Raw genomic sequence first — 66,718 nt, 5'->3', positions numbered from 1 at the left:
AGGAATGTGTTTCCCCATTGCGAAGATAAAATTCAAGATAAAATATAACTAAATCCCGTAACTTAAAACCCTAGAAAAAGCCAAAAATTTACGTCGTAATTTAATGAGGTGTTACAAAAACAAAATTAAACAAAGTTTGCTTAATTGTCTCCAGATAATTTATTATATTAAAAGTAGATTTAATACATTAAATGCAATAATTGGAGTATATTTTAAGACTGCAAACTACTTCTAAATACAACGACGAATACACTGAAATAAAAGATACAAAATGGAATTAAACAAAATGTTGTTCATATTACTGTCCCTTACGCCTAGCAGATATGTTAAACAGTTAACAATGATCTAGTTATTAGTTTAACAGTGAATCTTGTTGATAAAATATATAAAGACATGCATATAACTTGCTTCATATATATATATATATATATATATATATAAATTTTGCTCTGATTAATTAATAATGTTTAATAAGAAAAATATTTTTTGTATTAAAACACGGTTTCGTTTTTAACTCTTCATATAGCTATAATATAAAGACGTGATGAACCAACAATTTCCTCTTGCCTTTACGATTTCGAGCCCGTGAAGAAATGTGTTGTCATACTATGTTTTTGTTTATAAATAAAACGTCTCTCTCTCTCTCTCTCGTTCTCTCTTTCTCTCTCTCGCTCTCACTATATATATATATATATATATATATATATATATATATATATATATATATATATATATGCAATTATTGTGTCCACACCACATTTTATAAGCTATAATATTTTATGCATCCATTTTCAGTATTTACTTTAACAGTGCTAAATATGTGAGTATAGTAAGGTAGTAAGTTAGTATATATATATATATAGATATATATATATATATATATATATATATGTATATATATATATATATATATATACACACATGCGTGTGTGTGTGTGTGTGGCAATTAAGCTATAGAGAAGAGTCTGCTAAAATATTCTCTGCTACAAAGGGATGCAGGAATAACAATAAATCTGAATAGCTTACTAGTAAACAAACAACGCGTAAATATATAACATTGTGAAGTTACGTGAATCCCGTTCAATATCATTAGATTCAAACAATAATTAAATGTGGAAGTTGCGGTGTAGCTTAATTCTCATATATATTTTCAAAACAATATATATAATTATATATATATACACATATATATAATTATATATATATACACACATACACACACAAACACACACACACACATATATATATATACATATATATATATATATATATATATATATATATATATATATATATATATATGTGTGTAAAGATATAACGATTGACCTCCCATATTTTAGTGACATTGAAATCGGTGAAATCTCTCATTTTTCAAATGAATCAATTAATTGCCTTCTCTAGTTAGGGACCCTGTGCGTTGAACCGGTAGCCATCTTTATATGACTTCAGACGTAGTATTGATCCAATATATAATGCAATCTCTATTGCAGTGTAGAGCGCCTACCGTTGAATTTATAAAATAATTAATGTCTTGAATTAAAGTATAAATTGGAACATTCCATCATCATGTCTTAATTGTTGTCTTAACAGGAACACGAGTACAGCATTATCATGTTGACACACCGGTTCTAAGTTGATCACCGAAGTTAAGCAACGTCGAATCTGGTCAGTACTAAATGGATTGTCATTTGGAATTTGCAGTTGCTGTATGTGCTCTCTGCTTACCTCGGCGTTATTTCCAGTTGGACTGGACTTCTTCTTGCCATGTGACTCAAAAAGCGTCGATTTAAGAGAGGTTTGGTGAGCACCCCTTATGTTACAATTACACGCTAAGCTGTTCATACACCCCCGGTTATCCATTGTCTTTCGAGACTGAATAGAGGCATCGAACGAACAGAAACATGCATGTCGAATTATCGAACGTATTATTGATTTTATATGCCGGGAATTTCTACTTGTACGGTAATGAAACTTCTCAAATGTGCTTGTTATGTAAGGCTCTGGAAGGCGTCATCGTTTTTTTTTGTTTGTTTTTTTTTTTGTTAATTATTGATACTGCTCAATATATTCCAATACAAAACCCACTAAAAACATTTCTAGGCACATTATGTGCATTTGTATAAAAATAGCCCAGCCGTTTAGGACTCCATATGGAAACAACTCACACAAATCCCCTTTAATAGATAAAAAAAAACTGTTTCTCTTTTTATGGGCGTTTTAGATTATTAGCTATCGAGACTTACCTGATACATTCCGATACGAAATCTATCTACAAACACTGTCATGCACATGTAGTGAAGTTGTGTGAAATTTCAAAAAGTAGGTACAGCCGAAAAGGAACTCACACACACGCATCTCAACAAAGGTGATTATATATATATATATATATATATATATATATATATATATATATATATATATATATAGAGAGAGAGAGAGAGAGAGAGTCATCGACACACAGTACTGTTTCGCTGTTTCACAGCAGCTCATCAATGCGGTTAGACAGACAACTGCCTCAAGCCAGGATCCAAACCCGACCGCCCAAATCCAGTCAAGGCTTCTCACCATTGCGCTATATGGCTGCTGCTATGTGGGTAATAAATTAACGATATTTTACTTACACACATGTATATATATATATATATATATATATGTATATATGTATATATATATATATATATATTGATTTTAGACTATTAAATATATATATTCATGTTTTGATTTTAAACTCCTATTTACCGATAGTTTCGTATTTAGATCTATTTCTCATAGAATCTATGGTGTCTTCTGTTTAATAGTTTTTACCCTCCTAATAGTAAAATCTATTCAATTTATTTTCCCACTCGTTTTGATTGTATAAACAATCTTACGTACCCTTGACATTAAATCTAAGAACTTCTTTCCACCGTCACTGTTGCATTTCGTCTTCGAACCATTCTATTTCAGAGAGATATTTGTTTATTTACAAATTCGTCGCCATTGTCATCTTGTAACCATAAGCAGCGAGAACAACCAACGGCAGCGTCAACAACAGCGCGAAAATCATCTATTGTTGGCGTTCTTTCTTTATGCGAGCGATATGTCTCGTTTCGCGCTCTGCTATTCCTGGTGTTTCCCTTTGCAGAATCTGTTGTCAGCTGGCGCCACTGTGTCTGGCCTCTTTTATGAGAGAATTTCAATAAGTGAGGGGCCCGCTCTTACGAACAGGCGCACCCTCTATTCTCTCTGCGTTCGCTGGAGTTCCCGCTTTTTCTACACTCTCAAGGTGCGAAATCTACAGGAACTTATGCATTCAATCCTTTACCGGTTGACAGGGGAGTGTTCCTTCGTCGTATAAGCACCCTTGCGTTGCAGTGATTCCTAACAAAAAGGAAGGTAAAATTAGCTTTAAAAAACACAATAATTGAACAGCTATATATGTATGAAATAAATAAATATCAAGATAAACACGTACATAAAAACTGAATGAAACCAATCCCCTTCCGTATCTGCAGACGTGAATTGCAAAACTAAACCGCTAGTAAGCGTATCCCTTAAGAATGTGTATAATATAGAAACGGTTGGATGTATTTATTGGGCATCGCTTGTTTTAAGCGATTTTTCGTCTCTGTTATAAATACTAGGTTCCTTAAATAAGTTTCGACTTTTTTTCCTATGAGAACTTTTGTTGATAATACACACAGGAAAAACTAGTTTCCTTTGAAGTAATCTTCTCCGGCTGCAATGCACGTTGTGCCGTTCAAACAGCATTTAGAAGGCCTCTTGGGCGTCCTTTTCTGTGAGTGTGAATGACTCTTGTCGCAGTCCATTTTATCTGTTCATTGTCTGTTATCTTAAAGTTTTCTTTGCGATTAGAAAATAAACAAAAGTCACAGGGAGCAAGGTCTAGACAATAGGGAGGTTGAGGAACTGTCTTGGTGTTCATTTTGGTTACATAGTCTAATCTTGTATGAGAAAGTTTGGGACAAGCTTTGTGCAAAATATCTCCATATTCAGTTTCCTATGAATAATTGTGTGAACAGTTCTCACACTGATAACAAACAGTGCACATATTGTATCTATAGACCCACGACGGTTCTCATCAATTAAATATTTATTTTACCAGTAACCCTGAAGTTCTGACTTCCTTACTCCTACCACAACTCTCATCATACGCCACAAACACCCTGCCTTTCTTTGAATCTATTAGTCCACTAAATAACTGATGCTTGATTAATGTATTATGGTTAAAAAGCAGTCGGATGCATTCCATACATTTCGGTGGCATTTGTCCAAGTTTAAAACATAATTTTTGTGCATATTGTTCTTCTAAAGTGTCCTCTCGTTCAGATTGCATTTTTAAAATCCACCAGCTGTGACGATCAGGCTTAAATAGAGTGTATTAAAATTCCTGCTGTAACGGCTCATTTTAACCTGAAATCAAAAAAATTGGCAAATCATCTCATGCGATTTAATACTAATAACATACTGATTTTTTTAGTGTCTGGATCAATTTAAAATACCTATACAAAAAGATATGGAAACTTTTTGAAAGCCCCTCGTAACATAAGTTTAATTCAAATTTATACATGCCTAGCAATTGCTCTCGATAATGGAATTGGAATATAGATCTATGCTAGCTATTTCGTATCGCATTGTTGACAAAAAATATCCTAGACTTGATTTTAATTAACAAAACAAACATTCCACTTCATAAATGCACCACGCGTTTTTGATTCTAAAACAATGTTACTTTCTAAACACAAAGAAAAACTTTATTTCACGCCCTTATCTCGCTATATTCCTTGAATTCAAACGTCTATATCGCATGATAAGCAAGTAAAAAGCGTATTGTCACGTCACAACCGCACCAAATATTTAAAAATATTGTACCTTTCTGTTAATTCCGTTAATCCATCACTCTCAGGAACTTTCGAAATAAAGACGAAACGTTCATGAATGCATCAATAAATTAGATTTTTTCTCCTTATTTTCAACCACGTAAGAATATAACATTCAAAATTATCATCACGTGTGTATGTCTATCTATCTATCTATCTATCTATCTATCTATCAAACTACCTAGACCAATATAGATATTTTTTGCTGTCTTGGACATGTGTTTATTATCTCCAGAAAGATTAAATGACGTCACTAAATGATGACACCATAAAAGAGATAACGTTAAAATTTTATCAATATATATCATGCAAATCTTCAGTAGGTTGACGTAATCGTTTTGTGACGTCTTAAATTAATGCCGTCGTTGGGTTGCCTTCTAGTATGTATAGAAAACTGACCTTGTCTGTCCATATGCGTACAGAAAAAAAAACTCTCCAAAACTACTCTGCTAAATATTAGTCTTCCGACTTGGAACTTGGTATATACGAGATTAAAACCCCAAAAAATCAATTTCGTTTTTAGCCCGTAAACGTAGCTGGTAGGGAGTACAAAATAAAAATATATATATATATGACACTTGACAGATGTATGTCGAAACAACGTGCTATATATACGCGTGGGGAAATACATATATATGCTTTCCTCACTAAAAACAAATCTCATCTTACTCTGGGTAGGGCAGATAGTAACAGAGAAAGCTAGCTAGCTTTATATTTTGGTTTCGATTCCAGTTGATAGCACACAAGCCGTTCTTTTAACTTTTGAAATTACTTAAATTGTTTTTATTTTAAATAATAATATATTAGAAAACTGTTTGTATTAAAATATAATATTTAAGCGTATTATACGACGAGGAAACGTCGAGCGTTTGTTTAAAAAGTAATCTACTTGCATATTTTACCTTTTTTTTTCTACTACGTTTTTTTCTATCTGGGTTGTTTTTGCATATGGCTAGAATTGTGAAAAAATGTTAGAAAATATGTTATGCGTAGAGCTGCTGCAGGACGGCAAAGGTATATATATATATATATATATATATATATATATATATATATATATATATATATATATATATATATATATGGCAATACTAGCCACATTCGATGTTAGCAGCCTATATAGCAATAGCCCACACAACCTAGGAAAAGAAGCTATCTCATATTTGATTGACAAACATACACATACTTTACACCCCAGATTCAATAAACAATTCGTGATTGACTGCATCGACATAATCCTCAATAACAGCTCCTTCCAATTCAATAATGACAACTACATCCAAATACTAGGCACAGCATTGGGTACTAAAATGGCACCAACATATGTCACCTTTACACTCGCCTTTATGAAAGGATAGAGCAGAAATACGGGCACAATATAAAAACACTCTTCATTAAATCTTGGAAAAGACACCTAGACGACTGCTTTATCATCTGGGGGACCACGTGGGGTGATATCAGAGAACTCCACACTTTGCTACAAAAATAAACGTCACACCAGAACAAAGCCCCACAGAACGCCATTTCCTAGACATCCTAGTAACACTCAAAAACAACAACATCTACCACAAACACACAGACACTCAACAACACTTCAACTTCAAAAGCCACCATCCTAAAAACTGTCTAAAATCAATACCCTACTCCCTAGGACGTAGAGTCTGCACCATAGTAAGAGACAGACACCTCCGTTCGACTAGACTGAATGAACTGCAAATAACCCTGCGGAAAATAGGATATCCACTACCACTAATACAGAAGGGTATTGAACTGGCTGAAAAAAATTCCAATAGACCAATTAAGACTCCCAAAGAACACAACAAAGAACAGATTTTAGCATACGTCTCCACACACAACAAAAAAAAGCAGAACTATTTACACAGATAACAAAAAATCTTATCCTCCTCAATCACAACGAAAACTAAACAACATACTTAAAGCAACAAAAATAATAAAAAGCAAACGTCAATCTAAAAACCTAAAACACATCCTAACTTCCTCGAACGTCATTCCACACACTACAAAAGGGATTACAAAAGGCAACAAACCACGATGCGGAGTATGTGACATAATAATAGAAGTAAACACATACACATTCAAAAACCCAACACAAACATTCAAAATAAAAAAGGATCTAAATTGTATCTTCAGAAATGTAGTATATGCACTAAGATGAGCAGCATGCAACAAATCTTACACAGGCGCAACCCAAAATTTCGGCAATAGAGTGGGCTTACATAAAAGCAACACAAAAATTGCAGATAATAGACAAAAACCCGTACACACATGCGATGCAAATAGCTTCAAGATAATGTCAATCTTCCAAACAAACAATTATTTTTATTTACTTACACAGGAACAACATTTAATAACAAGATTCACTCCCGAATTAAACAGAGCCTTATATCAACACACACAAACATGAAATGCAAGGCACACTCGCACGCACGCGCATATATGTATACACCCCTACACATAAATCAGAACCGACACATTAAAACATACACACACACAGACAAACACGCATACCTCCACACACAGACACAACACCACTGTCTCTAATACAACACATTGAAAAATACACACCCTACTTAACCTCGAAACCAACAACACTAGGAACACCTAGAACCATAGTATAATATCTATTCCAACACCTCACTCCCCCTCAGTGGAGGAGAAATCTTTCATGACAGAGATAACTATCATCTCTTTTTATCATCCCTCCTCCCATACCTATTCCCCTCCAAGTGTCTACTCTCCTCTGGGGAGACAAATAAATAGAAACATTTTAAAAATATCTACGTATATTTATAAATAGACCTCTTTATCTAAACAAACGTAATATTAAGAATACCCGAACAGTCTAAGACTGAAACGAAAAATCACAATACTAAAATCTAAGAATCCAAAAAATAAATATCAAAATTGAATGCAAATACCCCTACCCTTATTTAAGAGGAGCTGCTCCCCCGCCTATCACACACACATTAGTAACGACCTTGGATCACAGTTACCTTCCTAGCGAAGCAAATAACTTTATAATACTATAAAACAGAACATACATTCTTCAAACCAATAAAAGAAAACACACACATACGCAAGCACACACACACGCACACACACACGCACACACACAAACACACACAGGTCCTACCCTATGCATCCAGTTGACCAAGTACCAATGGGCCTCTCACCCTCACACAAGTAAGAGTAAAAAAGGAAAAAAAATGAGAAAAAACAAAGAAAGATAAATAGAAACACAAGCAGAGAGAGAGAGAGAGAGAGAGAGAGAGAAAGAGAGAGAGAGAAAAAACATAAGACAGCAGTGACTACCGTTCAGCCCAATGAACCAGGAATAAAAATTGAATATACGAATGAAAATTAGAATCATTTACAAATGTTTCCCCCTCTCGGAAAATATTTCAAATGAACTATGAATATATTCTAAACATTTTAAATACTTTCTGAAGAGGACGTTTCACAACACGTCTGAAACGCGTTAAAAACGATATCAATGATTTAAAAACGTTATTACAACGATCTAAAGATAATTTTCAATGAAAACCCAAAACACGAAAAAATAAAATAATGGTAAAAAATACACATTGTTGGTGACCACCTCCTTATATATATATATATATATATATATATATATATATATATATATATATATATATATATATATATATATATATATATATATATATCCCTGGGATACGATTTTTCAGGTTACGATAAGGAATACGATGTTTTTCCAGAACCTGGTTAGGGTATTGGCTCTGCCTTACATTGTTATTTATAATGTTATTTGCTCTCATACATCTGTATTATATTGTATAGTGATTATATTATATATTGGTTATATATATGTGTGCATTATACGCATCTGTATTATAGTTTGCACTGTACTTTGTTACTAATTTTTTATGCCGTATCCCGGGTTCCTCTGTATATATATATATATATATATATATATATATATATATATATATATATATATATATATATATATATATATATATATATTCCATAAAGCGGAAGACCAGTACCCGCATTAAGCTGGTCTGCAGTTTAATTTGTTGCTGGCTCTCTTGCTCTGGCTTGTTGCTGGATCTCCACATTTTGAATCGAGAGAGAGACTTAGCTGTCGTACAAAGCTAAGACTCTGTAACATCATCTTTGTATAGATACTCCCTCAGGAATTTGGGCTCATGGACTTTAAGTGTCTGAGGGTTTGGCACTCGTCTGACAAGACGTTGCAATCATCATATATATATATATATATATATATATATATATATATATATATACATGCTTGGAGTTAAGATTCTACGTGCGTTTGTAAATGTGCGTATATTAATCTGAGGAAAATATTTTCCTAATGTTTCGTCAACTACAGGAAATCTATGTTCAATTTGTCTGCTCCTTTTTCACTAGTGTCAATGGAATATTGCGTGCCTCTTGCCCCGACCCAACTTATCACGATAAAAACAAAAAAGACAACTACTAAAACGAGAACTATTAGTTAATTTCCTCTATATTAGTCTCATTTAATCGCCATCCATTTTTTATTTTATAGTATTAGACTTTTTTTATTTTGTGTTGTCTTTTTGTGTTCATTTAAACGACTTCGGAATAGTTTCCTGTATCAAACACATTTAACCGGTTCCGAAATTACCATCGCTGATTGTTTTCCGACGCCGAGTCACCACTGACCCCATGCCCGCTATGATATACGGGCCGTCCTTTATTTTGTTGCATTTAATCGACACAATCCTCGGCACGTTTCACGATCCTTTAGAAATGCCAAAAGAGTTAGCATTAGTGTAAATCGGATACTTTTACTCAATTTATTCCTGACCACAAATAAATAGCAATAATTTCTTGTTAAACAAATGTGATAACATATTGTTAAATAGACTTAGATGGCCTTTCCTTTCGCCCGTTTTTCGGATATCCGAAAAATGACAGAAATAGGGAAAGACACAAAATGGTTGCCAATCTTCGAAATGGCTGATTATATACGTATATTACACATCATTTTGGTTAATTTTATTGACTTTTATAAATCTTACGACTATCATGAATCCCCTAACGGAGAATCGTTTTACTGATAACATAATGATACATATCTGCGAAAATAAGTGATAAGACCGAGAATATGTACAGAACCAAATTGTAATAGAAATAATATTAAAAATTTATATTATTATAGTTCTTCTCATTATTATTAATAAGGATATAACAGGTGTATTAATTCTAATAAATATGGAGTTTTTTTTTATTGCAATTAACGCTGGTTTTGAAAAAAAATCGTCTTCTTCAAATAACTTACTACAATGATACGAATTTCTCAGCTGTTTTTGTAGTCTTCACACAAAATATAACACCAGTTTCTTCACTGCTTCCTTTACAGTAGATATTGGTTTATTTGAGAAAGGATTCCCAGTCCACTTTCAACAGGAAGATTTTTCGACAGGTGTTAGCCGCATAGAGGATTAGGGCTAAATCTCTCAGGTGAGGTCGTGATAATTTTTTTCACTTTTTAAAAGTAACGTATATATGCTTATATATATCTCCATATACATATACATATACATATATATATATATATATATATATATATATATATATATATATATTATATTTTAGAAAATACATATGACGATTAAGCTACACTTTATATTCCGCGTTTCATCCACTCTAGGATTCTTCAGGCTACGTATTGAGCACTTTTCAATTAAATACTTAAAGTTTACGCATAAATTTGTACTTTCGTATATACATTTTATGTGAGTAAATGAAGTAGTTATATATATATATATATATATATATATATATATATATATATATATATATATATATATATATAAAGATCAACTATATTGGAAAAATGATGTAAAACGCACTATTTTTTCGATAGTGCTTCCTTGTTCGTATTAACAATATATTCGAATTATATATATATATATATATATATATGTATATATATATATATATATATATATATATATATATATATATATATATATATAAATTAATTGATTAAGTCCAAATATATTTTAGTATTACTGGACATCACTATTTTTTTTACGATAATGCTTTTATTTCATATTAACTTAACATTTAAATTATGTATATGTCCGTAATGTTTGGATTCATCGGACTATTGTTCTCATTGTGAATGTTATGTTCACAACGTTTTGGTCGATGGAACCAATGTTCATCTTCAGCTATATCTGGTTGAATTCGGGAATGTTTTTGTCGAACTCCGGAATTTGGACGGAATTTCGATCATCTCAAGATAGGAACAGTAGTTCCATTTTTATACGAATAAGCAATCGCCATCTATAAAATTGAGGAAGGTATTTTGTATATGCATTTATATGCACATATATATATATATATATATACATATATATATATAGGGAGAGAGAGAGAGAGAGAGAGAGAGAGATGGAGAGAGAGATAGGTAGATTGATTGATTGACTTTTGGTAACTTCTGATTTTTATTTAATCATATTATTATATTTCATTACAATTATAACCCAAGTAATAAGCGTTTATTAGTTTACCATTTTTCACCAACCATTCAGTTTGAACATTTTATTCAAATTTTACATGTAAATTCGTACTTGATAAAATGTACAACAATAAACCTTCCCATGAACATAGCATTAATCAATTTAGAGAATGTATTATCCTTCCACATCCATTATTAGATAACAATTTTTGCCAGGAATTTTTCGTGATATATTCTTCAGTGTATTTTCTTTTCGTTTTGTTCATTTTTTGATTGCTACAGTTTTGAAAGCAACAAATTAAAAGTAAATATCTATTTTATGTTATTATTTTTTTATTTTTCATATTAATATAAAGTTTAATGCAAGATTTTTCGTGTTGATTACGTCGTTATCTGAATTTGAATCCAGCTAGAATTAAACAAATGAACATTTGAGAATACGAGATACTTACATAACGTTGATCGCTTTAAAAATTGTTTTATAATTGCCAATGAAATCCATGTACTATTTCAACATACAATGATTCAACAATCGGTGACATACTATACAACCGTTAGAACAGTGATATTAACATGTCCTTCGATTGTGTTAACCTTGTGAATATATATGATCCTGAAGCAACACTTCATAGACATTTACATTTGCATTCATACTAAACATATCTTTCCCCGTACTTCAAGTATGATTGATTCGCACACCGCTAGTAATTTATACTCGCAAATGCTGAACTTTGTAAGTCTAGGTCGAAAGTTTGGGATAAGCAACGTCGACTCTTACAACTATTAAATAGGTGACCATTTGGAAATACCAAGGCGGTGTCTACAGCTGGAAATTCAGATCATTCCTACTGGTTATCAATGTGTGTAGTCGTGTTGTGCGCACACATTACATCCATATACACAGATTATAGAGTTTACCGAACTCCAGCATCTTCGACTGCAGTGTCAAAATTATCAAATAATGACGAAATACCTTAAGTCATTAAAAGCAATTAACGCCTTTTTAAAACGCTAGAATCTCAACTTTTATAGAGCCGTGTACAAACACTGCACATAACTACATTTGGGTCGATAGAAAAATACCAAAGAATTTCAAAATCCCGAGTTTAAAATGATGAACTTTATATTTTATATTTACAGGGTGACTGGAAAAAGCTACTTATTTTTAACACATACAATATGTTTTTTCAAATATAATTCATACAGTTAATGATTATGTGAGAAAAGTGTATTGCATGAACTTTTATATAAGCGCCTTAATTCACCACCAGCTTTTAAAATAGACAAGCAATCGCCTCAAGTGATTACACAAGAAACTCTTGCGGAATGATAGTCGTAACTTAAAGTATTCTCCCTTCAAGTTCTTCTAAATTTCTTGATTTGGTTGACTAGACTAGCCCTTTCGGTTAGCCCGCGATAAAAATGTTGCATGACACACTAAGGGCTTTTGGCTGATCATCAATTCTCCAGATAGTTTTGTATTCTCTCATTCAAGAACAACAGGAGCAAAGTGTGGAGGTACCTCGCTATGTTAAGAGATGAAATTATTAGTGCTTGGGAAAACATTGAATATTTAATTTTGTTAGATATGGAAACTGAATTTTATTCGATATATATACATGTAAATAAACAACAAATTACATATGTTTGAAGACAAAAACAATGGAATATTGCAAAACCTGAATTATGAATGTAACTAATAAACAAATATTAAACAACGAAATTAAAAATATTCACGATTTGCTTTAATTTTATATTCTTGAAAGATAACCTAGGCTTCAAAGCTGTAATTTAACATGTCGACACTCTCTTTTTAGAAGTGAAAAACGCTTTCAAATAAGTTAGAACACAAGAATATGCAGTTATGTTTCGAAATAAATTTTATTAGTTACGGAAACACATATTTGTTATATATTTCTACTTTTAACTTTTACTTTCTGTGGAGTAGTTTATTATTAAATAGATGTGCTGGAGAACGTTTAAAACGAAATGCGTGCAGTATACGGAGAAGATAAATTGTGACCGACTTGAAAGATACTGTCATAAGTAGAAGGTATTTATCTACGACTGATTTCGCCCAATCTAATGAATTAATATACAGTGAGAACCCCTAACTTCAAAAACTTCAATTTTTACTCATTATTATTTTTCTAATCGACAAGTTTTCGAAATATTTGAAAGTTCTACTGATTTATGCATGATAAATAAGTAAGTAATTTTTTTGTCCGTTTAATGTTTATTAAAATTAACCAGTATCTGCAGCTTTTGCCAATCAGAGACAGTGGCCTCCGCTAGCTGCCACTGGAAAACAATACCCCACAATGAAAGCCAGCTTATTTCGTTTGGGTCAAGGCCGCCAGTGTCCGCAATGATCTAAGCACGGTAGTGATTAGCAACAACAACCGTAATTGAATTTCTTGTATAGAGGGATTCTTTAACGATTCTGTCTGTATTTATCTTGGTTTGTGGTATGCTTCCACCAGGAAACGCCGGTTAACGGGCCCTGTTATTAAAAAATAAATTTAAGATTTTTTTTATCGAGATTCGGTAAAATTGATATTTTGGTGCATGTACACGAATAGCACATTCTTAGATACGTTAAATTACGGAGATTAGAAGGAGTTTATCCGGAGTTGTGCTTGAGATAATGATGTCGTAAGAATATGCTGTGGTTGTCGTTGTACTTGTGAACAATGCATCTATAATCCACTGAAATATGTATGGTACAGTTCTTACTGCAAAAAAAGGTCTATATCAAATTAAACCTTTCTTAATGTTGATTGGAATCCTCCTCAATTGCAAGTAAATATGCGTCAAAACAAAACAAACAGATCTCGCCATTATACTTGGCAGAAAGGTCTTCAGGTACCGGCAGGGCATTAATGTGTAACTAATGCATTGATCAGTCCAGTAGAATAATCTGCACAGATGCGTACGTTACTATTTACTTTCCAGACGATAAGAATAGAAGTTTTCCATCTAAAGTAGTTTGTTGGGTCTAGTACTCCAGTGATAATTAATCAATTCTATTTTCGGCTACGTTGAGAGCTGAATAAGATGCGGGACGTTTGCGTCCAAATATTGGATTGCTGTTGGTCTAAACTTAAGAACAGCTTTGATCTTCATGCAACACCCTAAATCCTCTAAAATAATAATCACTGAAATTATATTTAATTGGGTGAGTAAACTATTCTACAGTCTTTAACTGACTTGACAGAAAATGCATTGAAATTAGTTTTCAATGGGACAATAAAAATATCAAGTTCTTCAAGTGAGTCTAAACCGATCGGATTTAGATTTGCATCTGACACATAGCATGTTCCATTGAATGTTTCATACTGAAATGAGCCAGAAAAAAATCGTTTGCAATTAAGATTAACGTCCTGCCAGTTGCATTTTTGGTAGTACATTTTGTTTTTAGTAGATAAGGTTTGCCAATTTTCGTGAATTTTTTCCGAAAAATAATGGGAATAATCATTTGATGTATCAAATTACATACGCACTGCTATTTTAACCCGATGTTCTCTGTGGGATGTGGAATCAACTTTTACAGCAGTAGATAGTGAATTCAATTTTTTTTACTGGTTCATTTTCTTATGAGCTTCGTTAGCAGACTTATCAGTCAGATCATAAGATGAGTTGGCTCTTGGAAAATGACACATTTTTGTTTTTTTGTATATGCCCACGTTTATGGCGGACTTGATGCTTATGGTTCTTAAATATACAAAAACGTTCATCCTGTCATATGGCGCAATACAGGTAGTTTTCCTCTAACTATTAAGTTGGTTGCGTGACCAACTGCGACAAACTTGAGATAATTTGGGCTGTTATTTAACTAACAGGGTGACTTAAACAAATTAATAATCTGTTACATTCTACATCTGTTATATTGAATTGTTACTTTTTATGTGTTTCAAGTTTTACTAGCAGTCGGAAACGTCTTTCGGAATCGTTTGCTGATTAAAGACCTGTTACGAACATTAAACATTAAAATTGGTTTCATCTAAGAGTTTGGAGATGAAGAATCTCACACTCGTAGTTCACATACCAAGCATATGTGAAAAAGTTCTGGCTGTTTTTTATTGGGGGGGGGTCTTGTTTGAAACAGCTGTAACGAATTATGAGCAGATTGTTGTTCACCGAAAATGTTTATTAAAACTGTAATAGTTATTGTAAGGAAAGTAAATAATTACAAACCGTTCATGTTCATTTGTCCATAGATTTCCGATAAGAAAATGAGTTTTCTTATCGTCATTTTTATTGGAAAATATGTGCTAACCAGAGTCCGTTCATCGCGGAAACCATGAATTCGTTATTAGGCGTAAAAGTAAATAATAAATTCCATTTGAAAAACAAGCTGATCTACCGGTGATTTGGAAGTGAACTTTGTGTTTCAATGTTTTTAGTAATTTAAGTCGAGCTCTTCCGAATTGTTTTGCGTGGATTTCTTTAAGGGCTTCTGCAATAATAGATTCTTTTTTCTTTTTATTATTACTATTTTAAAGTTTAAAACTCATTATCTCAAATTGTTATAATTTACTTGTTATGGATTTAAGTCCATTAATTTATAACCCGAGAAGGTTCTCATAAGTTTATTCTCATTTCAGTTTATAAAAATATCCACTTGATGTGGTCATTGATAACTTCCGCTTCTATATCTCAAGATGGCCAGTCGCGTGGTACCTCAGGTTGTTCTCGTGTAAGGACGCGATAACTGGTATCTCAGAGTTAAAGAAATGGAGGTACCCTTACGTTTACAGAACAGAGGTATTTCCCTTTGATCCTCAGTACTCAGGTAGGAAACATTGCATTTGAAGTGTTATCATTTTTTGTATTTGAAAGAACGCACAGGAGAAACCTATGGCAATTATGCCTGATCATACTACTTTGTAAAACGCTGGTATCGTGAATCCAAACACGACAGAAAATCTGTGGAAATAGCTCATTGGCTAGTTAGCTCCTCATAAACCCTTGTCAATAAAGTGTAGGTAAATAACCAGAGAAATCAAGATTATTACAATTCTTTTAAATTCATCACTCATAATAATTTGCATACGCATGCGGTGTCTGCCAGAGAGTTTCATAAGTTGCTGAAACCTTCGCAGGATCAGACACCTGCCTTAAAAATTTGGCACCGATCAGGTTACGTTTGTTGTTGTGGTGGTGTTCTCGACGTATGACTAAATGAAATACTCAAGCTGGTTCAGGCTGGAGGAGTTGGGGTCGTGACAGAAGGGTACAAAGTCGAGACCTCTTTCTGAAGCCAAGCCTAGGTCTATTAAGACTTGTGGGCTGGCAACGAGACATGCTCTCATATCCAGAGTCTGCAAGCAGCTATCTGATTGCATTAGGGAATCACCACATTCTTCAGCAAATCCAGATACACTTTGGTGTTGATTTCAAGCGGACGTCGAAGATGTGAGATGGCATGATTGAAATCACACCAAAGACTATAACCGTGGCCAGAAACTTTGTTTTCATCACCCTAGGCACGTCTCTATTATTCGTTGCAATCTAATGATGCATTTCGAGATTGCTGACAATGGTTCTGTTGTCACAACTTGGATCGGTAGGGAGCAAGAGTTGTACAGCGGCGCATCTCCGATCTCGCTCATTGAACATTGTCACTTTCAGAGATAATAAAATGTTCCTATCTCTCTTGAGATTTGCACACAACTGGCTAACTAGTAGATTGCCTGAAAAAAATCGGTTTTCAGAAAACGAAATTGGAATGATATACTCTTTTCTATGACAACAAAATTTATCGTTCAACCTGTAGGTTGAGGAAAAAGTTTTGGGGAATTATTATTTTTGATTTTAAATATATTTTCAAATAAGTTTTCAGTATAATTCTTTTACATCATTATATTATTACGCTTATCGCTCCGTCCGTTATCATGCTGTGCATCCCTAAAAAAGGAAAGTGGAATATTCCAAACCTTAACACCTTTAAAAAAAATTGGTGTCGCTGTTGAGGCAAAACTAATAAAAATGGTTTGTCCTTCTTGGCCTTTTGGCTAAGATCAAAGTGTAGTATCTGTTCCGCAGGTGCTATATTTCAATTTCTCCCCTCTCAGTGGAACAGAAATCCTTTACGACTAAGACACTTTTTTCTCCACGTTAAAAAACGACCCTGGTGAGGCATTGTGAATAGGTACTATGTTTAATGTAACAAAGTTTTAATATTAAAAAAGTAACTGGAAAAAGTTATTTATGATTTAGTTACAAAATGCCCCGGAAAATGTCCGTTCTGAATATTTTTTGTTTACTTGCCTCCCCACAAAGGCGGAATGAGACATGAGGTCGGTTAAAAAATTAGGGGGATACCAGCTCCCCAAATAGGGCACTCTGCTCAATAACAAAAATAAAAATTGTATCAGTAATGAAGGATTTCTTCTCCATTAATCAAGACCAAAAGTGGGGGGGGGTTAAGTTACTGGAATTCTGAAAATAATACTACACTCAGAAATTCATGTGGCCTAATCCTTAACCATGTTAATGTTTTTATGTATTACTTTCGAAAAGCTGCTGAAACAGTTTATGATTTAAACATTACTTTATTCCAAGTATATTTTAAGCAGTGGGTTACGGGATATGAAGTAATTCCCGGAAATTACTCAAACCGTTAACGATTTAAACATTACTTTATTTGATGTATATATATATATATATATATATATATATATATATATATATATATATATATATATATATATATATATAGATATATATATATATATATATTGTTATTTTACAAGGTGGTCAACACTTATCAAGGCCCGGAAGCCACTAAGGGATAAGGGTTATTGTAAGTACAGTACGTTAGTGTGGAGATTTAATAAAGTGTTAACTTAAGGGGGCGGAGTGGGTTGGTGGGGGTATTAAATCAGTCACGAAAATAAGTGAACCCGTTTACGCTTACACATTACTTTATTTAATGTATATTTTTAACATTGGGGTGGAAAATATGAAGTCGGTTCCGGAAATTGCTGCAACAATTTACGTTTTGGACATTACTTTATTTAATGTATATTTTTAACAGTAGGATGGGAGAAGTCGGTCCCGGAAATGGCTGAAAAAGTTTACGATTTATACATTACTTTATTTCATGTATATTTTCAACAGTGTGGTGCGGATAATAAGTCGGTTCCAGAAATGGCTGAAACAGTTTACTATTTAGACATTACATTATTTCATGTATACTTTTTGCAATGGGTTTGGGATATAAAGTCGGTCCGTAAATGGCTGAAACATGTTACTATTTAGATATTAAATTATTTCATGTATATTTTTTGCAGTGGGTTGGGGATATAAAATCAGTCCCGGAAATGGCTGAAACAGTTTACGATTAAACCATTACTTTATTTAATGTATATTTTCAACAGTGGGGTGGCGGACATGAAGTCAGTCCCGTGATTGAATGAGATGTGCAAATATATACTATCAGAAAGTGTCGTCCAGTATTGAATGAAATAGGTGGAAAACATATTGTAGCAAAATACCCAGCGTCGCCCGGAATCGAATGAGATAGGTGAACGATATATATTCGCATAATATGATGCGTCACCCGGGATTGGATAAGATGGGTGAAACATATATACTATGAGAATACCCATAATTGATTGATGTGTTTGTAATGAAATAATCAGCCCAGGCAATATATCACAGTTATCATTTAAGTAAGGTGGAGTGACAAAGTGGGTTAAAGTTATGAAAATTATGTCGAAATTAGTAACATATCCAAGAATTATGAAAAATGATAAAATGTTAGTTACTTGATTGGTGTATTTGTAATGATATAAAAATCCCAGGCAATATATCAAATACATTATATAAGTAGGAGGGAGAGAGATAATGTGGGGTTTTAATTATAAAAATTAGTGTGGAAATTATCGAAGGTGTGCGATATGGTGAGTTGTAATGGTGAAAAATTATTGTCAAAATAAGTACCATATCCAAGAATTATTAAAAATGATGAAATGTGAGTTAATTGATAGTTCTGTTTTTTTTTATAAAATAATCAGCCGATACAATATATCAAATTTAATATTTTAGTAAAGGGAGGGTTGATAATGTGGGCTGAAATTATGAAAAATTATTGTCGACCATAGTAACATATTCAATAATTATGAAAAATGATAAAATTTGAGTTAATTGACCGGTGTGTTTGTAATGCAAAAATCAGCGCAGGAAATATATCAAAATTATTATTTTAGTAAGGGGTCAGTACAGTTTAAAAACAAAACTAGAATAATATGAGTGTGCCTTCATTCATGGTGAACAGATCGCTCACAGTATGCCCAGCAACAGTATATGGCATATGAAAAATGCTGCTGTGGAATTTCCACAGGTCCCGCTAGTCATATATTATTTTTTAAAAAGCGGCATTTGCTTTATCTAACCGTTTTAATTACAATCGTTTCAAAACAATTACCTCCTATTTTTAGAAGGTTGGTTACGAGATTGAAAAAAAAGCAAATTGACACAATTTTCTTATTTTAATTCAAGTTAGATCGGTGAGCTTTTGAACAGCCCGAGATATAAACGAAGCCTTTGGTCCAGGGACCACTACTGCACGCACATCACACCGGCGGTTTAAGAAATTTCTTGGTGGCGACGAGAGTCGATAAAGTGATGAGCACAGTGGTGAAATATCGAGCGTGGATAATTAAAACTTAATAACCTTAGACGAAGCCAATCCACACACAACTGTTTGAGAACTTGCTCTTGAATTAGCTGTCACGTATATTAATTTTTATTTTTATTTCTCCTATTATTCTCATCTTTATTAGTTGTTGTTTTCACGACGTTTCGGCCAACTATTCCTCTGGAGTTCGCCAGGTGGTAACCACGACGGATAGGAACTTCGAATCTCCTAACTGCATTTTCAGCAATCACTGCCATGCGTAGTTGTTGTCGTCTCACCACGTTTTTGGCTAAGTATGACTCTGGCCGGCTTTGGGTAGGATTTATTTCAGACTATTAAAAATAAAAACTAAATATATATAATGCTCATCTCAAAAATGAATTCCAATTAAGGAATAACATATACTAATCCTTACGGACCCGACTATGGAAGATCAGATGATAAATAAACGTGCATTTATAAGATAAAAAAAAATCCAACCTTGATCGCACTTGGGGGCCCGTGGCGCAGTTGATAGAGACGTTGAATCTCTACGGTTCCAGATGAGCATTGTCTGAAGATAGCGGTTTCAATCCTACCCAAAGCCGGCCAGAGGTTTACTTGGCAAAAAGTGTGGTGAGACGACAACAACTACGGATGGCAGTGATTGCTGAGAATGCAGTTAGGAGATTCGAAGTTCCTATCCGTCGCAGTTACCACCTGGCGAACTCCAGAGGAATAGTTGGCCGAAACGTCGTGAAAACAACAATTAATAAAAATGAGAATAATTGTCCGAAATAAAAATAAAAATTAATATATATAATGCTCATCTCAAAAATGAATTCAAACTAAGGAATATTATATATATAGCTCTAACGTATACAACGATTCACAACCAGTTGACAGCTTGGACTACAAAAAAAAAAAAAAAAACTTTACGAATTTTACATCAACAAAAAAAAACGCAATTATTTCGTTTCATCTTACCTTATTTTACGCAACGAGACCGACTCGTTTCTCGACAGGGTTGTGATATGCGATGAAAATTGGGTTCTTTACGATTACCGGCGACGTTCAGTTCAGAGATTTGATATCGACGAAGCTCCACGACACTACTACTTTTTCCACCATCTCGAAAACTTTCTGCGTGAGAAATCTATAAAAAACTAGGCGATATCAAAAATGGTTTTAGGAACTTTCTCGCACCAGAACGCAACATTTTTACGTTACTCGCAAAAATAAACTTGTTTTGAATACGCAAATGTTTGTTGATACTGTTGGTGGTTATATCCTTCGATCGATGAATGCAGCTGTGTTTTAATTAACAACCTTCTACTCGAAGCGTGTGTTGTCGTCAAGATAATTAATTGGATGAAAAAAAAAAAAGATGTCAATATTTTCATCCCATTACCGTTAGTTTTGTTCCTAATGGCGGTACCTTGGGGAAAGTTGCTTTACGAGATGACTGTTTATTTCGCAGTTTCATATTGTCTCAAATATTGTACGAGTAACTGATTTTTTTTACGTTACTTTTTTGTAACGTTGGCCGGTGTCAGGTAAATATTTCTCAGCAAAAAAATCATTCATATTTAAGAGAAGAAATAACATTTTTAAGATCATCAAGACCAAATATCAGCTGAGGTGAAACAGTAAACAAACGGAATTAAATGAGCATTTTTATTATAATTTTATGCTTTTTTTATTTCCTGCAAATTATTCCTTGTAATATATAATATTCAATAGAGGCATGCTGCTATAACAATACATACGCAATCTGCATAAAATTAAATTATATATTTTAACGTTTTGTACGACTGGGCAACGCTGGACGTCCAGCTAGTATTGCATATAGACGGCGATCTACTTACTCGGTGCCTGCTATCGGATATCTACTAATTGAGAAAGTCGGATGGCTATAAAGAATCGATTCGACTCTCTCTTTTCTCTTTAATCGCATAAAATATTTTTCATTAAAGGAAACAGTCCTCTAAGTATTGCTATAGATTCGATGAATATGTTATCTTCCCATATTTCTAATGTTTTAAACCGTTTTTGTTAAGAGTTCTTTTCTGTAATGCAATATTTCGCTAGTTTTTATAACTGGCCCATTACTTTTCTGCTTTTCCTTTTTTTTTCTATTTACGCCCCTTTATACAAATCTATTCCTATTTGTCTCTTTTTGTTTTCCCACCGGTTTCTCTGTTATTTCCCGTTCTCTTTCTCTTTTTCTCTCTCTTTCTGTATCTACATGCTTTTTTTTTCTAAATCCGATGATTCAGAACTAAAACACATCAGAATTCCATCCACTTTTTAGTGAGAGTGACACGGCTTTAATTGCTTGTATAGTGCACGTTTTTGTTCAAAATCAAATCAGTAAATTGAACTGACATCATCGCTAAAAAGGCGCGGGAAATTGTGAGAAAAAACACTATTAAAATAACTATAAGACGATCGTAATCTTTTGTCATAACTTTTATATCTTGTCTTTTTTATTTTAACAAATAATGTTACTCAATTTCTAACATATTATGTATTCCTTGGTGTGTATTCTTCAACTTCTTTATGCTCTTTTTTGTCTCCCTTTTTTTCTTCTACTTCTCTGTTTATCAAGTATTAATTGTATAGTAGCGAGACATGTGGTAATTCCACAGAGGACTCTTTCATATATAATGCATTGATATCGGCATTCTATTGATGTTCAGCATAAATACAGACGGTCTGATATTATTGAAGCTGTCAAAACTACAAAATTATTTATCTAAGCTAGCAGGGGCGACTGGCGTTGCCCGGTTTTAATGTACGCTTAAATGTATGCAGATTTTGTATATCTTATTATAGAACCGTGTTGTGTATATCCTTATATATTATATAGTCGTGATGTAAAAAGTAAAAAAAAAGATATATCCATATGACTTGGGCGTACCAGCTTGAATTGAAACCATAACCAAAATGTGTGAAGAATTCTGAGTAAAATAATTTATAAAAACTAGATGCCTTGAGTACCACCAGCTAAAATCGAAACCGTAACCGAAACAAAATTTATGAAGACTTTTTGTAAAATTATTTCTTACAAGGAATAGAAGGTCATTCATCCGGAAGAAAAAGATGTAGGCGTGACACACAAAATAACACACACGCTATCGTATTAATATACAGATTTCTAGTTTGTAACAACGCGGTTTTGCTCCCGTTTTACCTCGTCTTTGTCTAACTTTTTTTTCTGATTTTTATTCCTTATTGTTCTTTCTACCTTATCACATACTCCAGAATATTTTTGTTAATTTTTCATGTACTTTTTTCTTTTATCTTTTTCGAATTTTACTCATTTATCCTTTTGTGCATCACGTTAATCATGTTATTCTTTTGTTATTCTTCTGTTATTCTCCTTTATTCGGTTTTATTCTGGTGTTAGCAGATCAGGCTGCTTCACTAAAAATGCTCATAACATTGACGTTATTAATTTTTAATTCTTTTTGAAAAACTCAATCGTGTCTTGCAAAGGCAATCATGTCATACAAAACAAAAAATATTCTACGAAACTATTAAACAAAACACAATAAATAAACGTCTAAATATTTATAAAAACTCAAATGACATTTTCCAACAATTCTGGATTCTGCATTAAATAACGACGAAAAAAAATAATTTTATTTTTTTTTATGAAATTCTATGAAATATTTTTATACTTCCTCCTCTTCTATAGTTTATTAATTGTTTAACTACCCTAATCACTAGTGAACTATTTCTTCATCACTTTATATTTATTATTATTTTGAATTTTATCCTTCTATTTTTTATCCTTTTAAGTTCTTTATTTTTTATATTTGTATTATCATTTTTACCTATATATTACATATTATATCTTTCTTTTAATTCCGCTTTAATGTCCATTCTATTTCTCATTTTTCTTTCTATTTCTCATTTTTCTTTCTATTTCTCATTTTTCTATATTCTTTCATTTTCTTCTTTTCCTTTCTTTTGTTCTTTTATATTTGTTTGTTTTTCTCTCTTTTACCGTTGTCATCATATTCTCATTTATCTTAATATCTATGTTTTTATCATGTACTAGCAAACGGTGCCCGGCGTTGCCCAGGTGTTTTGAAGTATATGCTGAGAAAAAAAAAGGTCAATTTTTTTCAAAATTTGACCCCTATTATAACCTCTTAAGATTTATTGTTTAGGGATCAAGTAAAGTTAATAAGTTAGATCCATGTCCAAGGAATCTATATTTAAAATATCACGTGTTTAGACCCAAAATTGTAGGAGGAGTTTAGTAGAGTTCTCAAAGGTCAAATCGTTGAATATTGACCACTTAATCGCCAAATTTCTGTCGAAAACCTATCACATCGATTTTCCCAAATCTCAGTAACCTGTATATCAAATTTCGAATCGGTAGGCTTAAAATTGACAGAGTTTTAGCGTAGGGAAATGCACACAGACGCACAGACACACACAGACACTATCACTTATATATATATATATATATATATATATATATATATATATATATGTATATATATATATATATATATAAACATAAACATCATATATATAAGGATAAAAGTACGCCATATATATAACAAAAGACCATTATTTACTGAAGTGAAAGGAAAACCCGGGGGAACTTTACCCAAAAATAAATCTATATTTTTATGTGTATTGATAGTCTTATCAACACCCCTTTTTTTTCTATTTATTTAAAAAGAAAATACAACTTTGTTATTTATGAGTCGTGGAATTGCATTCATCTACAAAAGATCTAGCTAATGTGCATACTTTTTATCGTTTTTAATTAATTCCCTATTAGTTTTTTTTCGGTTCTCTTATACGATGATCATCTTTATTTAACTATTACGTGTAATTATATTCATACAGATATTCTATATGATTCATATTTGCGTAATATTTGCGTAGAAATGAAGAAAATCAAATTTACTGTGTGTTTATCGTGTTGCCATAACAACGTGACGTAGCCAAGGACGGTAGTGAACGTGAGTGTGTGTGCATGTGTGCACGTGTGCTGGGAATGGATGATAACGTTTTTTTCGTGCTGTGTTTATATTATGCATATTGTTTCGTATCTTATCAACTTTTTCGAATCTCTGTGTACAGTAATACAAACCCGTTTTTCGAACTGAATAAATATGTTACATTGAATAAAAACACGAAAAATATATCCAGTTTGGTAGAAAAGTAACTTATCTTGCCTTTGATAACATTTATTTGTTATATATTTGTTTTTTGACAACTTTTTCGAATCTATGTGTACAGTAATACAAACCCGAAATGAAAAGACCACGAGTGAACGCGCGTTTTTTTAGCTTAGTTTCATATATATATATATATATATATATATATATATATATATATATATATATATATATATATATATATATATATATATATAAGTATTTTTTAATTTTATCTTTCTAGCTTTAAAAAAAGGTTTTACAATTTTATCAGCCGGCATAATTTATTTTTAAATATTGAAATATTTCAGGAAAATTAATTTTTGCTAGATTTTTAAAACATGTGTGTCAACAGCTTAAAAAATCGTCTCTTCAAAACATGTTTTTAAGAGTAATACCTTGTGAACGTGTGTGCGTGTGTGCGCGTGTGCTAGTAGTACTACTAATAATCTTTTCAGCGTTTGTTTTCGTGTGTGAATGGCGGGCGTGATGTCGTAGGTTGGATTATTAGATTGTGTAAGGTTCGTATTTGTTTAATTTGTAAATAACAAGTTATGAAAAAATTAAACCCTTCCAAGATGGACAATAGATAAAGCCATAATATTTTATGGTAAAGGTAAGAGCGTAGGAACCATAGTTTTTTATGAGATGTGATTATTGGATTAACCAATCAGAAATCGTCCGTGGCACACACATCTCTTTTTTTTATATAGATATAGATTATCTCTTTTCCTTTGTCCCTCTTGATGTTACTATTTACTGTTTATTAATATTCTTCATCATTTTTTCGTCTCTGTTTCTATTTTACTTCATCTTCTTAATCGCGTCCCTTCTAATTTTTTAATTCCCATTTATTTAGTCTTTCCTCATCATCTTTATCTTCATCCCTATGGTATGCTTCATTTGTATCACCTCTTTTTACTCTTGACATGCCTTTCCCTTTTTATCACAATCTTTATTATTAAATGTTCATCTGAATGTCTTTTTTTTCCTGTTCACCATTAACGTCATATATTTTTTTATTTATCATTTAAAAGCTCATATTCTTTTTCTTAATCGCCTTCGTTTTCTTTTTTACTTTTTCACATTCTATGTCGCATTTTTTTACACAGGAGCCGCCGCTTGTCAACACCCAGAGGCCACTCGAGGATAAAGGTTAAAGAGTGTACAGTATCAGAACCATAGTAATCGTTAGTAGTGGAAATTCCGTAAATTTGTTAACGTAAGTGGAACTTCTCAACTAGAACTTGTTTACATTGGACTTGAAGACGGCCATATTGTAGTTAGCTGGAAAGCAGGTAAACGGATGACAGTTCCACATGCGTGCCGTTCTAAGAAAGAAAATTTGTTCATGGAACCTACGTTTAGGTTTAGGCAAAGATAAAGAGTGGGAGAATTTATTGGTAGTGTTTTTAACTAGACAAGTGTTTTTCGTGAAAGTTTGGCGAGGGGGTTCTATAGATTGAAGCTCAGCCGTGCACTTGCCATGAAAATAACGGTAAAGCAGTAGCAGGCTGTAACGTCTCTTCTGTAAGAAAGAGGTTGCCGGGAAGAGAAAAGAACATCACCTACTAGGCAACGAAGTCTATTTTGAACTCTATCAAGGCTAGATAAGGTTTTACTAGCAGCTCCTGCCCAGATGGTGTTGAATTACCTTGCTATTATATAGGTAGAAAATTGCACCAGCAGTGAGATATCTACTGGATCGATAGAATAATCCCCACATTTTTCTAGCGATCTTGGCCACGGATTTGATGTGCCTGTCCCAGAAGCTTTTCAAAATATGAAGCTTCCCCAAGACGAGAGCGATTCATTTCAATTGATGCCAGATGGGGACCAGTCTTATAGACTATCTTCAGTAACTATCCTCCCTTTTTAGTAGTTTCTTTTTAAAACGTTACATTTTTCTTCGTCTTCTACTTTTTTATCGTTTACTTATTTTTGTTTTTTGTCTTCTCATTCTTCGCTATCTTATCTAAACTGAGCTGAGGCTGCAACCTCTTTTTCATATTCTCATGTTTCTAATTTGCAGGTTTCACATCATAAAAAGCCTTGTATTTTATTCGTTATATTTCTTTTCTTTATAAAAATAAAGGCGTCACATCACTGTTCATACCACATACAAAAGACAATGCCACTCTGATAAGTGAAGAACCGCCTTGCAAACTCAGGCTTTAATGCAGAAAGACATTAAAAGCGACTAGTAACTTTTCAGCTTTTAAATACGTCAATACTTTGTTTTATTTCCTCCGGACTTTGCAAAAAAACAAAAAACAAACAAAAATAAAACACTACATCCTCTTTTCGCAATGCGAATAAAAGGCACATTTATTTCGCTTTTTTGCGATTGCTCATCCATTAGTAGCACAATCAAATGACGCGTTTTCAGATAAAAACGGAAACAGGAAAAAAGTAACCTCAAACATACGACCCCGCTTTGCGTTCTGTTATATTCATGTCAACAAAATTTAAAACAGTAATATTTTAAACATAATATTTGGAGTATGTATATGCATAGTTGCCCTAATCAATAAAAATAATGAGAATAAAAGCGGCGAGCTGGTTTCGAATCCCGTCATATCCAATTTGTTTATTTTTGCTAATATACATTTGTAAAAAAACATGAAATCGCATTTGTTAACATACAGATATATATGTTGCTATACGAAAGTGTTTAAATCGAAGGTTTATGATACACATTTATAATTATTTTTTCACATTGTGGTCATTATCTATCAAGTACAGGAAACGCATGAAATAGGCACTTGTCATCAATATCTGACACTTGTGATATTTGTCAAACATCAACAATACGTATGAGACGTTTATATATAAATATATATTCCACAATTATTTATTCCTGCCACGACACAGAGAATTATTTACCGCCTTTAGTTATTTTAAGAATTAAAACAATATATATATTTTGCAAGAAATAAAATGAATTTATTTGAATTAATTAAAATATATTTTGCAAGAAATAAATTGAATTTATTTGGATTAATGAAAATATATTTTGCAAGAAATAAAATGAATTTATTTGGATTAATTAAAATATATTTTGCAAGAAATAAACTGATTTTTTTGGATTAATAAAAATAGATTTTGAAGGAAATAAAATGTGTTTATTTGGATTAATTAAAATATATTTTGAAATAAATAAAATGAATTTATTTGGATTAATTAAAATATATTTTGAAAGAAATAAAATGTATTAATTTGGATTAATTAAAATATATTTTGAAAGAAATAAAATGAATTTATTTGGATTAATTAAAATATATTTTGCAGGAAATAAAATTAATTTATTGTGATTAATTAAAATATATTTTGCAAGAAATAAAATTAATTTATTTGGATCTTTAATACCTAATTGTTATATGTAGGGATTGTCCCAAATAAAACTTTTATTAATAGCATATAGGACTGAATTAATAACTCAAATCAAGGCCGCGTTAAAAGATGTGCTAGATTGTGCACGTTAAATTTAGATGTGCTTAAGATTTATCAGCGAAAAAGCAGAGTGTTTGAAATTCATGTGATATTTTAGTAAGCAAAAAACGTTTCGGCTGAGGTTGTTCATAGTAAATATGGGTTAAGCATAGAAATAATGTTGAATTTGTGTAAGTATTCCATCTCTTGCAAGGGTTCACCTATATTTAGCAAAGATAGTGAAAATGATTTTAGAGACCGTATTTATTGAAATAAGACCACGTCGCATATTACTGTTATTCTTTATGTTAAACAGTCACGTCGTACACCTTTTACAGAGGAATAAAAATGTAGACGCCCGGAAGCCAACACGTTGTTTTAAAGTATGTCGCAGGGAAGATCGAACAAGTAACAACTCTCGTTATTTTCTAAACAACGGCATTTATTTACAGGTACTTTCCCCGAAAAAATAAAACCTGATCGTGTTCCTTCTCTCTGACCTCTGTCTTCTCGATATCTTTTCTAAACCCTCCTCGAATATTCTCTCGAACCTGCTCTTCCATCTCAGCGCACGTTCTCTTTTATGGTCTTTTTTTTTCTTATTCCCTACCGTGATGTCATTTCACACACAGTTCGGCATTTTCATACGAGCATCTGCACTCCGTTACAAAACGTTTTCTTGTTTAATTTATAAGCTTCAGAAAAATAGGCAAACAAAAGTTCAACTAAAAAAATAACGAAAAAAATAAACGGAAAATCTTCATGTGAGATGATAAAAGCTTATTTTTTTTAACGGTTGGAAATATTGGCTTAAATTATTTGTGATCTAATCATTTTGTGTGCGTTTCCATCTTGCAATTACAGCAAAAAAAAAAAAGCTCAAGAGGGGCAGGTGGATGATTGCGGCTTTTAGCAGGATTAATCGATGTGAAAAAATCGCAACAAAGAATACCTTAATCAAAATATTGCTATTTGCGCGCTACAAATTAAAGTATGGCCCGATGCAAAATTGGTTTACTTCCAATTTGAATAAAAGTGATATCCCTGATTTTAACATTGACTTCGGCTTCACCATGCCATTGAGCTTTTATTTGGTGTTCAGAATGTTTTAACCAGATTTTCATTGTTTCATCTCCTCTCTATTTTTTTATTTGCTCATCTGTTACTTTCTCTTTCAATTTTTTTATTCCGTATCTACTTAAAGGTTCAGGTTTTATTTTTTTATGTAATTCTTGTCACTTTCATTCGGTTCTTTTCCGTATTTTTACATTTACATTTGCTATTTCGTATAGAAAAAAGTTTATCTCTCAAGCTTTTTCTGTTGTCCATTATCTTGCTGCCTACACTGTTTACTTGCTCGGTTGCATTATTTGTGCGAAAACAGTTCCCCACAAAAACGTGGAAATAGCATCTTTAAAACTAAGTAAATCCCTTAATTTAAAAAGAAAGAAAATCTACGTCAGTGATATAGAAGACAGAATACAGTGTCACTTAATTTTTTTAATGGCATATTTACCCTTTTTACGCGTAATTTAATGATGAATAGGATAATACCAAAAAAAACAAGACTTGAAGCTTCAAGTTAATAATACTTTCGAATATTTATTACTGCTGTTTTGTATTATGGCACATGGACTTCAATCGGGTTTAAGATTTTTGAAAATATTTTTATGTTTGGAGTTTTATCTATATCCAAACATGTATGTTTAAATCGGATGATTTTCAGAGAATGACATGTTGACTTTTGGTTTGGACTTTGCTGAATATTGATGATAAAATATATAAATAAATAAAATATATAAATAACTAAAATAACTATGTAGGTTAAACCTCCATAGATTTGCAGACTCGAATCAACCAACCTGTTCCAGTAAAATAAAGTTGGGCAAGCCTTGTTGCGCTTATTCCCTTTCTTCCATCCTGTAATCTGTAATCGGCCAACATCATGAGAATCCAGGATGTGCCAATGCGTCTAACATGGAGCGTTTTAGGATCTTGCGTGTGGCTGACTCTCAAAATTACTTGAGGAATTTGAAGTCAGTCTTTATTCTCCTACACAGACCGTCGCTCTGTCGACAGAAGTAGTTCGTCAGATCATTAGACTTATTTCGGGGTATATTTTAACTTCCCATTTACCGAACTTGTACGTATATTTTATTTTATTGTATATATTTTATTCGTATTCCCACATAATATTCACATATACCCTATTAGTCTGTTCTTGCGAGTTATTTTATCTATTTATATATTTTAATATTTTATGATCAACGATTAACTCCTGATAACTCTGTTGAGGAAAGGAGCTCCTCGAGGTTTGCCGGCCATTTTGTTTAAAGCAATGTCTAAGTTTTGCACCGGTAAAAAGCTATATATATATATATATATATATATATATATATATATATATATATATATATATATATATATATATATATATATATATATATATATATAATCAGCTCTACGAAGAATCAAAACCGCATTTATTCTATTGCAATAATTCAGGACAATAACCCGAATACGCGACTGGATTTTATTGACGAAACATTGCTTCCTTTATTTTTTTCTTCCCAAGAGTATTAAAATAAATTCTAAACCGTCTTTTTTCGTTGTGGAAAAATAAACATTTTATTCTGTTATACTTACATGATTATTTTTCCTTCATGAATAACTGCTCCGTAGAGTCGAGGGTGTCTGTTTATCATTTCTTAGACACATATTTGTCGGGTGAGTGTATCCATTTTGTTTTAAATGGAAGAACTTTCAAGGCAACTAGTTGAAATGGTATGGTTGCAGCAACCCCAGACATTGGAATTACAGAAACAAAGAGAAGAAAAACAAAAGAGAAAGAAACAGAAAGATAAAACGAGAAAGAGAATAAGAAATAATAGGAGCAGAAACAAGAGAAAGAGAAGAGGAAAGAAGGTAATTCAGCGAAAAATACTGGAATTGCAGTCACAGCAAAGAGAAAATTGGAACTATTAACTAAAGTAATACCGAATACAGACTGCAACGAGTAAGACCCGAATGTTTTTCACAAACCGCGAACTAGTTAGCATTAGAAATAGTTTTCTGTCGCCCTGAAGATGAGTGAATTTTGAAGCCTATTTTCGCAGATTGGTGACGTATTCAGTATTGATTTCAAATCATGGAGGGAGCAGATGAAGATTCTCTTTTATTACACAAATTGAGAGCTACGGAACATAAGTTTGTCGACTGCATCATCTATAAACAGACGAGCGAATTGTCCTTCGACGAAACAGTGAAATCTTTGATAGAATTATACTTTCCAAAAATCCCATTATTCAATAAAATATGAAGATTCGTCAACCTCACCCGCAAAGAAGACCAAGATTACACCACATTTGATTTAGTCGTAAATAGCCACTGTAATGACTTCGGAATATCCTCATTGACGACCGACAATTTTAAAATCCTGCTCATTAATCAAGGCTTAGTGTTGACCAAGGACGCTTAACACAGACGCAGGCATTAAACAGATTGGAAACGGAACCAAACATAGCTCTTCAACTTTTGGCTGAGGAATGCCAAAGAATAATCTCGGATAAGCAAGACTCCAAAAATATAGAGGAGACTGGTGTAACACACATTTAAAAAGTACGAAGTAACAACAAGTATTACTCTCCAAACTGTCAAGCGAAGGACAAACATTACTCCCAGGAAAAATCCCAAAACAACTCTGAGTTACCTCGTTACCTATGAAAAGGATATGGAGAACATCCCTGACAAAAGGATCATTCATACTGGTCCCGGAATGTGATCAATGCAGACATAATGGACACAAAGTCTCACATTGCAAAGCAAAAGGTCCCCGCGGGAGCTAGATAAAAATAACGAGGACTCAAGCGGAGGACGAAAATGTACGGAAGTACGTGACGTTAAAAATGAGACACAAGAATGTTTGACATCAACTAGATAGTGGTTCGTTGTAGATACTTGGTGCAACATCGGAAAATCGAAGATGATGAGAACCAACAAAGTGGCTCGTTCAATAACTAGAGAGAGAATAAGATTTGAAGGTGAGGTTACCTCTAACGTAAAATTGAAGGGAAAAATACAGAATATCAAGGTGTTTGTATTAAAAAACTACTAATAACCTTTTATAGACAAACCGGATCAAAAATTGAACCTTGAGACTCGCCTATTAACGATTGTTGGCAAAAAGTGAAACCTTACTGCCGAAGCTGAGAAACTAAAGAAAGTCTTGAAGAAGTCGTTCCCCAATGTTTTTTTGACAAACTAGGCCACTGAGCAAACATCAAGGCGGAGTTCAAGTTGCAAGACAATGTCACCCTAGTCTTCAAAAAGAAAAGCAGCATGGCGTTTGCCTCTATACAAAAGATTGACGTAGCACTAGACAGACTCGGCAAAGCATGAATTCTGACCGCCTTCAACTGCAGCGAGTGGACTGCGCCCACCATGTATGTAAAGAAAAAATTAAACGGTATCAGTCTGCGCAGACTTCTCGTCCTAGTTGAATGCTGCACTTAAGGATCATACTTACCCGCTACCCAACACCGAGTAAGTTTTTACGAAACTAAATTAGAGGGAAAATATTCTCCAAAATAGAACTGAGTGAAGCGTAACTCCAGATTTTCCTTGAAGAAGAAAGGATGATTTTTCATTAAATACCCGAACGATATTCTAACGAAATGCGAATCTATAGGGCAACATAGAAATTACGTTTTTATGTATTCAAAAACATAAATGAGTGCGGCTTCACAATTAAAGACACCAAATGTGTATTTTCCCACGACTTAATAGAATACCTACGCAGATAATAGATAGAAATGATAGATGCCCCGAAAGGCCCCTAGCAATAAGATATATGTCTGAGCCACATGACATAACACCAATGCAAATTTTCTAGTCTTAGCTAATAACTACCATGCATTTATTCCGAATATACACACCTTGTGCACACCATTAAATGAACTAATGACGAAGAAGAAGGAACCAACAAAACGTAAAGAAAGAAATGACCATCTGACTTGGCAAGTATTTTTATGCGTAAATAATATGTATTTATTCGTGGTTCTCCCAAAACAACTCATTTCATATTTTCTCACGCTGACTCTAACCAGTGCTTTCTTGCCCTCGTACTTACACGTCCATTTTGCCTGGTTCATAACTTGTTTTTCTTTCGACTACGTTGAACATTTCCCTCCTGTTTTCTCGCAACACATGCTCGCGCAGACTTCCTAATTTGCAAACATGTTTAAACGGCTGCTACTTTTATTCTCTTTGCTAGCCAGTCATTCCTCGTCTTCTGCTTATTCTCTCACACGTACCCATATGCATTCTGTTACAATGTTTGTTGACAGTGTAATTAGTAACCAATTATAATTCAATGAAAATTGTTCAATAACCTTCGATGTTTTATATTTAATCTGTTACTTATAACATGCTGATGATTTACCGATAAGATAGGTTACAACTGTGGCTGTTTCTATTAATGTTTCTATATCTTTTATAGATTCTCACACCAGGTCCTATTAATAATTGTCTAGTCGATTTTCTGCAAATGATTTCTGGAATCTGTCTGCATAATTTAATCTCTTCCTGCATAAATTCATTTTTAATATTCAACAAACAAATAAACTTCTTGTTATGTTGGTTTTTAATCTATATAGCATAACTGTTTATAGTGTTTTAGAAGTTCGTTAGTTAGAACAAACATATTAACTCGCGATTGCTTAATAGAAAACAAAAGTCCGATAATTTATTCCTATTCCAGCACCTTTTATGCGTGAATTAATATTAATTCCCGCAGTGAAAATCACCTTGTGGTGTTAGGCTGTATTAGAGCGTGAACTTTGGTCAAAATTGAACTGCTTGATTTTAATTAGATTTATTCGATCATCGATTTTAATATATATCGGGGGCATTTTAACACAGACCCTGTAATGAGAACATTCCCAGACTAATAATATACAATGGTTAGAAATCCATATATATATATATATATATATATATATATATATATATATATATATATATATATGCGGCTCCTTATATGGGGGTAGCAAATTGGTTAAAAAGGAAAATTATTCCCAACATGCATTTAGGTAAGCATGCACTTTCGTAAATAATTGAATTCATCCAAAACGTATCGCGAAAAGCTAAAAACATATATATATATATATATATATATATATATATATATATATATATATATATATATATATACACACACATATATATATATGTGTGTGTGTGTGTATATATGTATATATATATATAATTATAAAATTCTAATGATCTTGTAACGATGTATGTAACCCACTTTCCTGTTTACGACATCCGGTTGCGCATGACTTGCGCACTGAAATATTAACGTTATTATTTCGAAATTATTATTTAACATGGGAAGAGTGGAGTTTAAAATAACTTAAAAGTAATACAGAAATGAACGATGTAAAAAAACAAAAAAAGCAGACATATCAAAATTTGAATATAACTATAATAAGTATTTTGGTATCTGTTCAGTGCACATTTAGCTATAAGTATAGCCGACCACTTATAATTCAGTAACTGTAATTTTTTTTTTCAAAAATAATCAATTATAATAAATAGAACGGCCCATAGAAATCTATCCATATTCTTTTTTCATTTTAATATGCGGTCATTGTAATGTTTCTGTTATGTCAAAAAATACTATTTTCATTCCGTCACAAGTGTCACGCTCATACATAAATTCCATAGCTAATATAACATACTGACCCAACGGGCCACGGGTAGTCTAGTATATATATAATTATAAAACTCAAATGACGTTGTAACGATGTATGTAACTCATTTCCGGTTTACGACACCCGGTCCCGCATGCGCGCATGACCTGCACCCTGGAATGTTAACGTTATTATTTCGAAATTATTATTTAACATGGGTAGAGTGGGGTTTCAAATAACTTAAACGTAATATATAAATGAACGATGTAAATAAAAAAGCAGACTGTATTAACAATTGTTTATTTGGATAATTTAAACGCGAAAAAAAAAGAAAAAGTGGGACGCTGAAATATTAACCTTATTATTTCGAAATTACTATTTAACATGACAAGAGTGGGATTTAAAATAACTCAAAAATAATAACAGAAATGAACGATGTAAAAAAACAAAAAAAAAGCAGATATATCAAAATTTGAATTTAACTATAATAAGTATTATGATATCTGTTCAGCGCACATTTAGCTAGTAGTATGGCCAACCACATATAATTCAGTAACTGTAATATTTTGTTTTCAAAAATAATAAATTATAATAAACAGAACGACTCATAGAAATATATCCATATTCTTTTTTCATTTTAATATGCTTTCATAGAAATGTTTCTGTTATGTAAAAGAAAAAGATATTTTCTTTACGTCACAAGTGTAACGCTCATATATGAATTCCATAGCTAAAATAGCATACCGACCCAACAGGTCACGGGTAGTCTAGTCTAGTATATATATATATATATATATATATATATATATATATATATATATATATATATATATATATTGAGAGAGAGAGAGAGAGAGAGTGAGAGAGACGGGTAGTCTAGTATACATATACGTATATATACAAAGGGCTAATGAACTCTTTTTCTGGGTCAACGGCCAACTAGTACCGTGTATATTTGTGTGTGTGTGTATATGTGTATTGGGGTGAAGGCAACCTTTCTAGGAGAAGCAAATCTCTGATTTAAAAAACCATAAAGCGGAAGACCATTACCCGCATTAAGCTGGTCTGCAGTTTAATTTGTTGCTGGCTATCTTGCTCTTGCTTGTTGCTGGGTATCAACATTTTGAACCGAGAGAGAGACTTAGCTGTCGTACAAAGCTAAGACTCTGTAACATCATATTTGTATAGATACTCCCTCAGGCATTTGGGCTCATGGATTTTAAATGTCTGAGGGAGTGGCACTCGTCTGACAAGACGTTGCAATCATCAATCATCATATATATATATATATATATATATATATATACACTAGCAGGGAGCACCCGTCTTTCACCGGGATTGAAATAGGATCAGCAGCAAATGTTTTACGCTACAGTACTTTTATTGTCATCGTAATCGATTAAACTGCCAGTTTCTGAATAAAATCGATTGGTTGCCTGCTCTTGTTGGAGACCTGTTTTTAAGTCTCCCACAAGGAGTATTTACATGCCTTTCTCCCGTAAATTAAGAATACATTGTAGTCTACTTTACACTGATTATGTTGAATTTATAAAAATATATCTTAATAATGGCTTTACTTAATTTTTCAAATGCAAGCGTTAATATCAGAGATAAACATGATTTCGAACGCGCCCAACTCTTTTCTAAGAAGCGACTTCTGATTTTATGACAGTATTTTTATATAACTACTTCAATTAAAGTTAAACGCAAAAAAGTCAACTCTCCTGATTCAGCTGTGCTTAAAAAGAATGCGTTTCTAACTTATAAAAAAATCAACAGCTGATAGAGTTTTTCTGCTAAAACTTCTGAAATTTAATTGTGACATTATGGTCTATAAAAGTGTTTGGTTAAATATGAATTGACTAATTACAAAGTGCAGTAGTTCCTTCGATGTAGCACTTCTCTTGTTTGGACATCAGTCGCTTAATCCTCCTGGTTAAGTAAAGTTTGTTTTTTGTGTTCCATTCCAGAATTACACATTTTATCGATTAAAAACCAATTTCTATCGAACTGTACATTTTCCGAGAGGCTGATGATTATGAACTGTTTAAATACCATTGTTATTCGCATATTCAGAATTTTTTTTTTTTAAATTGTCAAGCAATTTAGTAAATTTGTATTAATCTATGTCCTTCATGAAATGATCGGTCTAATTTAGGTGACGGAGAAAATTTTTATACCAATATGTAGTATTCATTTATAAATTCTAGAATATAAATAAAGGTGCGATATTATTTGATTTAGTCTTGTTTTCACAGTACAGCCTATCTATGATCTTGCTTAAAATATTTTTATGTTCATTATTGATCCAAACAAAACCTTTTTACTTTTAAGTTTGATTTATTAAATAGTCAGATATAAACCGGTTTTAATATATTTCCCATAATCTTTATGCTTTATATTATTGCTGTATACTCCTAATTTCTATATTATTTATTGTTACGACGTTGAATAATAATTTGATCGTCGCATGTTTGACATTTATTTGATACCTATTTTGTAAATTTTCACTTATTCCCGTAAATCGCTTCCTTTATTTATCTATTTATGTACTTATATATTTAAGCATTGAGTCACCAGTCTTTGCTGAACGTCGCATGTCATCGCTATCATTTTATAAGTAATTTCATTTCGTGAGGGGGATAGTTATATCCGATCATCTTCTAAAAAAAAAACAAAAAAAAAACTTTGTTATTAACGCTACGAGTATTACACTTTTAAAACTCATTATTCCTCCTTTTATTTAGGCTTACTTATAGTGTCTGCTCTTTTGCAAGAACACTTCTTCCGGTTCTCGATAATTTTGCTCTATTATCCTTAAAACTAGTAACCCATCAGTCCGGTAATCTTTCTTGCCAGTAGTTCTCTTCCCGCGCGCCATAAGTAAGTCGACTTCTTCCCCTATTCAAATTAAGCTCTTAATCCCCGTATAAACAAATCGTATATATACAAAACTAAAACTTAAGAAAACAATAAAATAAAAATGTATATATAATTTTCTCTTTAACGATCATTTAGTCGCGTCCCCCGCAAATGCGAAAAACTGAATGAATATATTACTGAAAAAAAAAAAGACAGAAATCATCTACCAAATAATAACATGTTCACTTCCTTGCGAAAGAGCGGCGATTAGGCCACCACTGATGAGGATGATGACTACCGGTGATAAATATCAATAAACCACTTACAACATCAACAAGTAAGTTTCACCATCTCACTTTAGTCATCTCCGTCAAATGCCACGAACATTAACTCTGTCGACAATTTCATTTTCGTAGACTGCTTTGCCACAGATCCATTAGTTTAATAGCAGTAAAACCTGGAATTAATGTATAAAGTTTTTCTTTCTTGAAAAAAAAAACAAAAAAACAAATAAAACACTGTTCTGAACATAGTAATTTTAGAATTAAAATCCAAAACCTCACAACAGAACATTTATTTTAATAAATACTACTAACGTATTCTGAAATCTCTGAAATCTTATTTATAAAACGATTTCTATCAGGAATAATACTTTTGTGGCCTGTCCTAATATATATATAAATCTTTTAAAAAGTTTGGAAGGATGAATGGAGGTAAAATATTTTCTAGGGTTTTCCTTATAAGGAAAATGAACTCCATACTGTTAGTGTTTTTTTATTCAATACGTCTGACGAAAGCTGTTCTTGTTAAAATTTGCAAATGATATAAGGTTTGAACTTGTCTGAATAGTCTTGTAACGATTGTAACTAACGATGAAATACACTATTTGTTGCTATCAATTTATTTCTTGATGTCGTGAGTTTTTGTTAAAACAATATATGAATGCTAAATTATGAAATATGATAATTTTGTAGCTTACAGTTTAAATCATCTCACTTTGACTTAAAACTTATTGGTATATGAACGGCCCCCTAATTTTCAATTATATAAACCCAGTAAAATTCGGAATACTCTTAATAAGATTATATATATAAATATATATATATATATATATATATATATGTGTGTGTATATATATAATATTACAATATGTATCTTACATAATCGAGCTTTATCAAAGGCAACCGATCTACAACGAACGTGACATGTTTTAAGTCACTCTTTGTCACCCACATTTTTTTTTTAACATTCTTGGTTCCAAGGCTTTCAACTACAGATATTCTTTCAATTTTTTTTCATCGAATTATTGTCGATAAAACATTACACTTTCCCCAAAACAAAATCGGTATAATGTATCATTTTTACAATTGTTTAATGGTTTGTGATACTTACTTTTAGCTCTGTTAAAAATATTCATTTTTGTTTACATCATGACGGACGAATCCCCTACAAATCGCTTAGTCGTAAAAAATGGTCCTATGGAATAAAAAACAAACTAATTGACTAAATTACGTGATATTTTAATATTTCATTTCCATTCTGTATCTGATACGTACATCGTGCATAGTTTTTTTTTGTATTTTCTTTTCTTTTGTTTTCCTTCATAATTGCAATTCAGATCTTTCACAAATAAACAACAGTTTAGCAAACATTTTTTAAAAACTCATCCAATAACATGTTTTTTTTTCATTCTGTTCTTCTTTTTTAATGAATTATCGCCGATCTACAACTTAACTTTGCTGGTTTATTAAATATTTATTTTTATAATTACGACTGTTCCAGACTTATGGATGGTCTCGTGGGGGAACCGTAAGCCTGTAACCCAAAAGCTGTAACATAAATTTCAGTGAGTGTAATCCAAAGGCGTACTTTAAAAAATATTCTTTTCATTTTTATAATCGATTTATTATGGACAAGCTGCAAAGCCCTCATAAGAATAATCGGATAAATTTAATCATTTTACATTTTCAAGTGAGTGTTCTCACAACATGTCCATAGTAAAACCATTCCTTCATAATTTTCTTACTTTTTAAAAAAAATTTTGTAAACATCGGGGGGTCACGAATTTTCTTTTTCTCTAAGTTAAAATAGTCGAAGAATATCAGACTTTGTCATCGTACTCGCAGAATTAAGCAGTGTGACGTGTAGTTGTAAGGCAGACGAACATAGAACTATTCCATCGGATATGCCATTTCAATTTCTGTTTGCAATCACCATCAACAAAGCGAGGGTACACATTTCCAAATTGTGTGGATTACATCTACACACTAATTGCTCCTCACATGGACAATTATATATTGCGTTTATGGCAGTAGGAATACCAGATAATCTTTAAATCTGCACAGAAAAATGAATGTTCGAAAATATTGTGCATCACCAAGTTTTAGGAAATTAAGCACATGAAAACTTGCATTGTTTTTTTTTGTTTATCTCCGTTTAATCAATTGAGCCACATCAATGCGTAGCCAGGTGAAGTTAGTATACATACAGACATACACACATACGCACACACACATACACACACGCACACACATATATATATATTAATTTGTTTATTGCGGACTATTATTCTCATCTTTCTTAGTTGTTGTCTCACGACGTTTCAGCCAACTATTCCTCTGGCTTTCGTCAGGTATTAACCGCGACGGATAGGAACTTCGAATCCTCTAACTGCATTCTCAGCAATCACTGCCATCCGTAGTTGTTGTCATCTGACCACGTGTTTGCAAAGTAAGCGAAGGGCGATCAAGATTGATTTGTTTGATTTTATAAATCCACGTTTATTTATTATCTGACCTAAACGTGGATTTATATGATAAAAAAATCGAACCTTGATCGCCATTCGGGGGGGGGGGGCGGTGGCGCAGTTGATAGAAACGTTGATTCTCTACGGTTCCAGATGAGAATTGTCTGAAGATAGCGGTTTCAATCTTACCCAAACCCGGCCAGAGACTTACTTGGCAAAAACGTGGTGAGATGACAACTACGGATGGCAGTGATTGCAGTTAGAGGATTCGAAGTTTCTATCTGTCGCGGTTAATACCTGACGAAGGCCAGAATAGTTGGCTGAAACGTCGTGAAACAACAACTAATAAAGAGGAGAATAATAGTCCGCAATAAATAAATTAATATAAATAATACTTATCTCAATAATGAATTCCAAGTAAAATAATATATATATATATATATATATATATATATATATATATATATATATATATATATATATATATATATATATATATATATATATATAACGTGGAGCGTATTATTTATTTTTGGAAATACTAAGCAGGGGTAATATGTAGTGTTTACTGTTTATTTAAATTTTATTTACCTCTATAATCGCTAGAGGTTTGTGAAAAGGTCATATGTTGATTTAATAAATGTATTTCTTCGGAAAAACCTGGAATTGAACTTGTCACCTTCAGATTCTCAGTTCATGTCTTAGCCCATCTTATGTCATCCATTTCACACAGTTATCTAAGCAATACTGCATAGTTGATGCAACAAACATAGAAAAAATGAATGTTCTCCTAATGTTATGAACGAAAAGCTAAATATCTTTTCTATTATCTTCTTAATCGTTTCTTTTACTCGTCCGTGAAATTTTGGTAGATTTCATAATTTAGTCAAATGGTATCTGTACACCTGTGTGCAAAACCTCTCGTATGGCAGGCAAAATGATTTCCGTCATAATTACACAAGGTAATTGTTCTAATATACTGAATCATTCGTGCTCCGAAGCTCTAGATACCTCAGCACTCCCGGCACAGATGCCAGGATCAACCTCACACCTCCCATTTACTATAACCTTTAATCATAGCGTTCCACGTCAGAGTTTAGTGAGTATTTCCAGTTGCTCTGTATAAATGCTCAGTAGGCCAACAATATGTTCTTTTACTGTTTGATTCTTGCGTAATCTCAGTGTATAAAATGATAATTACTGACGGCTGAATGCAATAATTGTCACATGATTTATTAAATCAATACCCCCCGACAAATTAAGTTTTTCACCATTCTAATGTCAGATTTAGAAGATTTAAATAAAGATATGCAAGTTATTTAAAATCAGTTTGGTCATTTGACAGAATATCAAGCATATCGACGAAGCAGCAGTCTATCAACTCGAAGGTGAAAGTGATTCTGAACAAATCGATTGGCGGGTCCTACTATGCAGAGATACCTTGCGAAGAATCCCCCTGCGAAGAATGAGCACAGGTCACATTTGAGTGACCTGCAACAGGCACACGTCACATTGGGGTGCGTGACTGAGGATTGACTCGTATGTGACAAGGAGATCCCTATTAGGGATCACCGACCTTTCACACTGATATAATTACCAATTATGATTCCAACTCAAATATAATTGTAATAGCTCCTTTATCTGAAATATAAACAGCAACAACTTAAAGTGAGATAATTGTGCTTAAATAAAAATTGGACAATTGTTGTTTCAATCTCAAATGTTTACATTTCTAAATGTGGGATTATATATTATGTATTACAAAACCTACTGAACACACTGTAAAGAAATTGAAATCTGGGGAATATCAATTGAATATTACTTCATATCTGATAAACTTGAATTTTGAGTTCATCACACATCAATTTATCCACATTCCATGCAATCAAACTTAATATCAATAAGATTTCATACCGTTCTTATACTTAGCATCTACGGTCTAAAATTCATAATGACCGGTTAACTTATTCACCTTTAAACGAGAATATATAAACCGTTACACATACGCAGCGTTATGTAGCAACATCGGTTAACACTTGGATTTTTTACAGGAGTTTGGGAGGTGATAATGTGCGAGTAAACGACGGCCCGTAATTTTTTATTACGATGTTAAAAATCGCTATAAATATTAACTAAACATTAACTAGTACCGTACAGTATTTCTTTTACGGTCGCCTGATATAGATTTATTACTTTGAGTAGAGGTAAGGTTTTTCTCTAAAAGAGTCGCGTTTAAATTCTTAATAAAAAAACAGTGTATCGGATGAAATATAAACATCTTTGATTTCGTACGTAATTAGATTTTCCACACACACACACACACACACATTCACACACACACACACATACACACTTATACATACACCCACACACGATGGATTACCCACCATCGGATATTAAGCAACAATAAGATTTGGATTTTGTTTTTGAATATGCATCGCCAAATCAGGTGTGAGAAATTCGGATTTTTACAAACTTACAGATGCTATCCTAGAGGATGGGGCTTAAGCCTGTGAGTCCCGCTCTGTTATCTAAATTTCGGTTTTCTTAAACGACAGACGTGTTTTATTTTTTTTCATCTTTTTAAATCGATTTATTATCGATAAGCGACTACAAATTCATGAAAATAATAGGCTGAAATTATTAGTTTAATATTTGTAGTGGGTGCACACGTAATGTGTTCATAGCAAAACCAATATCCGATAGTTTTTACTTTTGTCTTTTATAAACATTCAAGGTTAAAAATTATTATCGTATTTCTCCTAGTTTAAATGGCCGCAGAGTATCAGACTTAGGTTGTCGTACTAGCAGAGTATAAGCAGTGCGACGTGTAGTTGTCAGTAAACGAGTGTAGAATGATTCTAACGGATATACCATTTCAGTTTAAGAGATTGCATTTCCTAATTCGATTTGTGTTTGCAATCACCGTTAACGAAGCTTAGTGACAATTTTTCTAATTGTGTGGATTACATCTACATACTGAATGCCCCTCGCAGGGGAAATTCTAGTTTGCGTGTCTTAAAGTCGACAACCCATGCAATCTCGAAATTTGAATTCGTACGCAACCATGTTTTCTGCACACACACACACACACACACACACATACGAAAATATCAGATATTAAACAAGATCAAGATTTGGATTTTGTTTTTGAAGATGTATCATCAAATACGATATAAGAAAAGTCAGTTTTTGTACCAATAATATTTATATTAATTAGCATTAATAATAATAGAAATAAGCATGGCAGTGTTATCTAAACATATGATATGAGCGCTCCACTGTTTATAATCGATTTATTTAAATGGCTACAGACAAGGTAAAAACCTAGCTAATGTAAAAATATACGACATATTAATTAAAAGTCCAAGACTTTTCAAGAAAAGTGTTAGTGGGTGCATTCAGACTCAAAGAACATCAATTATTCCCTCATTGCCAGAAACTTTAATAGTGAGTGGTATATTATATAAGAGAACAAATAGTTTAAGATTAAAAATATAATTGTCAACTCCTTTTCTGATTATTGTCTTATGCGTGACGGATATAAGTTTTTTTTTTTACATAGGCATCACCACATTATCAAGGCCAAGAGGCCACTCATAGATAAGGGTTAAAGAGTGTACAGTAGAAATTGGACATTGGATAATCATTAGTAATGAAAATTTGGTAAATTTGATAACTTATATGGAACGGCTCATCAAGAACTTATTTACGTTAGACTTGAAGACAACCATATTGTAGTCAGCCGGAAAGCAGGAAAACGGAAGACAATTCCACAGGCGTGCAGTTCAAAGAAAGAAGCTTTGTTCATGGAATCTACGATTAGGTTTAGGCACAGATAAAGAGTGGGGGGAATTATTGATAGTGTTTACAGCTAGACGAGTGTTTCTTGTGAAAGTTTGGCGAGGGGGGCCATAGATTGAAGCTCAGTCGAACACTTTCCATGAACATAACGATACATCAGAGACAAACTCGCAACATCTCTTCTGTGAGATAGAGGTTGCAAGGAGGAGAAAAGGACATCTCCTACGAGGCTACGAAGTCTATTTTGAACTCTATCAAGGCAGGGCAAGTCCTTTCTAGCAGCTCCTGCTCAGATGTGGCAACAGTATTCCATCCTTGGACGTACCTGGCTCTTATATAGATAGATAATAGAATCAGCAGTGAGATATTTACCGGATCGATAGAAAGATCCCAACATTTTTCCAGCGGCCTTGGCAACAGATTTGATGTACGTGGTCTATTTAAGATCAGGAGTAATGGTCAAGTACAGAAGCTTGTCAAAACTTGAGGCCTCCTGAAGACGAGAGCCATTCATTTCAATTGATGCCAGATGTGGATTAGAATGTTGATGATGTAAAGAGAGAAGCTTGGTTTTAGATGCATTAAAAGTAACCAGCCACTTCTTTTCCCCATTGTACTACGTGCTCAAGATCAGAGGAGAGAGAATTGGAGAGAACTTGGTCGTTTACTGTCTTAGATGTGCTACCATAAATGGTAGTGTCGTCAGCATAAATGTCTACAAATGATGTAAGGATGTGATTTGGAAGATCATTAATGTAGATCAGGAAAAGAGTTGGGCCCAGGATGGACCCCTGAGGGACACCGGCATTAATACTGTGAGCTTCTGATTTTTGCCCCTCAACTACTACTCTTATGAACCTATCAGAAAGAAATGATTTAATAATTGAGAAGACTTTTCCAGCTATACCATAGCTAGCGATCTTATGAAGTAAACCTTTATGCCATACCCTATCAAAGGCTTGAGATATGTCGAGAGATTTGCTAATCCTATGCGATATAAGTGTAAGCACATCTTCTGTAGATCTAGCAGAACGGAAACCATATTGAGTGTCACTAAGAAGGTTATTTTTGTTGAGATGGTTGATAACTTCTGTATTTAACAGAGATTCTAGCAACATACTCATGACGCACAGGAGACTTATTGGCCTGTACTGAGAGGGGGATGAGCGATCACCTGAATTCTTAAATACAGGGCATACTGATGAAATTTTCCAGGGAGATGGGAAACTATTCTCCTTAAGACAACGTTTAAACAGTTTTGTAAGTATGGGCGCTAGTTCAGGTTGAAGTTTTTTGAGTACTATAATTGGAATACCGTCAGTGCCAGTTGCTTTACTGGAATCAAGGTTTTTGATTAGCTTGGCAACATCACGTAGAGATATACGTATATCACATAGCGTGTTTTCTGATATAAGGAGGAAATATTGGGGGTTGGCGGTCTTGGTCGCAAAGGGTAGAATTAGCTGCAAAGTTCTTGACAAAGAGTTTGGCTTTGTCTGATGCTGACGAGATTACCTCAGGTCCATTGATAATAGTTGGGATGGAGCACACACTTCTGTTCAGGATTCTGTTTGCTATTTGCCAAAACTGGTGGGAACCAAGCCGCTGCTCAGCTACTTTGTGAACATTTCCAATCATTTTTGTGAGCATTTCAATGACCTTCGCCACAGCCTTTTTTCATAATTTCAATTGTCTAATTGTTGCAATATATTTGATAGATAATGGGGTATGGACCCGCATAGTCGGGAAATTTTATTTATAAACGATGCTGGTAGGAACTGACGAATCAAATTAATTTACGTTCTGCTACCAACCAATCAGAAAGCAGAACTGCTCCATAAAAATGAAACCTTTTCTGTAGCAACTTCGCATATATCTCCTTCGGGTCAACAGGAGAAGAATCATTTGCTCTGTGGCTTCCAACTCAAGAACTGTCTACTGAGAACCAGTCACCTCCAGGACTTGTGTAGAACAACTAAGTATCGGAAACTGTTCTGAAACTAAATATGGCTTACAACTCTAAACAGCCTCTAAGGTTTTTACTTGAGCTGGGAATATCCAAAAATCACAGCGCTCATGGTCTGGACTATCAGGAGGGTCAGAAACTGTTCTGATGTCAATGACAACGTCTTTTCTTCTGATCTTCTCTGAACCCCCTTGGGACACTTCAAACGGTATTGGTAATCTTGTAAAATAACATACAATACTTTACAAAAAAAATGTGAACATTTTTACCTGCCATTATTCTTTGCTACTTTTTCATATATGGGGCACCACTTATAAAAGCCCGGAGGCCACTCGAGGATAAGGGTTATTGAATGTACAGTAGGCAATGGAATAATATCGTATTAATCTTAATTAGTGGAAATTTGGTAAATCGGGTTACTTAAGGGGACCGTTCATCAAGAATTTTTTACGTTGGATTTCAAGACTAACAAATCGAAATCAGCTGGAAAAAGGCAAATGGAAGAGAGTTTCACAGGCGTACAGTTATAAGAAAAGCTTTGTTCATGGAATCTACGTTAAGTTTAAAGCACAGATAAAGAGTGAGGGGCATTATTCATGGTGATTTCTGCTAGACGAGTGTTTTTTCGTTAAATATTGTCGAGGAGGGCATAGATTGGAGCTCAGACAGCACTTGCCATGAAAATAACGATAAAGCAGAGACAGGCTCCGAAAATATCTTCCGTGTAAAAGCAGTTAAGGGAAGCGAAAATGGCAACCCCCACTAGACTACGAAGACTATTTTATACTCTTTTAAAGCAGAAAAATGTTTTCCAGCAGCTCCTGTACAAATGTGGTAACAGTACACCATTATTGGACGTACTTTATTTTTATATAGATAGAGAATTGCATTAGCAGTGAGATGTCTAATGAAGCGGTAGAATGATCCCACCATTTTTCCAGCGAACTTGGCAAGAGATTTTATGTACGTGTTTCACTTTAGATCAGGAGTAAAGTTAAAACCCAGAAACTTGTCACAACACGAAGACTCCTCAAGACGAGACTTATTCAATTGATGCCAGATGGGGATCAAACCGTTGATGGTAGAATATTGGTTTAATATGCATTAAAGGTAACCAGCCGCCTCTTTCCCGATTGTACAACGTGCTCAAGACCAGAGAAGGGAGAATCAGTCATTTACGGCCTTTGATGTGTTGCCATAGATGTTTTTGTTAACCCGTGTTTATCAAAAGAATACTTCAATAAAGATGTATGCAATGAATGTTTGGAACATGAGAAACATAATTAATTAAATCTCATAATCTTTACATAAACTAACATGGATATCCGTTACAGTCCACAGTTAAGCAATAATACTGGGGTTGTCCTTTGCTCCTGGTCTGAAATGGAACACGTACATCAAGTCTGTTGCCAAGGTCGCTGGGAAAATAGTGGGATCCTTCTACCGCCCCAGAAGATATCTCACTACTGATGCAATTCTCTATCTATATAAAAGCCAAGTACGTCCAAGGATGGAATATTGCTGCTATATCTGGGTAGGAGCTGCTAAAAACAGCCTATCATGCCTTGACAAAGTAAAAAAAGGACTTCGTGGCTTGGTGGGGGATGCCCTTTTCTCTACCCTGCAACCTCTCTCCCACAGAAGAGACGTTGTGAGCATATCCTTGTTTTATCATTGTTTCCATGGCGAGTGCTCGTCTGAGCTCCAATCTCTGGTCCCCCCTCACCAATCTATCACGAAAAACACCCGTCTAGCTGAATCCACTGTGAAAAATTTGCTCCACTCTTTATCTGTGCCTGAATGAAAACGTGGATTCCATGAACAAAGCTTCTTTCTTAGAACTGCGCGCCTGTGGAACTCTGTTCCGTCTGTCTGCTTCCCACCTGGCTACAACTTGGATGTCTTCAAGTCCAACGTTACCCAATTTCTAATGAACCGTCCTCTTAAGTAAACGCTTCATTAAATCTCCACACTAACGTACTGTACTTGCAATAACCCTTATCCTTGAGTGGAGTCCGGGCCTTGTTAAGTGGTGACCACCGTGTAATAAAAAATAATAATACGGATGAGTAACTCTTGAAAAAATCTGCCCCTGTGAAGTCAATTAAATGTTAATTATATTTATGTGGTAGTAAATCTTGTTGCTGTGAAAAGTTTACAATTCAAAACAAGAGATTGGGATTGAGGTGGGAAATAACTTTGCATTGGAATAACTCTAGAATAAAGGTAGAAGAGCGATGTTTCTTTGAGAAAGAATATTCCAACTAAATTGAGAAGTCTGTTTTTGAAACGTGAAATTGTAAGAAAAATTGATTAAACCGAAAATATGGAAGAAATGCTTAAACTTTTTGTTAGACATGAGTGCGCAGATTTTCCCACCAACTCGCAATTGCATCATTACGTAAGGAAAAATACTAAGTAAAATTCAGTTCCAAGTCACCCTATCTAGGCGGTTGTAGCTTCAATCATCGCAGATGATATTAAAGAATAGCGTTTCGAATTACTTAAGGATCACTGTCTTGGTTGACGCAACGAGAACATATAGATTCTCATTGATTAAATAAGGCGTTTGTATCAGAATTCCGTACAAATTCTAGATTTTGGCAGAATGATGCCCGAGTTCGACGAGATATATCTAACGGTATAAGCTTACATCGACCGGAAACGCGTGAGATAAAAGCTAAAGATAATAGCCGTTGTCTCACTAATACATATAATGCAAAGGATAAAGTCTCATTAAAAAAATTCATAAACATATGATGATAAGAGTACGACAAATTCAGCGTTATATCGACTTATAATAAATCATTACCTCGAATAGATATCGTGTTGTTTTATAGACACATGATGGAATAGTACAAGCAAAATATATGGTAGTTTTATTGTTTTGAAAAATATTACTTCCAGATTGCAATTCCATGGTTAATAAGGATGCGATAATTATGATTCATCGGCACATAATATTAAAAAAAAATAGTTTACAATAACAGCAATTATTATTATTGTTATTATTATTTTATTATTATTATTATTATTATTTTGTTCGGTGCTGATAAAAATACCACGTATTGATATCGTAATATATGAAAATGAAGACAACAATCTTAGCAATTGCTGAGTAAGCGTATAATGCTGATTGCAAGCATATGGGCAATTGATACGATAATAGAAATAATTAATAGCTGAATTTCAGATAATGTTTATGGAAAGCGATGTAACCTTGAACTTTACCAAGTCGCAATTCAATTGTGAAGGCAATTTAAAGCAAAAAGTGTTTTCGAATCGCACCAAATCGTTTCCTATATGAATAGAGAAATGAAGGTGACAGTAATTTGACCAAAACGAATCATCAAATCCTCGATTGGTGCTACTTGACCAGACAATTCATTATCCAATTTCGCATGCCCCCCCATCCCCAATTCCAACCCGATTAACATTTACGCAGGAGCTTCCGATTGTTCCCCGGGCCAAATCTCTATTATCTTTAGACACAATTAGGTTGGATCGACAATATTTTATTGTGGTTCATGACTTTTATATCTTATCACAACAATTCTATCGTATCCGTGATCCTTTCATTAAATGAATATCAATATTGCCCAAATATATTGAGCAAGCGACAATGCTTTTTTTTTCTGAAAGCATGTACCCCGTCTTATTTTCTCGTAGTAATAAAACACTATTAATATATAAATAGCAAATATTACTACAATATTAGCCGCGCCAGGACGTAGACATTTCCCGGTTTATATTTGGGGGCAAGTTTAATCCTATGGGGGAGATGCACCCTCAGTCCTCATAAAAATGTATCCAGGAGAAGGAAGACTGTCATGAGAGTGATCCGAAGTAATTCGCACACTAAGAATTGAATCTTAAACATTCAGGAGAATATCATTTTACAATTGTTTGTGTTTTTTCAAGTGCTTCAACTATTGTGCCACGCGTCTCTATGAACAGTTCTAATACTAAAATCCGTACTAGAACTGTCGCCAAGAACCTCTGGCGCAGTGGGCAGATTATTTAGTAAAAATTCCATTGTAATAATTACAATTTTTCTGAAGGTGTTAGGTTCAATACTATGTGTGGGTTACCCAAAAATACAATTGCGAATTACTTAGTTCTTTTATTCAGTCATGACTCATGACACCTGAAGATACAACGATTAAACAATCAGTGCCGTTTGAAAGTCCAGGTTGGTTCTTGAGTACTACAGAAAGATGCCAGAGTTTGACAAAATACATCTAAAGAAGCTATGAGGTTACATAGATGAGCAACAATGACAATAACACTCAACATAAAACCATTTGCCTGATGTATCAAAATAATACGAAATATTAATCTATAATATTCACATTCTGCGAGTAAATTCCATCGTTGCAATTCACTAACACTGGCCTACGTTTTTTTTATTTTCCTTCAAAGGTCGAAGGTTTTTCCAATTGATTTGTAGGTTTTTGGTGCGCTGAATCCAAAAATGACACCTCTTTTCTTGGATCAGGTCTATTTTTTGAGATATGAGAAATATGACTTTTGCGCCTTACATATTACTAAGTATAATGCGAACAAGGTTGCAGGTATCGCCTATTCTTATTTTTTGCATAGGTATTATACTGTAGATTTAATGATGTTTTTGTTTACTTTCAGGAAATTGAAACCGAAACTGAAACTGAAACTGCATTGACTACATTGAAACTGCATTGACAACACTGAAACTGAAAATAGTTAGAAGAATGTGATCTCCAATCAATGTGACTGATCTTATAAGAATCTGTGCTTTTTGTGTTTCTATTTCGAACACGTATCTTAGAGTAACAGAAAACAAATGCACAACACACCCTGACAAGTTCTGCTACATATGATGGTAATTTAATTATTCCTTATCCACTAGCAAATATTTCTGATTTTGCGAAGAAGGTATATCATGCTTACTTCGGAGTTAAGCTTTCGGACAGGATTAGCCATCGTACCCCATGTTTGCTGAAAAACATGTGTGATTGGATAAATAAAAAGGAAGAGTATGAAATTCGCTGTTCATATGGTTTGGGAAGAGGGTAAAGATCATATGCCAGGCTACTATTTCTACATGACTAATCTTAAAGAAGTCAACCGCAAGAATAAACATTGCATTCAGTATCCTAATGTTCCGTCTGTCATAAGACCAGTCCATCATGGTCTAGGCCTGACCGTTTCCGAGCCAAATGTTGCAATGGAATCTACCTCTGAATCAGAGTCTTATGACATAGTAGACAAGGCAGAGGATGGAGAATACATGCCAGAAGAAAATGACCGGCTAGTGCCTCTAACACAAACAGATCTCAATAACTTTGCACGGGATCTAAACCTATCAAAGGAATCAACACAGCTTCTGGGTTCTCCTCTCCGTGAGAAGAATTTGCTATCACGTAAGACAACATTCTGTTGGTGCCGAGAGAAGGAAAGAGAATTTAGAGAGTTATTCACAACCCAGAAGCACTCGTCATTATTTTACTGCAACAAAATTGCTGGTTTAATTCAATTAATGAGGCGGGACTATGTTGCTACTGAATGAAGACTAATCGTCGACTTTTCCAGCAGTCCTCCTTCACAGCGGAAATAAATACTCTTCAGTTCCAATCCTATTCGGTGCAAATGAAATAAACTCACGACAGCATAGATAAGCCACTCTCTGCTCTGAACTACAATGACCATGGTTAGTTGGTCTGTGGAGATCTTAAGGTAGTTGGATTGGTTTTTGGACTACAGGGTGGGTAAACAAAGTACCCATGCTTTTTGTGTTTGTTGGATAGTCGGGCTGATGATCAACATTTTCCCAGACAAGAAATGCACTAACGGGAAAGTTTGGAACCTGTTTAACACACTGTTCAAGCTCGTTCTTATCTGGAACCAAACTCGCACATTTACATATCAAACTGGGACTGATGAACGACTTTGTGAAAGCAATGGACAAGGGCGGCATTGGATTTACTTTTCTTCAGCAGAAATTTCCTCAAATCAGTCTGGAAAAGCTTATGGCTGGCATCATTTATGCACCTCAGATAAGAGAACTTATGAAGGACTCAATGTTTGACAATATAGAAAAATGTAGTAAAATGTGAGTTAGTTATTCATTTTTGCATAGGAAAAATATTAGAAAGATAACGAAAATAAAAATATATGGTTTCGCTATCTCCGATTAGGCCATATTGTGTTAGTCCCTTTTGTGCACTTGTATAACATACTACTTTGTTTTATTTCGTTATGTCTTAATTTAAAAGTGTCGAATAAAATTACAGAATGCACTGTAGCATAAACGCTTGGATTTTTATTTTCTTCTGATGCAGTAATTCAGTCTCTCCTTCAAAAATCCCTCTAATTTATAGGCTCGTATACCTGACATCAACACTAAGCAGGAAATGAAACAAAATTCATGAAAGCTGTTATTAGGTTTGCTGGGGGAAAATCAGATAATTATACCGTTCTGAAAAGTATTTCATTCTGACGGAATCATTTACTTCCAAGGTGGCATATATGGGGACGTGCTCCTGGAAACCCACGTTTTTGCTATGTCAGAATATAGAACCGGCTTTGGAATCTTGTGCATGATAATATCTTATCTTTGGTCATCGCGGGAAAAATGAAACAGGAATTCATCTACCTTAAGAAGCAGCAACGCTTTCTTTTTATATTCCACACTCTGTGCCACATATCAAAGATAACTGTTGTTGATACTCAGCTTTATACACGATATGAAGTCTTTCGAAGAATATAAATAATTCGAGCAGTATCGACGCTTGTGGTGTGTGTGTATGTATCCCGCCGTACATAATCCTGGCGCTAAGTACTACAACTCTAGTTATCTATGTATTTTGTCTTGTTATAAGAACGCCTTTTTTTCTAAACGATGCCTGTCTTCGAGTCTTCCTTACTGATGTTTTCGAGCCACAATACTAACTTGCATGAATAAAGTTGTTTTCCTAGTGCATTCAATCATCTGAGCAAAATGATACATATATACACACCTACTCGCAAAAAAAATTAAAGATGGCTGATAAATTATAATCAACTAGCACAACTATCCAATGTCGACCAGTCTGAATTTTCATAGATTGCAGAAAAAAATAAACTAAATATGAGTTCACTTATTTACTGCTCATTGGGAAACTCATATTTCGTAGTGTTTCTATTATGTCAGTTATTTGGATGAAACTAGCTAATGATATACATCATGGCCATCTTCAGCTGCGTTCTCAATCATTTAAAAATTCAAATATCTCAGTGTTATATCTTTTGACATTTAAAAAAATAATAACAGAATCGATACTGTATATTACAAATCAGAACAAAGATTCTTATAGTTGATTATCTGCTAGGATTCTTTTTAAGCCTTTCCTTTTGTCTATTTTCCTAGAACAAATGTTATCTAGTTATAAGCACGACCGTATACAACGTTGTCCGGTGGAAATATACCACAAAGCCAGAACGTATTCGGTAGCCTAACCCCTGAAAACCAATAAAACTACGAATGTCAACACTAAAATACTGGCGGCCGTATCCACAATTGATGTGTCGACCTTCATTGAACTGCACTGAACTGCACTGAACTAAAATCGTCTACCGTGAACAGCCGTTGTTGATATTGCCATCCATTAGATGCGTTATTGGAACTGGCATCCATTAGACGTCGTTGTTAGCACTGGCATCCATTAGATGTTGTTGTTGGCACTGCCATCCACTAGATGCCAGGTAGTATCTGTGGCGGGCACTGATCGTCACTTGTTGTAAGTGGTGTTTGGAGGAATTTACTTTCATTTACTTGCGTTTACTCGTGGATAATGACAAGCATTATGCTTTTTATTCGTGATTCCGGGGGTTTACTGTCAGACCTGACCGGTATCGGTTTTGATTGGACTGCACCAGAACGAATTTTTTCTCACTTAAATGGCGAGCTCTTTAAGTCATTGACAATTTGCAGCAGTTATTTGCGTTAATCATTGTCGATCACGATTGATTATGACCATTCTCTTACGACATTGATTAACAGTGATTTTCAGATGGTTATTGTAACTTCTTGACAGGAGTTGAAACTGGTTGAAACTGGCAGGTAAATCACCGGTCTTCAATTTTCGGACACTAATCGAATGACGAGAACGATTATCCATGGATGTCATTGCTCTTTTAAGTCGCCTACTGTGACCGCAGGTCACTGGCGGTTACAGGCGACCTTTGATAAGTAAAGCGCACACCCCGTTTCGTACAAGCTGATGAAGGTAGCCACTGACAGTCATTAGCGATCATTGACCGACGCTGGCATGTATTTTCCTTAGAGTTTGAGCATGAAAAGAAGGAATACAGAAAGCACCTTCTTCTTCGTTCTATGTAATCCTGGGTTGCTGCATCGCCGATGACAGCTACTATGTCCTCTTGTATAGAATAGGTTGAAATATTGCAGTGTGCAAACGAAATATCGTTTCAAAGTAATTATCCATCTGTTCTTAATAAAAATTATAGACGAAGAATGGGAAAAGTTGAAGTATTTACATTTTGTGTTTATGTACAGAATAATTTAAAATCGCCCAGTGTATAAATAGATGTTTTCTTTTATCCGCATATTATAAAATTATGAATTTATATATGACACAAAAGTCGAATTAAAAGTCTGCAAAGTTAGAATGTTTTTAGATTAAAATACGTTTAAAATAAAATTATACGTTTTAGGTGAGAACCTGAGAAGTTTTTTTTCTTGCTTATTTAAGTTTATGTGAAATAAAGTCGATTTTGTCAGATTCAAAGTATCCGAGTGTTGTTGTTTGATCACGCAATTTTGATTAAGTCATGACCGATGTTATTAGCCGTTCGACATTCCTTTAATCCGATAGTCCATTAATGTGATGAACGTACGAGATCAGTCAATCAAATAGTATGGAAATGGTGGATGGAGCAGTTTCCTTCCAGTTTGGTCAACAAAATAAATATCTACAAATGTATCGGAAGAAAAAATAACCACAGACAATGCTGAAAATATGATTCATTCAGAGAAGTTTCCATATACACTGAGGAGATAAAAAGGAGAAACTAATTTGTCAGTAAATGTTGTGCTACCACCGTTAAATATGATTTATTTTGGAATGTAACTGTCCTAGAAATATCTATTATCATTTCTGATAATCGACTGGTAATATGCACAAAACTTCATCAGGTATTGACTGCCCATGTTGATTTTGTATATTGTATCTGCGTTTTCCTATACATAGTATTTTTTGTCCCTTTTTACCCAGACAGGAATAAATATCTTCGTTATATTATATATAGCAATATATTCTTTTTACGTTTATAACTTTTTGGCATATGAATTGATTATTTGGATTTTTTTAGATACTCCAGACTATTGTTCTTATATTTATTGTTACTTCACAACATTATGATAGATGTAAACTCCGAATTCCTTTGAGTGTATATTGTCGAACTCGGGAATCTTTCTGTCGTACTCGGGAATCTGCGCAAAATTTTTTACCGGAAAACTTTATTTAAGTCACGAATGTATAGGCTATCGTTTCGTTCGGACATGACTAGGTATAAGTCCTAAGTAGGTCACAATTCTTCTCTGAGTATGATTCGCATTGAGGATTGAAACATTAACTTCCAGGAGATTGTAACTATGTAACATATAACCGAAACTTACCAAGTAATTTATCCACTACGCTACGGAACCTTGAATTAAAAGTGATATGAAAATGTATTACCCTAATATCTTTTACGGACTTTGTACACATCTAGATAATTTCGCTGTACCGTAAATGGATAACAGGAATCTATTGCCGATAATATAATGTATAATATTGTAAATTTCAAATGGTAAGATTCACACTAGCGTGTCTGCTTTTCAGGCAATCTATTTGTGCGTACGCTTTTTGGATGATTAATAAATTTATTAATATAAATAATTAAGATTTTTATCTGTATAAAGAAAACTGTTAATTATATTCATCCAGACGGTAAATATGTTTGCTAATATATGACGAATACAGGTCAGCCGTATTAAAAGTGTTGTTATCGAGTACGTTTTGAATATTTGTGTGTGAAATGTGTAGCAATTAACACAGCAATGTCTTTTAGATCGGAGATTCATAAAAAGATTATATAAAAATGTTATATAAAGGGTTTAAAAAGAAAAGAGGATTTTTTTTCTGTATTTATTTTATTTTAGTATTTTTTTTCAACTCGGAACTTCATTTTGAATGGAACTGTTTTGCACCATAATACAATATTACCCCCCCCCGACTCTCACCCCAACCTGCTGCTACCGCGTGCTCCCCTCCTGTTCACTTGTACCGTTTTTAAGAGCTGATTAAGAAGCTTTGGTCGATAATTATTGGCAATTAATTCACAACAGTCATGCATTTAATTCTTTATTTCTTCCCATTTCTTTTGCTATAATCGAGAATTAGCAATCACTTTTCGCAGCAAACAACGGTTGAAAGAAACAAGAATAAAAGGAAGAAAAGAACCAGCTTTGCTAGAACGGCGCGTGCGGAAGTCACTACAAAAGAAATGTCTTCGATAGTTTTACATGAATTCGACAGATTTCCATTGACGATTTCAAAAACTTTAAAAATAAATTTGATTAAAAATAAATACTTTAAACAAATAAATGGACTCCGAAATATCGTCTTTCTTTTAGACATTCTTTTTTTTCCATCAGCTTATTTCAATATAAATCTTTTTTTTATACGTTATCCATAGTTGTATTTTCCATGAAATATCTTCTTTTTCTATGACTGCATTAAAAATTGTAGTCAATTGTAAAAAGAAAGTATTTTAAAAATCACTTTAAAATGAAATTAAATGTATATTTTTTCTGATTTTATATTCTATATAAAAAAGGCATTTTTAAAAAGTCATAAATTAACCTAATCAAAACTACTACGACTACTACTGCTAATAATAATAATAATAATAATAATAATAATAATAATAATAATAATAGAAATAATGTAAATATTGGTAATAGATATAATGACATGAGTGACAACCATAATTATAAAAAACAACGTTGACAATAGAAATAAAATGTTATTATCAATATAATAATAACCTTAGCAATATAAACAATATTATACGTACAACTACTTAAACTAATAATAATAGCGAAATCATAATTATGTTATGAATAATTATAATATAAATATGTACAGTAGCAATAACAATCATTATAGCAATAACAACAATTATATTAACAATAAGAGTACACCGACAATAATAAAAAAACTAATCATATTATCAATAATAAAAAATACTACTACAAATATTGTTACCAATAAAACTACTACAGTTATTAATAATTACATAAAATAATAATTAGTATGTAAATTCTTTTAATATAAATACTAACTATGGTATTAGCAATAAATATAACAATAACATCGACAATAATAACAAAATAACAATAATTACAACAATATCCAGAAAATTAATAATCATCGCATTACAATTAATACGATTCACGAGGGGCGTGCAATAAGTAATGCCCCTGACCCATAGCAGTAGAGCAACGAAACTTGGCACAGTTATTAGTCTTTGTCTACCTAGGAACCACCCGGAGTTATGCATTTCTCCATCGTTTGATGCAGCTCTGGATACCGTTTCTGTAGAAAACCCAAAGTTGGTCCTCCAACCACGACGTGACTTCAGAAATCAAGGCTGCATCATCTGGGAAATGCTTTCCTTTCAAAAACAACTTCATGGCTGGGAAGCGGTGAAAGTCAGAGGGTGCATTCTGATCTGGCGACATGCGAGTTGTGGACCGGAGCGTTGTCCTGCAAGAGGAGGGCACCGTTACTGATCTTGCCCCGCCTCTTAATTTTGATAGCTTACCTTAATTTCCTCAAAAGTGAAGCATACTACGCTCCTGTAATCGGGGTGTCCTTTGCCATGAAATCTGTTATCACTACTCCGTCCTGGTCCCAGAAGACTGTGAGCATAACCTTGCCAGCGGAGGGCTGCACCCTTGTCTTCTTTGGAGGTGGTGAGTCCAAGTGCTTCCACTGCATTGACTGGGCTTTGGTCTCTGGATCATAGTGATTAACTCAGGTTTCATCCTGTGTAATCAGTCTTTTGAAAAACTTTGACTCATCTTCTTGGCACATCTCCAAATTCATCCTTGAGCAATCGACGTGTTCTCGCTTCTGGACTGGTGTGAGCAACCTGGGAATCCATCTGGCAGACACCTTATGCATATGCAAATGGTCATGAATGATAGTTTCCACAGACCCTGTACTAATCTTGACGTCTTGGGCTATTTGGCGAATAGTAATGCGCCGATCTTCCAAAATGGCAGTCTCAACTTGACAGACAGATACCTCATCAATGGCAGAAAGGGACGACCAGGTCTGGGAGCTGTTTCCACAGACGTCTTGCCATCTCTGAATTCACGATGCCAGCGTTTTACAAGGCCATATGATGGGGCATTATCACCATCAGTTTCTTTCATTTCATCAAGAGCCTCATGTGGTGTGCGTCGTTTCAAATACAAAAACCGGATCACTGCTCGACATTCATCAGGCTGCATTTCACACCTGACGGAGTTCAAACACCTGTAAAACAGAAAGCACAATTAGTTCAGACCTGTAACTTGCCACATAACCCGTAGAGATAGAAAATCATTGCACATGCAAAATCGCAGCTGGATCAGAAACGAGAAGTGGGTCAGAGGCATTACTTATTGTACGTCCCTCGTACAATAATAATAATAATAATAATAATAATAATAATAATAATAATAATAATAATAATAATAATAATACTTCAAGGAGGTTTGAAATACCGCGGGGGGGGAGCACTGATCAGACCTCCGCTTGACAAGTGTGAAGAGAACTGGGACCTTGGGGAGGCTTATTGGCACTCAAATTCCAGTGGAGACCAATGATCGCTGCTAGCGAGAGATCGATGGCGGGCGGCTATTGCGATATTACTAATTCATTAGAAAATATTATCAGAAGAGATGTAGATTACTGGAAAACTGGGGAAACTAGTTTTCACTCAGCTTCCAAAGAACACCAGAGACTGTTTTTAAAGAGAGGTCCTTTATGACCTGCGTGAAAGCTCTTTCTGAGTCAATAATAATAACAATAATAATAATAATAATAATAATAATAATAATAATTATTATTATTGTTATTATTATTATCATAATATTTAATAAAAATAATACTTATATTAATAACAATAATAATAATTGTAATAATGATATTTATAATAATAATAATAATAGTAATTAGAATATTTTAATAATAATAATATTTATATTAATAACAATAATAATAGTAATAATAATTTTTTATGATAATAATAAAAATAATACTAATAATAGTAATTATAATATTGTAATAATAATAATATGTATATTAATAACAATAATAATAGTAATAATGATATTTATAATAATAATAATAATAATAATAATAATAATAATAATAATAATGATAAATGATAAAAATAAGTAAAATTAATATTACAAAAGTAAGAAAGATATATACGCTATGGATAAAATAATAACATCTTTCTCAGAATAATCTTACTTCAATTTCGATTTATTACACTATTTAAATAACGATGTTTACATTAACGCTGAGTCAACATATGCATAACATAAAATTCCGGGTTATATTTTCATGTTTAATTTTAAAATAAAAAAGAATAAACAGTGATAAAACCAAAACATTGTTTCTTTGAATATAAAATATGTTCTTAAACGGCAAGCAGTTATAAATTGAAATAATTTCGCCGACCGTTTCTAATTCCTAAATGGGTTCCCATAACAATTACCTTTCTGAATGTAATGTTAAACATTCAAAAATAAATTCGAGGGTAGTGATGTATTCTTTTTGCTTCTGACTGTTAAATGGTTATTGATCCGTCCTGCTATTAAGGTTTGTTATTTCGAATTTGATATGCGAAGATTAGCAGAAATTTGTTATTCCCAAAGTGGGGGAAATAGTCAAAGAGGTTGTTTTCGCGAGATAAATGTGGCAATTACATGGGAAATTAATCCACATCTTGTTTAGATTTAACGTAATATCCTGACCTTGCCATTTTTTTTAATTCTTTGTATATGCCGGGGGAGAAGCATTACGAATGACTGCTTCCAGTGTAAATGGGCTGCCACCATTTACATCTTTATAAATGACGATACTCAGGCTTATCTATGTAATACAAAATAACGTACGTGCGACGGATTCGTTGCAATACTTTGCTGTTCAAATTACTTTTTATGAGCAAATAAGGAAAGACTTAATATTCATTTTTGATAATTCTGTTGAAAGCAAAAATACGCAATCATGGAAAGCTACATTTTATGAACAGATATAGCTTTAATCCTAATAATATCTTACTAAACAAGTGGAAATCTCACGGTAGATGAAAATGTATGAAACACATGAATAAAATGAATAAAAAAAATAAGATAAAGAAATAACAACGAATATAAACAAATTTGAGTAAAATGTTTTAACCTTTGTGACGCTTTAAAATAATTAATTTTAAAAATTACATGTTTTTTAATGAAAATTCAACACAAAACGTTGATTTTTTTTCTGATTTTTTAAAATATAAAACAAATAATTACAAAAAGCTTATAGTCCCATCTTTACATGCCTTTTAAATTTATTTTACATGTGAGTCACCACTTATCAAGGCCCAGAAGCCATTCTGGAATAAGGGTTATTGCGTGTACCGTAATCAATGGGATAGTGTTGTAGTATTCGTTAATATTGGAGGTTTGATAAAGTGTCATTACTTAAGGGGGCGGTTCTTCAGGAATTTGTTTTTGTTGGACTTGAAGACATCCAAGTTGAAGTCAGGTGGGTAACATGCAAGCAGTAGAGAGTGCCACAGGCGTGCAGTTCTAAGAAAGAAGCTTTATTCAAGGATCCTACGGTTTGATTTAGGCACAGATAAGGAGTGGGGAAAATTATGGACAATGGTTTCAGCTAGACGGGTGTTTATCGTGAAAGATTGGCGAGGAAGGACGAGATATTGGAGCTAAGACGAGCACTTGCCATGGAAATAACGATGAAATGAAGATAGGCTCGCAACGTCTCTTCTGTGAGAGAAAGGTTTTATTTAAAAATATAATAGCAAATTTTGTTTTGGTTTTTAAAGTTTTTGGGAAGGGAAATAATTTTAATGAATATTAACTGATAAAGAGCGAGTATCAAAAGCAGGCAAGTCGCCTCTCATTAGTTACTGTTTGCGATGATGATGTAATTTAAAATGTTTTTTGTAACACCGGATGTCGTACAAGTAGACTAATATTCAGATCATAATTATAAAAACGATAGGAAAATGTTTCTTTCATTTTTATTATAGATAGAGAAATATTGCTTCTGAAGAGAGAGCAAAAGAAAGAGGATGAGAGAGAGAGTAAGAGAGAGAGAGAGAGTAAGAGAGAGAGAAAGAGAGAGAAATAGGCATACAGAAAACATGGTCGGTTTTACTTATCGACTAGACTTTTCTTTTTTACGATTATTTTATTTATTCGTACTATATTGTTTCCCTGATAATTTTTTATGTTTTTTTTTCTTTCTATTAAAATTGGTTATATCGAATTTGATATGCGAAGATTAGGCCAAATTTGTTATTTTAAAGATGAAGAAAAATACACAAGTAGGTTGTTTTAGCGAGATAAATGTAGCAATTTATGAAAAATTAATTCACAACTTGTTTTGATGTAACGTAATATTCTGACCTCGCCATTTTCTTAGACTCTCTGAGTGTATCGGGCGACAAAATTACGAATAACTGCTTCCAATGCAAACAGTCTATTCTAATCCCCACATGTCTTTATAATTGGCGTAAAACCGTTAAATCTGTAGAATAAAATCGAAGAGACACGCATTCGGCTTGCTTCAATATGTTTTAATAAAATTACCTTTGATAAAAAAAATAAGGAAAGGCTAATATTAGCGTTTAATGATTATATCAGCAGTTAAATATACGCATTCTAATGGGGATTTTGCCTCAGTCTGTCTGAAGCCAAAGCTCTGATTTTACTTCTATGCATTGCACGAGGGTTTAATGTTTAATTTATCAGGTTGACAAGAAAGTTCTTGTCGTTTTTCCTTTAAAATTCAGATAAACATCTCGGCCCATAAACAATATATATTTATCATATCAAACACCTTCAAAATAAACACACGTGTCTCAACGGAAAACAAGTTCATTTATGACAGTAATGTAATAATCTTCCGATCTGGTGGCGATGAAGTCGCTTAAGGGTTTTTGATATTGTTTAGGTTTCTGAAGCATTTCTCGCACAGTAAAATGTCGAGATGCTTAAAAAAGTGGCAGTCATTGTCATTGCCCAGCTTTACTGTATTATCGTAGAGAACACTTACTCTAAATCCAGACTATATGAATATTACGGTAGATTTGCTCGAGTTTCGTAACCCAATTCGTTAAACTTTTTTTGGGTTCAACTTCTGTAGGGCATTTTCTAATAACTAATGTTAGGTGTTGTCGAAGTTTATTTTCATTTTTTTTTGTCACTCAGCATCTGGAGAACCTAATAGGGTGTTTTCAAGAAGAGTTCCCTTATGACCAGAGTGAAAGCTCCTTGTAAGGCAATAATAATAATAATAATAATAATAATAATAATAATAATAATAATAATAATACTTGTTGCATACTGTCTTATTAAGTGTTTTTGTTAGTAAGAGAGTATTTGTAAGAGAGTCTTAGAGGTTTGTGTACAGATATATGTACGTCGTTAGAAAATCCGTGAATTAACACTATTATATATTTATTTTACTCATTTGTTTGAATATATTATATATAATGCTATATTGTAATTTATTCATATTTTTAAATTGTAATAATCATTAGAATTAATGATAATAAAAATTATGGTTATTAAATATATAAAGAGAAAAGGATTAAGGATCTATCTCAACAAAACGGCACGCACACCATGCTTATATACCTTAATAAATGAACATAGCACTCACATGTTTGCTAGCTAGATAATCGGAATACAATGACCCAACGGGTTGATATGCCGTAAGGTCCAACAACAGAAACACAAAAATAAACGGCATCGGCCAGGGAAAAGTATGTTTTAAGCAGAACGCAACAAATGAAATGGATTTAAACTAAGAGTGATTGGAATCGATGAAATAAACACATTTTTCGATCCAATATGTCCAATACTTTCGTTTTATTCAGATTTTCAGCTTACTATTTTCTCCTGTATTTATTTGCCCCTATATATAAGACGCTGTCATTGTCTTACATACTTTTATGAAAATAGTTATTTTATTTTTATATGATCACCATAGCTGCTTCAAACCTTAGAATGTTTAATTAGAATGCTGCAAGACATTAAATATACACCGCTTTGTTATATATATATATATATATATATATATATATATATATATATATATATATATATATACTTGTTTATTATTATATAAACATGCTCACATCCCGCTGCTACAAGTAGCCACTTGTTTCAATCAAACAACAGATATCATCAGGCAGCGACTTGACTATTCAAAAGTTCAATGAATAATGATTTTTTATTATATTTACTATTATAAATAAAAATTCACTATTTATTCATTGAACTTTTGAATAGTCAAGTCGCTGCCTGATGATATCTGTTGTTTGATTGAAACAAGTGGCTATTTGTAGCAGCGGGATGTGAGCATGTTTATATAATAATAAACAAGTATTTTAGCTCTTTTTATTGAGCACTATCTAACAACCTCGTTGAATTCATTAGTCCATTACTTTTGAATATAAAAAAACCCGAGTATACATATATATATATATATATATATATATATATATATATATATATATATATATATATATATATACATATATATATATATATAAGAATAAATGTACACATTTGGAAATATCGTTAATTAGGTGTTTTAATAGTGTTAAAAACGTCAAAAGCATAAATATATTTCTCTTAAAATAAGTAATTAAATATTAAGTGATCTTTCGGCCCAAACAAGCACTTTTCAAGCGATTCTTTTGGTTATTATTGTTTTTTTCCCCCTGGGAAATGTAAAAATCTCTCTTGGTGGTAATCTGGACAGTTTGCAAGTGTCAATGCAATCCCGCGGCTTACTTGAAAATATAACAAAAATAAAGATGCCCCCATTCTGAAATATTGTTAATTGGGTATTTAAGTTTTTTTTAAAGACAACTAAAGCGATATATATGTGTATAATTTTCTTTAAATAATTGGTTTATGAAGACAAAATCCAGAAGCTTATCAAAACATAGTGCCTCCTCATGACGAGAGACTTCCATCTAAATTAATTCCAGGCTGATGTCAGAACGTTGATGATGGTAAAATAGAAACTTGGTTTTAGATGCATTAAAATTAACCAGCCACCATTTCCTCCATTGTTATACATGCTCCAGATCAAACAAGAGCGTATCAGGGATGTCCCCAACTTCGGTATTAAGAACTCTTGCATTAACCTCTTAAAAACTTTGTTGTTTGCTTCACCTCTGGAAAATATTAACCTAGAATTATATATATATATATATATATATATATATATATAGAGAGAGAGAGAGAGAGAGAGAGAGAGAAAAAGAAAGAGAGAGGCACCCGCACACATTATCGATCATTGTATCACGACACATCAGTACGGCTAGATTAGCACCTTTCCCTAGCCGAGGATTGAACCTACAACCATCGCGATGATAGTCGGCAGTTCAACCCATCGCCCCATGGGAGAACAATCGTTTGCTTGTGTTGATTTTCCTAGGCTTGTGTATTCTTAGAACTTCGTCGTTTTTGGAGGTGAATGTTCGGATCGGTGTTATCTTCTTCTCGGATAGAAAAAAGGAAAAATTTTAAAGATCAGCTTTAAATGTTTTCTTCTTTATACTACAGTATTCCCCAGTCCCTACACACCCATTTTTTTTTAACAAAACCCTTGTAATTGCTCGACAACCGCCCCTTTGACCTCACCTCTACTTAAACGCATTCACCCGTTTTAGAAGCAAAAAGCCACCAATCCCTCGACCCTGCATCCCCAGCTCGTTCTTCCTGTTCTTTGTAAACTATATCGTCCTAGTTAAAAAGACAAAAAGAAATCGGCCCGGGAGAGACAGAGCGTTTGTCGTAATTATTTACTCCTCAAGTTCAAAAAAGAAAATTTAAAAAGAAAGAAAAGAAAATATCAGGTCATTTTATCTGTTCCTTTCAACAAGATTATGCCGCCCCATTGCACAAGCAACAAAAAAAAATGGATTCAAAATATAAAATAATAGAACTAAAATGAAATTATTGAAAGGAAGAGGAGAATTTTGTTCAGATATTTTGTTTTTATTTGTTCATCCTCAAGAAACGGATGCGATTCCCAATTTTTGATGTTATTTTATTTTAACTTTTGTTTTCAGACATAACAAATATGAGAAAAAAACCGTATTGTATAGACTTGCTTATAACATTGTGTATACCACTTTATAAGAATGCACACACACACACACACTCACACACACACACACACACTCATATATATATATATATATATATATATATATATATATATATATATATATATATATATATATAAAGAATTACAATTAAGTTTATCAAGATAATCCTAGATGGAAAATCTAAGGTTTATTATCAATATTAAACAGTTAATACTTATAAAGTAATCTCAACCAGATGTAAAAGCTCGATAAAACCAAATACGAAATAGAGCTTATAGTAAGAACAAGTAGTTAATATAACATGTTAAAAATACTTTGAAAAATAGTTAAAACTATATTTAATTTTAAAAAGGAAGCACAAAATTAGTGGATTCGCGGAGTTTCGAGAGAAATACTTTCCCTTCTCATCAGAGGATTAGGATTAGCAAAATGCGGGATCAGATTTTGCTTGCAAAAATATTTAATGACTATCCACTTATTTTGTGTTTCCTTCTTAAAATTAAATATATTTTTAACTCTTTTTCAAAGTGTTTTCTAACATGTTTTATTAAC

At 33.2% G+C, this 66,718-nt stretch overlaps 1 protein-coding gene and 1 pseudogene across 1 annotated transcript; both read left to right on the top strand.

Moving 5' to 3' along the window:
- Positions 1-10,204: 10,204 nt before the first annotated feature.
- Positions 10,205-53,010, top strand: LOC145284531 (uncharacterized). The gene is made up of 2 exons (XM_080133424.1): positions 10,205-10,397; positions 51,365-53,010. Exon 2 carries the CDS (start codon positions 51,738-51,740, stop codon positions 52,266-52,268), a length of 531 nt encoding a protein of 176 aa, XP_079989550.1. The 5' UTR covers positions 10,205-10,397; positions 51,365-51,737; the 3' UTR covers positions 52,269-53,010.
- LOC145285356 (U2 spliceosomal RNA) lies at positions 17,401-17,497 on the top strand (annotated as a pseudogene).
- Positions 53,011-66,718: the final 13,708 nt, after the last annotated feature.

This window comes from Euprymna scolopes, chromosome 9 (genome assembly GCF_053919585.1).
Source record: "Euprymna scolopes isolate OS-2025 chromosome 9, ASM5391958v1, whole genome shotgun sequence".
NCBI lineage: Eukaryota > Metazoa > Mollusca > Cephalopoda > Sepiida > Sepiolidae > Euprymna > Euprymna scolopes.
This window is presented reverse-complemented; position numbering and strand designations above follow the sequence as displayed.

What these genes read in the sequence shown, in the direction of transcription:
- LOC145284531 (XM_080133424.1), top strand. Translation starts at nt 51,738, where the DNA reads ATGAAATTCGCTGTTCATATGGTTTGGGAAGAGGGTAAAGATCATATG.